The sequence below is a fragment of the Mustela nivalis genome (genome assembly GCF_964662115.1).
Source record: "Mustela nivalis genome assembly, chromosome: 7".
NCBI classification, from domain to species: domain Eukaryota; kingdom Metazoa; phylum Chordata; class Mammalia; order Carnivora; family Mustelidae; genus Mustela; species Mustela nivalis.
Window position 1 is genome coordinate 101175387 of NC_139026.1, and position 65532 is coordinate 101240918.

General features: G+C 46.9%; 1 pseudogene across 1 annotated transcript; it reads right to left on the reverse strand.

Moving 5' to 3' along the window:
• Positions 1 to 4801: 4801 nt before the first annotated feature.
• LOC309870389 (serine palmitoyltransferase 1-like) lies at positions 4802 to 50654 on the reverse strand (annotated as a pseudogene). Its single transcript, XR_014316501.1, has 10 exons — positions 50589 to 50654; positions 50356 to 50450; positions 40211 to 40302; positions 39579 to 39648; positions 32351 to 32482; positions 25531 to 25660; positions 23676 to 23765; positions 9728 to 9785; positions 9124 to 9184; positions 4802 to 8879 (listed from the first exon to the last, which is right to left on the reverse strand). The product of XR_014316501.1 is annotated as a serine palmitoyltransferase 1-like (transcript).
• Positions 50655 to 65532: the final 14878 nt, after the last annotated feature.

Genomic DNA, 65532 nt, shown 5'->3' on the forward strand with positions numbered 1-65532 from the left:
TGGGGAGGGGGGCGGCCGTGCAGATGTGCTGTGCCCGAAGCGAGTTCGCCTGGCGTTTTCCAGCCAATTCTCACGAGCCTTCTGCCCAAACTGATCCCGGTTTGGGCAGAACGCTCGTTAGAATTGGCCAGCGTTGGGCAGACCTGCGGATCGCCCTGCTCCCTGTGGCCCAGGGCCCTTTCTCGCCCGGAGCATGGGGCTAAGGCCCGGAAAAGGCGCCGAGACGACCTGGCCCACCCGGGGGCATCGGCACAGGGAGCGTTCCTGGAGCAGAGTTGGACGGGTGGCGGCCAGGCGTGTGCCTCCGACTTTTCGGGCGGCTGGGGCGCCCAAGCATGGGGCTGACCTCAGTTGGGGCACGCAGGTTTCTGTCACTTTTAGGCTTCTCCGAAGAGCCAAAAGGGACCGTGGGCACCGTGGTGGGACGGGGAGGGATGGCCGCGGGACTAAGAGTTTCCCAGATAGAGGCCCCGAGGGACAGGACCCCGAAAACGGAAGGCTGGGGAGTCAGGCGAAGGTTCGAGTCCGGGCCTGGGGCGGGCCCAGCCCCATGGGACAGCGCCAGGGAGGGGACAGAGCATGCCGAGGAGCAGGAGGCGGCGGCATCGATGCAGCCTGCCTCATAGAGGGCTTCCTGGAAGGGGTCGTGCGTGAGAGCTGGTGATGCCGGGCCAGGCACGGGGGGCGGGGGGCGTCGGTGCAGATGTGCGGTGTCCGAAACGAGTTCGCCGGGCGTTTTCAGGCCAATTCTCATGAGCGGTCTGCCCAAACTAGGATCGGTTTGAGCAGACCGCTCGTGAGAATTGGCTGGTGTTGGGCAGACCTATGGACCGCCCTGCTCCCTGTGGCCCAGGGCCCTTTCTCGCCCAGGGCATGGTGTGGCCGCCTGGTAAATGTGCCGAGATGACGCGGCCCACCCGGGGGACCAGGCGCACGGGAGCCTTCCCGGAACAGAGTTGAGGGACGTGTGGCGGCCGGGCGTGCGCCTCCGACTTTTCGGGCGGATCGGGCGCCCATGGATGGGGCTGATGTCAGTGGTGGCACGCAGGATTCTCTGGTTCTGAGGTTTGTCCGAAGCGCCGAAAGGCACCGTTGGCGCCTGGGTGGGAGGGGGAGGCGTGGCGCGAGACTCAGTGTTCCCCAGATGGAGGCCCCGACGGACAGGACCCCGGACGAGGAAGGCTGGAGAAGCAAGCGAGGGTTGGAGCTGGGGCTTCAGCGTAGGCCTGGTCCCATGGGACAGCGCAAGGAAGGGGATCCGGGAGGCTGAGGAGCATGAGGCTTTGGGCCTTGCTGGAGCCTGCCTCCTGGAGCATTTTCTGGTGGGTTCCTACGCGAGTGCTGCCGATGCCGGGCAGGCCCATGGGGCAACCCTTCCTAATTATATCATGTTCTTCATTGCTTGAAACCCTTCTTGCCTTAGTCTGTTTTATCTGATATTAGTATAGCCAACCCTGTTTTTTTGGTTACAAATTGCATTGAATATCTTTTTCTATCTTTTACTTTCAAATGCATGTTTGTGTCCTTACATCTAAAATGAATATGTTATAGATAGAATAAAGTGGGATCCTGGGTTTTTTGTTTATTTGTTTTAGTTTTTTTTTTTATATCATTTCACCAATACAGGCCTTTTGATTGGGAAACATAATTCACTTACATTTAAAGTGGTTACTGGTAGGATGGCCTATTATTGGCAGTTTATTTGTTGTCTTTATGTCTTAAATGTTTTGATCCTCCTTTATTGTTTTCTTTTGTATTTAATTTTTTTACTCATTTTGGTTTATACATTTTAACTTTCTTTCCTTTTCTTTAAATTCTATAAATATTATCCTTGTGATTTCTATGGGGATTGCATATAATATCTAAAAGTTATAATAATCATTTTTGATTGAAAAGCTTTTATGACTCATGGTAAATCAAAAGTTTGAGGCCTCACCGGCCCCTTGGATTCTGTGGGAAAGAATAGGAGGGATGTTTTGACAGTGTCCACTTCTAGGATTTTTCAAATCCCACATCATAGTTTGCCCTATGATTGCAAAGTCATCATTGCTCATGTGTATCTTCCTTCTCTATAGTTGATCTGCTGCAGGTCTCTGCTGGTCTGCTTAAGTCCAGGGGTGAGGTTTCAATCACTAATTCACTATCTTGCTTTCTTAGTATTTACATGAATGAGATAAATCTTTGCTTTTATTCATTTGTAGAAAATATTATGTACTACATTGGCATTTCTGAAATGTTTGTAGGAAATGTTTGTGATAAAATGTGGGAGGATCCAATCTCCTAGATGACAGAGAAATTTCTTCTAAAGCATTGTCTAATGTCTGAAATAATCCAGAAGAGAAGTGGCAAAAAACAACCTTGCTTTACAAAGCAGACAACAGCAACAAACTTTCCTGCTCTTCATCACTTACATGGATTGATTCTTGTGAATGTGGGAGCTGTTAGGGGAGCAGTTAGGGGAGTGGTTAGAGAAGGGGTTAGAGGAGGGTTTAGGGGAGAGGTTAGGGTTGTGAGCAAGGTGCTCTAAGCCAAGGTCCTGACTTAGGGTTTCATGCAGAGGAAACCCTCCACAAGCACAGAACATCACCGTCATTACCATTTTGTGAATACTTCAGTTTTTAAAATTTTCTCCTCTCTTGTGTACTTCAAAAGTTAGTTCAAAAATGTCAGGGGCACCCAGCTGGCTCAGTCGATTAAGGCATTTCCTCTTGGTTTCAATTCAGGTCATGATCTCAGGTCCTGAGATCCAGCAGTCTGGGCTCACCACTCAGTGGGAAGTCTTGCTTGTCCTTCTCCCTTCCTTCTTGCATCCCTTCTCCCTTCCTCCTTTGCTCTTCCCCTCTGTTCCTCACCCCCCAATAGGTAGAGTCTAAGAAAGAAAATTTTTAGTTAATGTAAATTCCATGAAATTTTAGAAACTGATGTTCAGTTACATAAGTGGCCAAACGCCATCAGAAATGGACTGCGAGAATGCGTAGCAAAGCTCCTCTGTCAGAGGGGGAAGCGTGGTCCATAGTGATGTGCACACTAGCTTCTGGAGATCCTCCTCGTAGGAATCAGCAGTGCAGGATGCCTGCCCTCAGGGCGCCCTCCCCACTCCCCATTCACACTGTGGCTCTCATGGCCCCTGCCATGGTTTTTATCACAGCCCAACAGCAACAGCTGCCGGGAGTCTCTCAGTATGGGATGGGCTTGGTCTCTGGGTGTTTCTGAGAAAGCCTTGCTGTCTACAAAGTAGATGATAGTAAGTAATGGTAACATGATAAGCAGAAATTTAGCCCCTGCCCCTGTGAGTCTCTTGTGGAGATCTCCGTGTAGGGTTGTGCTGAGGGATCTCTGTGGAGTATCTGTGTGGGTATCTGTCAGAGGTCTCTGTGCACCGTCTCCGTCAGATGTCTCTGCATATGGTCTCTGTCAAAGATCGCTGTGTGGGGTCTCTGCATGAGTCTCCATCAGAGCAATGTATGGGGGGCCCTGGAGAATGATGTTGGGCTGGGAGCGGGGCGGCCCTCCTAGACTCCACCCTCCTTCTGGACATGTCCCTTCCAGCCGGGGGTGGGACAAGCCCCATCCATGGGTCCTCTGCCCCTCCAGACTCTGGGGTAACCAAAACCGGAAGCCAGGCCCGTCCCATGGCCTCTGAGTCCCCACCAGTCCCCTGGGAGCGTCCTTGGGCCACATGTGTACATAAGGAGCACAAACCACAAGTCCGTCCCAGGCCCTCAGTCCTACAAGTTTATCAAATTGTGTAGAAGTTAACTTCTCTGCCTGAAGGCCTTGCTGCCTCTGGGCACCTGGCCATCCATGTGAGAGCTCAGGTGGCTTCTGTACAACCCCCACCCCACTCCCACCACCTCCCCACCCCTGGGCTTGGCACCCGGAGTGGGGCCAAGACCCTGTGGGGACAGGCCTAGGGCCTCTAACTTCTCCCCTCTGGGCCCTTGGGTGGCAGTGGGACACCAAGGGTCCTCAGTCATCACACCAGGCATGGACACATCCTGTCACTTGGCCTCCTTCCTGGACTCCTATCCTAAGCGCAGGGTCCCCACGCCTACAGCCACACACCCTGCATCCCCCAGAAGGGGAATGGACTTGCTGGTGAGCAGGCCCCTTTACTGCCCTGGGCCTGGGCAGGATGGTCCCTGGGGGTCTCTGTGGCACACCACACACACCCTCAAAGCCAAGTGTGAGGTGGTCCCTTGCTGCTCCGAGTGTGAGAAGATGGGCTGCATTGAGCTAAGACGGGATTCCCTGGGGAGAGAAGGCTCCTGGGGTAGCTGTCTTGTACTCCCTGCAGGAGCAGGGGGCAGGATTTCTCACCTCTCCTGCAAGGCCAGCCTTCTGCCTCCCAGCTGCGGACCCCACTCTGACCTAGGTCTCCGTCTTCCTGGAGACTGAGCAGGATTTCTGCCTTGGCAGATCCTCCCTGTTACAGCCACACAAATTCCAGGTGGAGGGAAAGCAGGAGGGGATGGGCAGGGCAAGGTCCTGGTCTGGGTCTTGTTCACCTTGTTGTGGAAAGAAAAGGAAAGCGAGGAAGGGGGTGGATGTGGACCCCTAGGTCACCCATCCTCCAAGGCCCCCTTTATTCTGGAAGCCAAAGCAGGTCCTCGGGGAGAGCAGACCTGAATCCTTCCCTCCCACTACAGCAGGGCACACATAGAGACCAGCAACACTCATGAGGAAAAACAACAACAACAACACACACACACACACACACACACACACACACACACACACACATTTTACGGAAGCAAAATAATTGTGTCATGGAGAAAGCATTAGCCCATAGACAATGTGCTGTGAGAAAAAAGAGTTTTTCTTTGCATCGTTTGCATTTTTCCTTAGAGAAAAGTTGTCCTCCCAAGAAAGGTGTGAGAAGCACACAGTGGCTGGCCAGATGAGATGTGTCTTTGAAGGAGGCAGTGCCTGGGGCAGTGGGAGTGCTGGGTACAGCCTGAAGGGCTCAGCAGCAGGGACCTGTACTGGCAGGGACTGCCTGGGCACTCCAGCACACTGGTGGGGAAGGGCCACCTGATTAACTCGGTCTTATTGGCATAGCTGCGGTTCCTGGGGATGCCCTATGTCCTGGCTGTCTCCCTCATCACTCTTCTCTTCTATTGGTAGTAGCAGACATTGAGGTCTGCCAAAGCCTGGAGATCGTTTTTGCACCAGCTGAATACCTGGGCCCTGAGCCCCTGGTGAGGCACCATTTTCTCCTCTAGGATGGGCCCCACAATGGTTACAACCACATGAGACTCAGCAGAAGCGATGTCTATTGCTGAGCTGCACAGGACTTGTCCCTGGCCCTGGGATGATGAAGCCTTGCCCTTTTGAAGGGAGTCTTCCAGTCTTTTCCTCTACTGAGAAAGAACCACTGTAGCAAGTGTTTCATCCTTCTCCTGAAGTAGTTTTCTGGAGGAGCCTTACTCCTTCTTCAGCAAGATCTCACAGATTTTGCTTCCTGAGGCCTCGGCTGACTCCTTGCTCTGGATGCGTTGTCTCACCTCACTGATCTGGAGGACCATCAGTTATGACAACTCTTTTGCAGGCTCTCTCAAGGGGGACCTCCTGGAGCTAGCTCTCTCCTCGCCAGGGGAGGGGGGGAATGCATGACCTACACAGGCTCTTACATTGGTGCCGCAGTCACAGGGGTCCTGGCTGCCTGTGGGGGCTCTGGCCATAGGATCTTTGGCCATGCAGCACTTGGGAAGTAGATGTGTTTTCACTGGACTCGCTCTGGAAGCCAGACAGATTCCTGAGAAGCCAAGACGTTGGCAGCAAGGAACACATTGGACTGATAGTCTTGAAGGAGACTCTCAGTGGCAGAGTCCTGAAGAAGGACTCCAGTTTCAGTCTTGAAGGAGCACATGGTGAGGGTCGCATCACGAGGCCAATTCTCTGACCCCATCAACTTCCAGGGCTCCAATTCCCTATGCCGTGCCTCAAGCAGTAGCTCTTCTGGGTCTCAGGCAAACAACTCTTATAAGCTGCAGGGGGTTGTCACTTTTCCCTGAAGACCCTGATCTCAGCTCGCCATGGAGGCCTTGGTTGTTGGTCAGCACACAGGGTTATAAGGTGACTCCCCAGGCAGGGGTCTCTTCAATCTTCCCAGCCTCCCAGGCTCTTTGGCACTCAAATCCTGGGATGTTAAGTTGAGCTCTAGCACTGTCACGTCCCATGAGACCCGACCCCTATTAACCCTCCCTGCTCCTTCGTAGCTGTTCCTGGACTTGGACTTGATGCCAAGGTGCTGTTTGTAAGAGTCCTCGAGGCAGTCTCACTGTGCCAGATGCTGCCCACAAAGCTGTATGTGAAAGTTCAAGAAGGTGGCCTGCCCCCCTGTCCAGTTGGAGGGCTACCAGTGAGTTCCCTGCCAGAGCCTGATGGACTTCCTCACATGTAGGCTGGGGACCACCAAGTGGGATAAGATTCTTCATCACCCCTCCTTGATAGGACTGAGGAGGATTTCCCCTGAACTTAGGCCCAAAGTTGGCGTTGGATACACAGGTGGCTGAGCAGGGAGGGGAGGACTGGGAGAGGAAGAAGCCCTTCTTCAACTTGAAGAGGTTTATAGGCTTGAGAAGCTTGAGGGGGAGGCCCCACCGGTGCTTCACCCCAAGCCTTATGATATGTGCTTCTAGCATCCACTGAGTGTGTGGGCTGAGGATGGAAAAATCCTGGGAGGTGGTCATGCAGGGTTCCCAAACCTTGGAAAGTGCTGGCTTTCCAGGTTTCCGGGAAGGTAAAAGAAGTGGTGGGCAGTGAGCTGGGAAGGATGAACATCCAAAGGGATCCGACCCTCTCTGAACTGCCCCAACTTCCTGAAATGAGCTCTCAGATCCCTCTCTAGGCGATTCTCATCTGTGCTGCTTGTGGAGGGCTTCAGGTCTGTGTCTGACTTCTCAGGATTTATTCCTGGAGCCTTCCCTGGAGAGATCATTGCACCTGGGTAGATCTTTCCAGATCCTCCCTGCACGGGATCTTGAATCCTTGCCCAGGCTTTTTCCTGGCATGATCCTTCCTGGCTACTTGGACCCAGTCTTCTGTGTGGCCTGGCAGCTTCCATCCGTAGACTCAGATTCGGACGTGGGACTGTGCCAGCCATGTGCCTGAGGCACCTTCTGGAACTTGTGATGAGGCTGTGTCTTCAGGGATAGCTGGATCCCGTGAGGCGGGCCCCTTTCTTGCTTCATGAACCTCTTTCAAAGGTGCCACTCCAGTTGCCCCCAGAGTGCAGAATCCATCAAGTCCCCAAGAGGCACAGAGATGGACCCTTGGCCTTTAGGGGCATGGCCACCCTGGGGAAGGTCTGGAGGACCTGGGCTAAAAAGACTTCCTGAGATTTTTTCACCACAGCGGGCACCTTGCTGCTTTCTAGTTGCTTCTTTAGAAAGTGACATTCCAGGTTTTGAATGGCAGTTGACATGTAAAGACTGTATCTTCTGGGCTACAGGGCAAGACACCTCACAAGTTCCCATCTCCAGTGGCAGAGAAGGCGGTCCCACAGGGACAAAGGGTGCAAGGCGAGCCTGGGATCGGACTGAGCTAGAGGCCAGAGCTGGGCCTGGTCCAGAGGGAGTGGCTGGGGTTGATGGGGGAGGGGGGTGTGGGCAGGGGCTGGGGCCTAGCCAGACACAGGGACTAGGACAGGGACAAGCTCAGAGTCAAGGATTGGGGCGGGGCCGAAGTGTCATGTATGTCCTGGGTCAGTGAGAGGTGGGGAGCCACAATGGCCTGAATCTAGAGCAGCAAGGCATGAGAGAGCTCATTGAATATGATGGACAGGAACTCCAATTGAGTATCAGTCACCCTGACAGTGGCCACCAGGGACTCGCTGTGCAGAAAGGGGACACCCCAGAAGAGCTGGCTGCATTTCTGCTCTAAATTGTCCCCTGGAATCTTGGGATGTGGGGGTTTCTCAGGACCAAGCAGCTATTTTGCTTTGTCCCTCATGCTCCAGAAGGATGGCAAACCATGGTGCCCTGCCTGTCACCTGGGGACTTCCAACATTCTCCCAAAAGAGGTCAGCTGGTAGTTTGACCTTTCCTTCTTTTCCTTCTCCTTCCAAAACTTCAGTTGTGTTCTCTTGGCATAAGTATCTCCAAATACTTCTGGAAGTCTGGGCTGATGGGGGTGGGTGGGAATCTAGTCTCTCCCTTTGTCTCCCTAGCCCAGAAGACACATTCTTACATGTCAACTGCCAACATTCAAAACCTGTGTGTGTCTGTGTGGGGTCTCCCCAGAACAAGGCCTTTGGTGGGCCATGGGACAGAGGCACTTGATGGGACTCCAGGTGTGTTGAGGTGCACAGGCTCCAGGCTTTTGCAGCCGCCTGCCACCAGGACAGGGACAAAATGGGGCAGTGCGAGCAGCCCACACCCAAGATGGCTGGAACAGGAGAAGCTGTCCTGTCAGCTGACCAAGGTGTGTGTGGAGCTGAGCTCTGTGGGATACGGCACGGAGGGGCTGCCCTTGAGTCACACTGAGGGAGAGTCAAAGGAGAGTCCGGCTGCTCTGGGGCCAAGGAGAGGCCTCCGAAGAACGGAGACATGGCGGGGAAGGGGGAAGAGCAAGTGGCTGGTGTGAAAGCCATCCAGGCGGAGGAAAAGCTCTGCTAGCCAGGAAGTACTCAGGGAGGAGTGTAAACCAACAGAAATTGAGGTCATTGGTCCTGCTGGCAGGGTGGAAGCAGGAGGCCAAGAGGGCCCCGTCGGTGGAGCATGGGCAGGTGATGAGGCCATGGCGGGAGAAGCATCTTCCACAGGCTCCCTGCATGGCTGATGGGCTCCAACTGACAGTCCTCAGTGCACCTGTCCAGGGGCTGCTTGCCGTAAGAGCTGGTGAAAGCCCCTGGGTCAGAGAGCCTTGCCAGGTGGCTGCAAGAGACAGGAATTGTGAGCTGCTACTGCAGCAGCTGGGGCCAGGAGCGGTCCCCACAGTCTTACACCCCCTCACACCTAAGTCCCACAATGCTCCTGCTGTCCCTCAGCCCAGGGCTTTGGTTACAGTCTGTCGCCAGAGCCCCCATGAATAGCCCCAGAGGCCATTCCCTTGCAGCCCAGGGGTCACACCATAGACTCGGGGAGGTCCACCCAGGGGAGAGGGGGACAGATTCTTTACCTTTGCAGAAGGGAGAACAGGTCATGAACCTCTTCCAAATCTTGCAGGAACTCTCTGAAAACTGGAAACAGGAGACCAGGTCACAGCAGAAGGCAGGGCCCAGGTGTCTTACAGGAGGCTGGGTACAATGTCCCTTTAGGGGAGACTTTAGAGGATTGGACTCAGTAGCCCCAAACAGCACTGTCCAAGGCCACGTGCCTACACGGTGATTACAGGATTCATGGTGGGAACCACTTTGTCTTTTCCAAAGTGCCTCCTCGTTCATGACATTGCTGGGCGAGGAAGGACCACGTGGCCTCACAGAGGAAGGTGAGCAGAGTTGAACAGCTTGTCCACAATGGGAGCAGGAGGTCCCGCCCCAAGTCCAGGCCTTGGGACCCCTGTTGGGCGACACCCATTTCCAGCCCCTCTGGGCTTTGCTGTGGCCCAGAATCTGGGAAACCTCCAGGTTGCCCTCTTCCTCCTGGGAGACCCCCACCTCGCATGCAGTGCTGTTTCCTGAGGGAGGAGCTCAGGTCCTCATGTCCTAGAAAGAGTGGGGCTGAGCCCTAGGAGCGGGGGTTCAGTGTAACTGGGCACAAAGGGGTGAGTGGCAGATGCTCACCTTCCAGAGTCTGGTTTTTCTTCCTTTTCTTGCTCCTTCTCCATAGCTTCCCTTGGTACTGAGATAAGAGAACACGGGGAGGCTGGGACCTCCACCCCCATAGAAGGAGACCCAGTGCTTGGGGCCTGACCTCCACTAGAGGGGCAGCTCTTAACCTCCAGTCCTCGGCCACCGGTCACTGTGTTTGGGATGCTGTCCTGGACCCCTCCACCACACCTGGACTCCAGCCTAAGATCATCAGGGAGAAATCCTCATGTCCTTATAACCCCTCCCCAGTCTGGCTTGTCCTGGATAGATGGTGGTCTACTCTCTCCTGAGAATACACATTCTATTCTTTCCCACCTCAGAAGTCTCTCCATTGACTAATAAAAGTGGAAATAATAATAGAAAGGAAGATAGAATCACACTCTGCTGGGTCTGGACCAAGGGTTCTTTACCTTCCTGTTCCTCCTGTATTTCTTGCATGGTGGTGAGGACATATCAGGCTGCAAATAGGAAAGTAATAGGAAGAAGTGCCCCAGTCCACATATGAAGGCAAGAATGGCTTTAATTTGCCCAGGAAGTGGGACTGGAGCTCAGCCAACCATCCGTAAATAATTTCTGAGGAAAGAGATAATTCTCCATCTCTTTCCTCTGTAAAGCATCAGTGTAGCATTGCATTGCTGCCCTCAGGCAACTGAGCCCTGGGTGTAGAGGTGCAGACACAAACCCCACACCCACATCACAGAGCTGTGATGAAGTCAAAAAGGGCCCTTGAGGGCAGGTAAGGAAACAAGAAGCCCTCCCAGGCCTGACATTCCTACCTGCTCACCATGCTATAGACAGAGCCTTGTCAATTGGCCTTTCATCCTGCGTGGCGCTCAGAGAATACCTGTTCCCCTTGAGATCTCCAGTTGCGCTCCATGAGCTTCATAGGTTTTTTTTTTTTTTTTTTTTTTTTAAGATTTTATTCATTTATTTGGCAGAGAGGCAGGCAGAGAGAGAGGAGGAAGCAGGCTCCCTGCCGAGCAGAGAGCCCGATGCGGGGCTCGATCCCAGGACCCTGAGATGATGACCCGAGCTGAAGGCAGCAGCTCAACCACTGAGCCACCCAGGCGCCCCAAGCTTCATAGGTTTTAAAAATCTGGAGTTGCCCTTGGAATTTTGGTTAATTCCCAGGAACTTTTGTCCTCTGTCTGCAGCTCCAGTCTCCCCAGATATGTTCTTGCCTTGCATCACCCTAGTACAAAGGAAGCTCAAATTTCTTTTGTGCTTCTTTAGCCATATGCATTTTGAAAACATCTTAAGATGTTTTATTTCAATTAATCTTCACTAACTTCAGCTAGAGAGACTTAGAAAATTAATGATTATTCAAAATTTACCAAGCTAAGGAAGTACAAAAGAAAGTGAAATAGTTAATCCGCCCACGTATATTTCTCAGCCCTTTGTAGTATTTTTCCTCCTGAGATGAGCAGAGTAAACTGCAGAAACACTTTCACGACATTCTGTATAGGTACACATGCACATGCTCATGCAAATTCCTTAACAAATCCAGCATTTTCAAATCTTGGAATCAGGTTTTCATTTTGTTTTGATTTTGCTTTTTTACGGTTCAAAGCTTTCCTTTAGTAATTCTTGTTAAATTTGTGTATCTGGGAATATGTTTATTTTGCCTTCATTTTTGAAAGACAGATTTGCTAGGTATGGAATTCTGGGTTGACAATTTTTAAAAAAAGATTTACTTATTTGAGAGAGAGAGAGAGAGAGAGAGAGAGAGTGTGTGTGTGTGTGTGTGTGTGCATGAGCAGGGGGAGGAGTAGAGGGATAGGGAAAGAGACCCCCCCACTGAGCAGGGCGCCTGACATGGGGCTTGATCCCAGGACCCTGAGATCATGACCTGAGCTGAAATGAAGAGTCAGATGCCCCACAGAATGAGCCACCCAGGCACCTGGACAAGTTTTTCTCTTTCAGCTTTTTTACTAGTGTCATTTCAGGGCCTTTCCCCCACTGGTTATGACTGGAAGTCAGTGGTTAATCTAATGTGGTCCTCTGTATATGAAGGGACGTTTTTGTCTTGCAATTTCAAAATTTCTCCCTTGTTTTTCCATGGTGTGACTGTGATGTATGTAAGAGCAGATTTGCTTGTTTTTATTTTACTGCAGGTAAATACTGACTCTATAATTAAGGATTTCCATCAAATTTGATAAGATTTCAGCCATTATTTCTACAAATATTCTGTCTTCCTCCCCATTTCTCCTTTCTTTCTGAAAACACTTCTTTAAGTAGGTAAGAACTTCCAAATGAGTCCGCATTTCTCCCAGGCTTGCAGCGAACTACTACCCGAGAGCCCAAGTTTCTCAACATTCACATCAGTGTCTAGAAAGTAGCTTCAGTTGTGCGAATGTCTTGGGTATGGAGTGTTTTGCTGACATCACGGAAAGCTGCCTGTGTGATAATGTCATGCCTGTGCCGATGGGCTCTGACTGTGCTGGGGCTGTGAGTTAGAGCCATTGCATTGGAAAATGCTTCACCATGACCTGGTCTAGGCTGAAGAGAGCAGGCCTTTTCAAAGAGTAACTCTGCTGCTAGAGCTAGAGAAAACCTGCCATTTTGTAGAAATAAAAAATGGAGACCAACCCAGTCCCATCGAGTGGAAGGTATGTGCTCTGCAGTATCATGCTCAAGTTACAGTGAACTACAGCAAAACACTGTAAGTGTAAACTATGTAGACATGCTACCGAGGAAGAAATAAAAGCGACTTGCAGAAAAATTGTGCAGGATGGTTGTGTTTGTTCCAGTTTCAAAGCTATACAAAATCAAATACGATTTAGCAATGCATTTACTTTGGTAAAAATATAAAGAAAACACAGAGAATAGCAAATAGGACTGATGGACAGGGAGAGGGATGTACACATGACTCCAAAGATGTGGATGATACTGCATTTCTTAGAAAGGTTGGGATGTGTACGGGTTTCTTTTCCTTATTCCTTACATCTTCCATATAATTCATAAGTGTCAGCTTGTAGCTTTTAAATACTAAGATACACGAAAATGTAAAGAACCACTTTGGAAATAAAATTAGACATAGCAAAAATAAAACAGCCAACAGGAAGGGAGGAAAAAACCGATTGTAAGATGCTTTGTGCCCCGCAGGGGTCTTTGTTGCCAAGACTGTAAAAATCCCAGTGTGACTTTCAGTTTTGAAACCTCCCCACTTCCCTGTTTATGACAAGCTGAGTCCAACTAAGATCACTTTCTGATGGTTCCCAAACCTAAAAGAACAAAATGCAGACCTGTGATTCTTAGCAGATGGCACTTGTTTCCTCCTGGCTGGAGGTTTTCAGCAGTAAATGAAAGTATTGGGCTGTGGTTGTTAGTGGGCTGCATTCTGACTGTGCCAGGCAGCAGGACCTGAGTCTGGCTGACCCACCACCCAGACTGGTGGAGCAAGGTGACCCTGACTCCACAGAAAACAGATCAGACCAGGCCTCACACTTGTGGATGGATTTTATTAAAGCAAAGAAGAGGTGGTGAAAATGTATTTAAATTTAGGCCAGGGACCTGCAGGCTATCAAGCCCTGAGCTTGCCAAGTGACAGAGAAAAAGGAGCTTTCATTAATAAAACATGGGGAAAAGTAAACATTTGAGATATATAGCAGCTTTTGAAGAAATTTAGATGGGGCTTTCAGGTTTGGTGCATTTTGCTTGTTTAGTTATAAACACTGATCTACATACTTATGTGTAATATGTATCTTTCTGTAAGAAAAGCACAATGTTTCCACGTATTTATGCTGGGCAGACATCTGAAGTGCACTATTACATGCCTGTAATGACACTGATGCTCACAGAGATGGATTCCACTCCTGTTTTCCTCTTCCTTGTACTTCATCTGATACATTATAAAATCTCCAATGATAGAACACAGGGTGTACCACCCTGCCTTTTCTGTGATGAATGCCAAGGTTTGAGAAATGTTTTACCTGGGAGTGCTCACCAATAGCCCAGATTGTAGCACTCAGCACATTTGTGCCTCTGTGTCATTTATTCAAATCCAGGAAGGTCAGCTGAGGGTCTGCCCAAACTCTGGACAGGACAGACACAAGCCCCAGATTATAGAACATTCCCTGAAATGGATAAAAACTTCCAAATGGTTCTGTATTTCTCCCAGGCTTACAGTGAAACCTTCTTAATATTTATGTTAGTATCTAGAGAAGGAGTTTAAGTCCAATATAAATATTTTTGTAAATAAAGCCAGTTCAGTGAGACCTGAAGGATTTTGGTGGTCCCTTTCACTACACAGAGGATACGTCTGCTGCATATGATCTCTAGCCTTTTAGCTTGCTAGGATTAGTTAAGTTGCAACCACTTTGCCAACTACCTGAGTCTTCCAGCGACAGAGCAAACTGAACACACTGGAGGATATGAAAATGCATTTCAATCATCAGATTGGCTAAGCTAAAAAATGATGTTGGGGAAGGAGCAGGATCACAGGTGCTCTCATATGGGCTGGTGAGGTGTGAGTGGTGGTCATCCACTCCAGAATATTCCAGGAGGAGCTACTGAATTTTAAAAATGGGCTTACGTGCATGTTCTCAGAGCACTGAAAATTATGGTGCACAGAAAAGGAAACCATCAACATGATGAAGACAACTTACCAAATTATCCCAGAATCAAAGTGGGATATGCACAAAAGTTTCAACAATTTGAGTTATTGTCATCTTTAATTGACAAAGAAGTGACAGTCCCTCCCTAGATATGATGTTGGGAGATTTTTTTTTTAAGATTTTATTTATTCAGTTGAGAGAGAGACAGAGAGAGAGAGAGAGAGAGAGAGAGAGAGAGAGAGAGAGTACAAATAGGGGGGACAGGTAGAAGGGGAGGGAGAAACAGACTTCCCACTGAGCTGGGATCCCAACAAGGGCTGGGTCCCAGGATCTGAAGATCAGACAGAGGCAGACACTTAACCATCTGAGCCCTGACCCCCCATTAGGGAATTTTTATGAAATGGTACTAATTAGCTTCTTGGATCCTCAGAAGTCCAAGTAAGTTCAAGTGAACCTGAAGTAGGCTTTACTAGGACATTGGATCATGCTGAATATCAAGCTGGTAAGACCTGTTCTATTACACCAAGGCAGTTGTAGATTCTGATTCTGCCATTTACGAGAAAACAAATGATGCATGGCTCTTCTTGACAGCGAGACAGTCACTGGTATTTGTAGGGGGCAGGAGTAGGAAGTCGCCAGGGCTCCTCTCTCTGCCGATGTTTACATCCCATTACAGCAAGTTTCCTTTAAAATGCACTTCCATGGGCAGACTTGACTAATTCCCTGGTCCCAGTGACTCCAGCTACAGTCACTTGCCCGAATGGCTGGCCACGTGTATTTCCACCTGCGCCATTTGTTACATGGAAGTATGGGAATGCTGTGTGGTCACGCTTTGTGGATCACAGTGGGGCTCGTCCTTCTCTGGAGAACACAGAATGCAGAGTGTGAGTTTTCCCAGGGCTGGTGTGGAAATGGATAAATCCGTGCTGTGGCTACATTGCCTCTACCCCTTTTTAAAAATGGGCAATGTGAGCCAGAAAGGGACTGAAACTGGTTTCTAATACAGTTTCACTTAAAAAATTATTTTGAGCAAATGTGTGCTTCACTGTAGCTTCTAGAGGTTCTTGCAGCTTTATTCAACAGCATAAACCCATGGGTCACCCTGAGGTTTCCCACGATGCTAAGTGCTGACTGTCCCTTCAGGTGGTACATAACATCAGAAATGGAAAATAGTATTTAAACTCTTCAAAAATTATTGCTTTAATAAAAATGTACAATTTACTTAACAATTCTGAGCTCTCGCCCTCTCTCTAAACAGACCCAGGAAGATAAGCCATAGTCCACAGCCTGGCCCCTGAATTGTGTCTATTAGTAGACAGCACCCCACAGACACCATCACGGTCACAGCCAAATTGACATCCAATCCTGTTGCCCAGAAATCCTGAAGCACCAGACATTGCCTTACCAACACATTCTCTGATGCCAGGTTCATTCCTCCTGCCTGTTACCATGTTCATGCTCTATGTAACAGCATTCACTCCATACCTGTGCCATAAATATTCAGAAGAAACCCAATATGAGTGGGTAAGAGAAGATGTCCTTGGAAATACTTTCCAAGGGAACATTTTTTAAAGGCGACAGATCCCCCCCCCCCCGAGTTTGGCACGTTTTGGAGAATGAGTTGTTCTCCACATTCTTCATTATCATTTTGAAATCTGAGATGTCATGATGACTCACTGGTCTTTCACTTTGTTTAACTCTGCAGCCTCTCATCGTTCTTTTTTAAAAAAATTATATATTTATTTGAGAGAGAGTGATAGAAAGCACAAGAGGGGGGAGGAGCAGAGAGAGAGAGAGAGAGAGAATACCTGCAACCAACTCCCTGCTAAGTGCTGGTTAGCCCAGCTAACCCTGAGATCCTGACCTGAGCTGAAATCAGGAGTCAGGCCCTTAACCCACTAAGCCATCCAGCTTGAGTATCAGCCAGCCACTAGTGTCCATGTTTATTTCTTTGTTATGCATCTCCACCCTGCTCAATCTGACCCACTTCTTACACTGATCAGGGAGCTAGTCAGATCTCCCAATCCGTCCCAGGAACAGCTGACCCCAGAGCCATGCGCCCTGGAGCCGGTGTGAATTCCAATGTGAGTCACCTGGTTTCTGAGCTTCCTAATCAGGCTCTTCTCCGTGAGAGGATATTGCGCTAGCTTGGGGGTGAGAGTCATTCTTAAGAATCATAATTGTGGCTGACGCTGCTCTTCTTTATGCTCAGGCTTATGCTGAGTGTGTGACAGATGATCTATCAGCAACTCCCCGAAAGAAAGAAAACCATGGCTGAGCTCTTCGGCGGGTAGCTCTCAACTGGAGGATCAAACCCAGACTGGCTTGCTCAGAATTTGGAGAAACTGGCTCCACTACCTCCAGAAGCAAATCCTATGCTCATGTTTTGTTGATGTCTGGTTATATATCCCTTCTTAGTTGCAGTTGTGTATGTTTCTTATTTGATTAATTTTATTCTTATGATCACTTTGCCTACTACTTCATGCAGGTACTGGATTTTCACTTTTTTCCCCCTGGGTTTTGATATATAGCCTAGTCCTTTTCTATGCTTTCTTTGAAGGGGCTTGAGAATTTACTAGAGACTTCTGTTAGAATTTTTATAATTAATAACCAAGGCACATGCCAATAATTTCTGAGTAAATATGATGCCCATCTTCCATTCTTTATTCATCATTTTCTTAATTACAAATGTGAAGTACTTTCTGTAGTAGGGTTCTAGAATGTGTGTGTTTACTGAGAGAGAAAGAAAGAGAGACAGAGACAAAGAAAGAGATTTATTTAAAAGAAATTTGCTGTGAAAGCTGTCATGTGTGAATTCTGCAGATTGGTGGCAGACCAAGCCGATGTGGCAATTTGAGTCTGAATCCTGCCTGGAGGCAGAACTCCTTCACACTTGCAGGACCTCAATCTTTTCTTTTAAGGCCTTCAACTGATTAGATAAGGCCCACCCACATTATGGAGCATAATCTGCTTTTTTTCAAAACTTAAGTGAAAATCACATATAAAAAAATACCTTTGCCGTTACACCCAGACATGTATTTTATCAACTCTCTGGGTCCTCTGGCCTAGACAATTTGTCACATATAATTAACCATCACAATTAACCCTTCTCAATTTAGGACCTGTACACATCTCTTTAAGTCACGCTTAATCTCCAAAAAACACAGTAACAAGGTTATACTTCTGTCTATCATGACACAACTATCTTACATACAACTTAGAATGCACTAATACATTCCCTAGCAGAGGATACAAAGTCCTTGGAGATGTTCCTTCTTCTCCCTGATAACCTGTAACTTCAATACTATGGTGCAAACTCCATATGTCATATGTTCTCTGATAAGAGACCAAGAGAAGGAAGAAAACAGATGGACCAACACAAAAATACTCATAAGAATTAGAGTCCTGGAATGCCCGGTGGCTGAGTTGGTCATGCATCCAACTCTTGGTTTTGGCCCAGGTCATGATGTCAGGGTCATGGGATTGAGCCCCACATGGGGCTCTGTGCTCAGCATGGAATCCGTTGGAGATTCTCTCTTTCCCTCTGCCTCTGTCCCACCCCCCACTTGCACTCTGAACAAAGAAACGAACAAAATCTTATGAAAAAAAGAATTAAGAGTCCTTATTTCTATAACGGTCACATAGTCATAGCTGGTTTTCTAACTGCTACTTTGGCTGCTCATGTTATATTACATTTGCTGTGAACAAGCACTTCAGCTGGTCATGATTCTTTTTCTGGTAGAGGGACCCAACCCTTCATTCCTGAGTTTTCTGGACTACCAGTAGACCTGCCTGGACTGGGCAGTTGTCGTTTTTCATGGACTTTCATCCCAGGGCTTAGTGGTTCTAAGGAATATCTCGTACTACAGACATGCCTTCCATTTCCTCCACGGTGGATTAACAGTCTCATCTTTCTGCATAGTCAGGATCATTAAACACCTTACCTCTCATCTTTATGTGTTTATTCAAAGGCATGAGAAGCCCAAGGTAGCTGAGTAGCCGTCTTAAGTTCCACTTTAATGGAACCACAGTATGTCTCCTGGTGGTAGCATTCTTCCCTTTGAATGAGGGTGTCTAGATCTGCAGGGCATGAGGTCACAGAAACAAGGAGCAAAGATTTGCTAGTGACATCACTAGGGTAATACAGGTGTCCCTCCACTTCTAGCCCTAGCTTCCTGGACCTGTGAATCCTGACTATGGGAGAAAAAGCATCACATATGAACACATTGATTCAGAGCATACCCAGCCTCCTAAAGAACGTTGCCCCAGGACGAATTTTGCCTGCAAGTGATTGCCACCCAGCCAGCTCTGTAACTGAGTCTTCAAAAGGCCATTCTGTTGTTCTAGCAAGCCAGGTGCTTCGGATGGTGGCAAGCATGGAATGACCATGAATTCTACCGTCATGGGTTCATTACTGCCCTTCATCTGCTATGAAACACATTCCTTGACCAGGGGCAACACGGTGTGGGACACCATGCCAATGGGTAAAGCATTCCATTAAGTCCAAGGATAGTAGATTTAGCGAAGGCACTGTTTGCAGGGAAGGAAACTACGTATCTAGAGCAGGTATCTATTACTGACATGGAACTGAGATTTGTGTGTTCTGGTGAGGCTCAGGGGTCCACGGTGTCCGCTGGGCCCTGGACCCCAGCTCCTGGCCACCTTTCAGATTCCTCAATACATGTGTTACTATCTGAAAGAAAAGGACACCTCACCTTTCTGTTTTCATTCCTTCGTTTACTTCTTTCTTCCTACCTGGCCTCGTTCCACAAATCATCAGCCTTGGGATTTCTGTGCTTTCAGTCTATAAATCACAAGCACCCCTTCCCTCCTCCATGGTGGGGGCTAGCCAGAACGTCACTGTACCCTCAATTTTGCATGGAAAGAGTGGAAGTCCATGAAGAGTCAAAGATTTACGCACAGACACTGCAGGACAGTCAGGAACTCTGCATTAGACCTACTTAACAGATACTGTTTTCTTCCCTCGTCCATCACTGCCTCACTAAGATTACATGTATGTCACATGTGGGCAGAAGGCTCCTGGAAGTGGGTAGCCAGGAGCTGAGGTGGGGTGCTATCCCCGGCGAGGGGGGCAGGGAGCCCAAGGGAAGCAGTGCTAAGCGTTCTCACTGCCCTTGATCTTCCCTGTCACTACCCTGGGCCAAGGTAGGACTCTGTGGCCACATCATGTGGTCTCCAGGGCTCTCCCAGTGGGACCAGTTGAGAAGCCAGGATCCTAGAAGACAGATCCCCAGCGGTCCTGTAAACTGTTGGCCACACAGAGGGGGGCAGGTAAGCCCAGTGATGGGACAGCCAGAGCCCGCACAGAAGCAGCAGAACATGTCAGTGACTCCTCTGGACTGAAGTGAACCTTCAAGAAACAGGCATTGAATGGAAAACACCACCCTTGTATCAGGACACCCTTGTATTAGGACACCCAGCAAACGTAGGTCACTTTCAATGCATAGTGTTCTCAAAAACACAAACTTGAAAGGCTTCGAGGCACAAGAATGGAACGAGAAAATTACATCTTTTAATATTTCCACAATATTTGAAATGGGTTTGTAGATTGAAAATAAGTAGTCAAAGTATTTTTATAGTTGTATATTTATCTGTAGGTTTTCTTATTATTCATGTTACTTTTTTGTTAACACAGTGCAAAGCTGAACACATGAATGCTTGCATCCAGCTTTCTCCCGCCTCCAATGTTAACCTGATTTACCCCGAAAATCTATGAGTATGATCAGTTTCACGGGTGAATTAAAGTATAATAATTATCAACCACTAAAATTTCAGTAGATTTTTATTAACAATAGATAAGCTAATCTGGGGAAAAGTCTATCTTTTCAATACTGTTTCCATCCATTAATATGTATGGAGCATTTTATGAGTGAGAAATTTTCTAAAAATCATGTTTTAGAAAGTTTTTAATAGTATTATGACAATAAAGGTGCACAAACACACAGACCAGTGAAACAAAACAGAAATCCCAAAGTCAAACCCTAATCTGTATCCTGTCATCTTTACATACTCAATGCTAATATGTATCTGACCTGTCCCTTACACTTTGTATTTCGTTTCACGGCTTGTTTGCATTATCTGTCCATTGGTACTGCTCTCCCACTGCTGCAGTGCTAACCACACAATGCTGCTATCTTTTGGCCACTGTCACCCCGATATGCTTCTATCAGCCTTTGGCGTCAAAACAGGAAAAGGAAAACGGATACATCTCTTCCAGGATATTTAAAGATATATTTAGATTTCCTCAAGAAACAGTGAAAAACTTTAAAAACAAGATATGAAACCCTTATTCTGAATCCCCATTCAACTGACGGACTCAGATTCCAGTTTCACTGGCTGAATGCAAACACAGTAGGATAATCTCGACTCTGTTAATAGGATGAAGGAAAACCACATGTTCAACTCATCAACTGATGCAGAAAAAGCACCTGACAGAATCCAAACCTGTCATGGTATAAACACACAACACATTAGGACGAGGGGGAACTTCCTCAACCCGATAAAGGGCACTTATGGAAAACACGCAGCTAATATCATAGTCAGTGAACGTAGCCTGAAAAGCTTCCCCCTCTCGCCACTCCTAGTCAACATTGTGGGAGGTTCCAGCCGGGACATTCAGGCAAGAGAAATAAAATAAAAGACATCCAAAATGGAAAGGAAAAGGTAACACTATCTCTACTCATAGATTACAGGAGCTTACATACAGAATATTCCATGATACAAGATCGAAACACAAAATCCAGGGGTCCCTGGCTGGCTCAGTTGGCAGAATCCAACTGTTGTGAGTTTGAGACCCATGCTGGGTATAGTGAATACATTTAAAATAAAAAATACATTAAAAATAAAAAAAAAACAATAAAATAAAAAACCTTATGAAATCAGTTGTATTTCTATAAACTAGCAGTTAACAATCCCTAAAACAAGTCAATTTATAACAGCATCAAAAAGAATAAAATACTTAGGAATAAATTTAACCAAAGAGATATCAGACCTGATAGTAAAAAAACAAAACACTACTGAAAGAAACTAAAGAAGATCTAAATAAATGAAAATATTTCTGTGTTCATGGATTCAAGGACTTAATATCATTAAGATGGAAATACCTCCTAAAGCAATCTACAGATTTAATACAATCCTGATTCAGTACAATCCCTATCCAAATTTCAATGGCACTTTCTTTTTTTACAGAACTGGAAAAGCTGATCCTAAACTTCAAAAGTAATCTTCAGGGACTGCAAATAACCAAAAACAATCTCAAAGTTGGAGAACTCACATGCCTTGATTTCAAAATTTACTATAATGCAAAGGAACTGAGATGCTGTGATACTGGCAAAAGGCTAGACATAGAGACAACAGAACATACAGGAGAGTCCTGAAAGCTAGAGAGCTCGTCTCTCTACGGCCAAAAGACCAGGACCACCCAATGGAAGACAACAGTTCCTTCAGCAGATGGTCCAGGGACAACTGGAAACCACATGCAGAAGAACGAAACTAGACACACACAAAAATTAAGTCCAAATGGATCAGATGGGGCGCCTGTGGTGCTCAGTCGGTTACACGTCTGCCTTTGGCTCAGATCATGATCCCAGGGTTCTGGGATCAAGCCCTGCATTGGGCTCCCTGCTTGTGGGAAGTCGGCTTCTGCCTCTCCCTCTGGGCTCTCTTTCTCTTTGTCTCAAATAAATAAGTAAAATCTATAAAAACAAAAGCAAACAAAAAACCAAGATGGATCAGGGCCCTACAACAAAGCTAGAACTACATGTATGTATATCTTCATACTCAAAACCAAGATGGATCAGGGCCCTACAACAAAGCTAGAACTACATGTATGTATATCTTCATACTCTGGATTTGACAACAAATTTCTCAGCTAGGAGACCAGAAGCACAAGCAACAAAAAACCAGACAAACTGGCCTTCATCAAAATTAAAGACTTCAGTGCATCAAAGGACAAAATTAAAGAAATGACAAGACAACCTATCGAACTGTGGGGAAAATACTTGCAAGTCATGTATCTTGTAAGGGTCTTGTACCCAGAAAATAGAAAGAACTCTTATAACTTCACAATAAAAAGACAACCCAATTTGAAAATGGGCGAAGACTTCTGAAGTCTCTTCCCCAAATACACAAACAGCCAACAAAAACAAGAAAAGAGGCTCAACATCATCGGTCTTCTGGGAAATGCAAATCAAAATCATGTGTTCACACCTACCGGTGTAGCAAAATCGAAAACAACAACTCAGTGTCGGTGAGGCTGTGGGGAAACCGGCACCCTGCCCCGCTGCTGGCGGGGCAGGGGATGTAAAATGGTGCAGTCACTGGGGAAAACTGTCTGGCAGGTGCTCAGTAAGTTAAGCATAGAATTACCATTTGATCCAGCAACCATACGGACAAGAATACACACAAAGGAATGAAAACAGAGATTCAAACAAGTGCTTGTACACAAGCTCACGGCTGCCCCCCCAGCAGTCAGAGAGCAGCAGCGATCCACCCCCATCAGCACAGGAGCCATGCAGCACGTCTACACAATGGACTGCGACTCAGTGCTACGAGGGAATGAAGGAGTGGTGCATGCTGCAAACCAGAGGAACTACGGAAACAGGGAAGTGGAGGAAGCCAGACACAAAAGGTCATAGATGGTATGATACTGTTTATCAGAAATCTCCAGAATGGGTGAATCCATAGAGACAGAAAGTGGACTGGTGGTTGCTAGGGGCTACAGGCAGGGGGAAATGGGGAGTGACTACTTAGTGGCAGGGGCCTACTGGGAGAAAACTAGACAGCTGATGGTCAGGTAACACGTTGCCTATGCCAAACGCCAGAACTGTACTCTCTAAAACAGCTAATTTTATCTTGTGTGAGCTTCACCTCAGTGAATGAGAAATCTCAGCAGTAATGCTTTCTAAAAAAAGAGTATATTGCTTTTCCTGTTAAGGAGCTGTTTTGAGGTACCTGGGTGGCTTGGTTGGTTAAGCATCTGCCTTCAGCTCAGGTCATGATCTTGGGGTCTTTGAACTGAGCCCCACGTTGGGCTCCCTGCTTCACCCTCCCCCTCTGACCCTCCCCACAGCTTGTGCTTTCTTTTGTTCTCAAATAAAGTAAATAAAAGTCTTTAAACAAAAAAACTGTATCCTTATAAGTCAATTACATCTCAATACAGTAGATATTAAAAAGCTGAGTCTTAATTATTGCTTAAAGACCAGGGTGGTCACATAATGCTCATCTGCTTCCTGGGTATGTTAGAGCCTGTTATGCAAGCAGGGCAGGCATTAGACATGAGAAGTGCACATAAACAAACCACCCCCATCTGAGTACTGCAATGCTCGGTGAGCATGGTGGCTTACCAGTTGTGGGAGAGGACAGAGAGCCCCAGTTTTCATATATAGCTCTTCCATGACGATGAAACGTCGGGTGACCCGAGCCTTGTGAGGATTCTTTAAAAGGAAGAAAAAAAGACATTTTAAATCTCAGTAACTCCAAATGCAAAATCTGTTAGATGCTTCCTAGCACTCCACCTGACAAAATCTATTCATCTGAATAAACCAATAGACAGTCTGGGTGAGTTTCAAGTTCAAGGTTTTATACCCTGTTATTTTCAGACAACAGTGCTGTCTTTTCTCATGTTTTCCAGTTCATTCAATCCATGAGGTGATTGCACACATGCACGCACACACGCAATTTAGTGCTCTGAGAATGCTGAAGCACAAATAAAACTCCCCAAACCCAGAATGACTGAGATAGCCCAAGGAAAATTTCTGGGGAGATGGGCACATTTTAAGTCACAACGGGGCCATGATACCTGGATTATCCACTGGTCAAAATGTATGGCCAGGATTTGTTCACTTCAACATCTACCAGGTTTGCCTAAAACAGAGCTACAATGATGATGGCAATCATCACAGATGGGGCAGGAGTTTGACAGAGGCTCTGATGACACAAGAAGGGCAGAATGTTGATAAAAGGTTGGGAGAAGGGCACGAGGCTTTTTATACTACTGTATTTCCTTTGAATATGCCCGAGATTTTCCATAATAAAAAGTTGAACAGACAAACCCTGTTCTCCTTCATCTACCAAATAGCAGATAAAATCCTTCCTAACCACCAGTTCAAATAAAACTCAACCATGACCTCATCCAGGCACGTCTGAGGCTGTGTCGGAGGGCTACTTCAGACAACACAGAACCTTCCTGCACCCCACTGACGGCAGGTCACTTATAATAAGCCACCCACCCTGGGGAATTTGTAGGTGCTTCAGGCATGCAAGGTTGAAAAAATACTGAGATCCTTGGGTAGAACTGGGAATATCTTCCTGTGCAAAGGTTTCTTGCCTCTAAGCTTCTAACAAGGGATATGCCAGAACCCATGGCTATAACACTCAGAGCATGCGGAATACACACCACTGAGTTGGCTCAACCACATTCACTCCACTCTTGACTCAGACCCGAACGCCATGAGTTTGCTGGGAGTCACGGGGGAGGACATGGGCGACCTTTCCAAAACGAAGTATTTTTATTACGACTTAAAAAATACTCAATGTAGGAATCTTGGGAAATGAGAAAGTGCACAAAATTTTTAACAGATCAGGTAGATACAAGACCCACTGATAGTGACTGTCCTTATAAACTCTGTTCAAATCAGAATTTTACTGCCATAGTGTTAGAACCTGAGTTTAAAAAAATTATTTTAATTAATAATTACTGAAAACGTGATTTTGATGGAGATACACTACTCTGCTGTGGATACATCATATAGTAACTATTTCACCAGTGCTGGGTGTAGGTGGTTTCCCTTCTCTTGCTTTTACACATCACACTGTGACCATTTCTGAATCTCTAAACCACGTCTGATACTCTTCTGAAGACAGCACCCCAGATACAGGTATAAACACTAGTGCGTTCTGGCATTATTTCTGTAAACTGGGGAGTACACTCCCGCTCCCCAACATGCACGCTACCCTCCTCTTCTAGAAAGCTGTCCGCATTATCTTCCCCCAAAGCTGCCGTAAGTAATTATGGCGATGATGAGGCAATTATAGTCAGACCTGCCTCTCCAACATGGAGTGTGTTTAATAAGCAGGAATGCCCTCATTTCATATCCAAAAGTGATCCGCAGGCAAGTTTTCATGACAATTTATCATTTCATATATAATTTAGCTGGTTAGCAAGCACAAAGAACTGTATAATTTTCAAAAGAATCATACCTTTTGATCTTCCATTTCTTATTCCTTCAGCAGGTACCCCAGGTCGGCCATGTCATTATGCTTAAATAACTTACTGTCACTCCGTGATGCCTGCAATCCTTTCTGGATGGCAAAGCAGGCAGCTCTGTCTCTGCAAGGAAGAAAGACCCACCAAATTGGGGTTTTAAAAGGTCTTGTCAACATTCTCAGAAAAGGAATGCTTGCTTTCTGTAGCTGCTCAACAAACACGCACTTGTTAACACGCAGATCAGTAAGACCATCTAACGGCTTACACGCCACTGTTTGTGCCTCACTCTGCACGTCTTTTTCAGAGCGACCACACTCACTCCTCTGCACGGAGCACACCCCTGCCTCATTTTACTCTCTCAGAAGTCAGCGTGCACATCTGTTCACTCACAGCAATTTTTTCTTTCTAAGAAACACACACGACGCTGGTGATCTCACCTTCGGTGGCATCTAGGTTTTGACCGGAACAGACTCTGCTCTTATTTTGCCATGAGAAGTGATACCAACTGCTGACTGGTTTTGCGGCTGAAACTCCAGTAAGATCTTCTAAACTGAGTTAGTTACGGAGGGAGGGTGTCTCTGACATTAAGCTGTATTATTTTAAAGTATATGCAAGGCTTCTGCCACAAAGATGGAATAGTCCTATTTTCCCTGTTTTTCTAAGTACAAGCCCAAACCCCAGACACTACATATAAAACAAACATAAAAAGACTCTGAAGAGTGGAGAAAAATGACAGGCCAGCTGAAGACCTATGAAATGACGTCTCATGGGCTTCCCTGACTTGGAGCTGACAAAGCTGACCAACTCCAAGTGCCAAGGGGCATGGGTAAAAAAGCTCACAGAAGCTTGCCCTCTGTGGCCAAAGGGACAGCTCAGCAAGCAGAAATGACTCGACTGCAGCCAAACCACAGAAAAACCTGGGCTTATCCACACCAGCGAGGGCTGAGGGGCCCAGATTCGGACCTCTGCAAAGCTAAGAGGCACACCAACAGCCGCCCAAGTGGCCTCAGAGAAGGGAGCCAGGACTGGACCCCGCAAGCCACTAACAAGGGTCCTCACAGTGGCATCAGTGAAGACCATATGGAGAGCCCCAGCCTGTGTTCCCCTGCAGGGAGGGACAGCCTCCTCTTCTTGGCTTGAGCTGTGCCAGAGGAGGCTCAGGGGAGAGTAGGACTCTCATTAACACTGACGGAAATGAAAACACCCCACCCGGGTGTCAATGGAGGTGGAAGGGGGACCCTGGCCTTGTACCTCCACCTGGTAGTAATGAGGCAGTAGTGAATGCCCCCCACCCCTAATGGAAGAGTGACAGAGAAAGCCGACTAAAACCCAAGGTTTAAATAAAGCATAAACTCTGGTAGCAGAATATGAAAATGTCCCAATTTCGAATACCACTTGTCATATCAAGAATCAAAAGATATCAAAGAGAATGAAAGAAAATAATCAACAAATACCAATGTTGAGTTGACAGATGTACGGATTATCTGAGAGTCATTTTAGAGCAGTGATGATAAAAATACTTCAGTGAGCACTTATAAACATGCTTGGAACAAGGGAAAAACAGAAAGCCCCAGGAAAGAAATAGAAGACAAAGAATCCCATGGGGAAGCTAGAACTGAAAAATACATTGGCCAAAAGAAAAAAAAAAAGAAAGAAAGAAAAAAAGAAAAAGTACCGTGGATGGGCTCAGCAGCAGGCTGGGCGGGATGGAGAAAAGAATGGGAGAAGTGACAGACCTAACAGAAGCTAGGCAACGGAAACCAGAGAAAAACACATGACAATCAAAGAACAGAGCCTTAGGGACCTGTGGAACTACAACGAAAGCTGCCACACTGGCCTCAGTGGAGTGCTGGAAGACGGAGAGATAGCGGGGCTGAAAAGTACTCGAAGAAATAAGGATGGAAGATGCTTCCAATTTGGTAAGAGGCTGAGCGAAATTCATACAAGTAAACCCAAACAAAAAAAACGCCAAAATTATAGTAAAGCTTCTGAAAACTAATGATGATGAGGAAATCTTGAAAGCAGCCCTAAAATGACACCTTACACAGAAGAGAAAAATAATTTGAGAGACCAATCAGAAACCATGGAGATCAGGAAAAAGTGTTATATCCCAAATACTTGGAAGAAGAGAACTCTCAAACAAGAATTCTGTAACAAGCAGAAAGATCCTTTAAGGACAGGGGAAACGAAGGCAAATGAAGGAAAACCAAGAGAATATGACCCCAGCTGACCTGGGGAAAGGAATGGCTAAAGGAAGCTCTCCACATAGAAAAAAATAAGTATAGAAAACAAAAGAATCTCAGATTATCAGAGAGGAAGAAAGAACACAGTAAGTAAAATCATGAACAAACACACTAGGCTTTTCTTACCTTCCCAAGCTTTCTAAATTATTTTGGATGATTTAAGTAAAAATTGTGACACTGCCTGATGTGGTTTTCAATGTATGTGCAAGAAGTACTGAAAACAATTATAAACAAGGAGAGTAGAGAAGTGTAAGGAAGGTAAAGGTTTCTCTACCTGAAATGGTAAAATGATGAGATCAGCAGAAGGTGATAACTTACGTGTATACGTAATGTCATACTGAAAGCAATGACTAAAAACAAAAACAGAATTATGAAATGAGAAACACTCAAAAACAGCATGGATAAGTAAAAATAGAATCCCAAAACATGTTCACTTAACCCCCAAAAAGGCAGGAAAAAGAAAACAGAAAAACAAAAAAGAGATAACAAATATGAAACAAAAAATAAAGGGTCCTCACATGTCCAGTAATTACTTTAAATGTAAATGGCCAAAATACACAATTTAAAGACAAAGACTGGCAGAATGGATCAAACAATATCCTGCCTATGAGAAAATATACAACAAGGTATATAATAACATGGCAGTGGCTGTGTGTATGATATACACAGAAAATACAGCATGCAAACATTCATCAGGAGAAAGCAGAATACCAACGCTGTTATCTGATGAAGTAAACTTTGGAGCAAAGAAAAATTACCAGAGACAGAGAAGAACATTATACAGTGATAACTAGGATCAATTAACCAAGAAAATATGCACCAAACGACAGAGCTACAAAAGGCTGAGAAGAAAAACCAAGGTAAGAGAAAGGAACACAAACAAATCACAACTACAGTAACTGTAGAACTACCAGATGGAAAATCAGCAAGGCCAGACCAGACCTCAACACCATCATAAACTAAGAAGATCTAAGTGTCACCTATGAAACACATCCCTGAGCAATGGCCAAATACTCCTCTTTAATTGACCAGGGAACATATTCTCACACAGACTACATCATGAGCCATGACACAAACTGCAACAAATTTAAAATCTCCCAACACTTGGAAATTAAACACACTTCTAAATAATTTGTGGGTCAAAGAGAGTCTAAACGAAAATAAAATATACCAAACTAAATGAAAATAAACAGACCAAGATGTGTGGGACAAGGCTAGAGGAGCACGTAAGTAGTGCACAGCACTAACACATTAGAAAAAAGGGAAAGTCTCAAATCAATAATCAAAATTCCCAACTAAAGAATCTAGAAAAAGAAAAGCAAAAAGAAGCCAAAAAAGAGCAGAAGGCAGGAAACAATAGCAGAAAGTGATAGAATTGAAAACAAAAAATACAATGGAGAACAATCATTGAAACAAACAGCTCGGGCGCCTGGGTGGCTCAGTGGTTAAGCCGCTGCCTTCGGCTCAGGTCATGATCTCAGGGTCCTGGAATCGAGTCCCGCATCGGGCTCTCTGCTCAGCAGGGAGCCTGCTTCCTCCTCTCTCTCTCTCTCTGCCTGCCTCTCTGCCTACTTGTGATTTCTCTCTGTCAAATAAATAAATAAAATCTTTAAAAAAAAAAAAAGAAACAAACAGCTGATTCTTTGCAAAGATAAATAAAATTAACAACTGGAGCAAAACTAACTAGAAAGAGAGGAGACAGAATACCAGACAGGAATGAAATGTGTTATCACTTCAGGCTCTGCAAATATTTAGAATAAAAAGGAAATATTAAAAAGAACACAACCTAAGTTTGACAACTGAGAAGAACGAATTCCTGGAAAAAACATAAACCATCCTAATTCATCAATATGACACTGACAATCTGACTGGCCTTCTAAGTACTAAGGAAATTGAATTCAGAATTAAAATTCTTTCAAAAAATAAATCTCCAGGCCTGGTTGGCTTTACTGGAGAAAACTACCAAACATTTAAGGAGCTAACATTAATTTTATACTATTTCTTCAGAAAACACAAGAAGGAATCCCAGGGGATTTTATGGACTAGTCGCCTGATGTCAAGACCAAAGTCCAAAAAATGCAAACATCATTAGCCATCAGGGGAATATAAATTAAAATTACAATAAAATCTCTCTATACGCTTATCAGAATGGCTAAAATTAAAAAAAAAATGACAATACCAACTGCTTCTGAGATGTTGAGAAACTATGTTACTTAAATACTATTTATGGGAATGCAAAATGGTACTGCTGCTCTGGAAAACAGGCAATTTCTTAAACAACTACACAATGCTATGTAACCCAGCAGCTGCACCCCTTGGCCTGTGCATAAATGCTCACAGCAGCCTTCTTTGTTCTAGCCCCAGTCAGGAAAGAGCTCAGACATCCTCTGTCGGTGAGTGGTTCAACCAACTGTATTGCTTCTGGACCATGAAGTACGACTCAGTAATCACAAGGAATGAATTCGCGATCCATACAACACAGGCGTACCTGCAGAGAATTAATGCCGAGGGAAAAAGCGACTCCCCAAACACTATTTAGTGTACGACCACACTTGTATTAACAATCTTGAAATGACAACATTACAAAAAGGGAGACTTGAGGTGGCTGCCAGGGGATAAGGAGTGGGCAGGGTGGGAGGACCCACGTGAGGGATCGTGAGGCAACGTGAGGGATCCTCGCGGCGACGGAAATGTTCTGGATCTTGACTTCATCCATGTCCATATCCCAGCTATGAAGCAAGCACTGGTGGAGACAGGGCAAAGGGCCCACAGAATCTCCGTACTATTTGTTGTGAACAGGGACAGACCTAGCACGTGAGCAAGCACTCCACCGAGATTACTGCTGGCAAAGCTCTCCCACTATTTACTGAAAGTCAGAGACTAAGCCCTGCGCATAACTGTCCAGGCCTAATGAATTCATCCAATAATTTACTAACCACCAGCATCACCTCTAGGGCTCCCACCTCCGGATGAGTTCTGGGAGGAATGTTTAAAGTGATGTGTCAGAGCACAGCAAGCAGGAGCGAGCGCAGCCCAGGCCTCCCGGCTGGTACCACAGAAAACACAATCCCGCACTCGGGACCTGATGAGGATGCACACGAGCTCTGCGCAGCCGTATGCTGGCGCTCGGGCTGCTGGGGGCTAGAGGGGCAGAATGTGCTGCATACCTCCAGCCCTGGACCCACGAAGCTCAATGGGGCCAGTGCTATGGCGTGTGACCAAGCTTGCCGTGCCGGCAGGAGCCCACCGGGGAGAAGCGAGAGGCTGGTGTGGGGGCCATGGGAAGCTGGGCTCTGAGCCTTGGCGCTCGGACCCCTCTTCTAAGTGCCAGTCTCTGTCCATTTATCGACCAAGCTGGTGTTTTCTGAGCACAACTGAGAGGAAATGCATTCCTAGGCAATGAACTAGTAAGAACCGACGGAAGTGCCGCAGAAGCAGAGCCCAGCGAGCATGAGGCGGGACGAGCAGGGGACAGGGGCCATGTGCATGTGTGCGCCCATGCACATGTGGGAGGCCTGACAGGCAGGGCCTGTCACAACAGGCAGTGTGAGCACCTGTGTGATCTTGGGTTCCCAAGGAGACCAAACCCCTCTGGCTGTGAGACTTTCCCCACATGTGGCAGGGGTCTCAGCTTGGTCCACGAGGTGAGGGAGGGTGGCCCAGTAGAAGCACTACCGTGTGGGGTGAGCAGCACGAGCCAGCATCAGGAGGGGGGAAGACTATTCTAGGCCCAGGGACTGGTGTGTTCAAAGGCCCAAAAGCAAGAGGAAACCAGCATATAGGGCCAATGAGTCTATAGCATGAGTACCTGAAGGAAAAGGGGATAAAATGAGCCTGGAAAGGTAGTCTGGAATGCAGAAGATTGCAGTAAGAACTTGGATCTTTATTTCAGGAACGATGGAAGCTCTTAAGCATGACATAATCAGATGAGCATTTTTAAAAAAGATTATTCTGGCTATGGTGTTAAAAAGGAAAAGAGGAAACAAAAGTAAATCTGAGACCTAAAATTCAAAGTCACTTAATGATCCACTCAAAGGAAAGCAGAGGCTTGGGCTAGAGGGTGGCGCCCGCAGTGGAACAGCTGGCTGCCTAGCTGGGCCAGCTCCAGCCCACGGCTCTCCGCTCTTCCAGACACCACACAGCCAGGGCACGTATGCTCGACTACGCAGATTTGCTCGTGGCTTCTATGATCCTAGCAAGCCATGAAGCAAGGTCAGCAGAGAGCAGGACTCGGGGCAGGGTGGTGGGCAATGGAGGACTCCACTGAGCGACTGCATGGGCGGCGAAGCATGGACCTTCAAGGGCACTACACTGCCACAGAGCTACAAAGGGAAGTAAGTTTGGCTTTCCCGACATCAGTAAATAAAACCAATCAATTAAAAAAAAATGCTTTCGGCATCCTTGTAGTGATGGTCTCATCAATGCTGCACCAATTACTTCATGGAAATTCCTCTTTAAACAGAAAGTCATTATTACCTAAGGCAGATAACCTCTAACAAAGGAATTCTCCAGGAAGATCACCATTATCTCCAGAGGAACTCTCACTGGCAACACAGGTAAAGTTACTCACACAAACATAATGTCGCCTCTCTTGGAGTAAGTGGGATTGCACTGGCTATGGTGGCAAACCCGTAGGAGCAGATGATGGCTTCTTCTGTCTTCATGAATTTTGCCAGGCAGTCTTCCAAATCCAAGTGCACATCTACAATAAAATGTTAAGTGGTTAAAACATTTTCTAATTCTTTTTCTTTAAGTACAGAATAAAGAAAATAACGTAAGCAGTTTAGTTAGTAATACTATCACTTTATGACCAAAATGAAACTGTCTTTGAGTTGTAAATTTTATGAGATCTACTGAGATGACTCTCAGCCGAAAAGATTCCCCAAGCCTATGAACGGCATCAGCTACTCCTCTGCCCCTACAAGGTATTAGTAGGGCTACTCCAATCCTGGCTCTTGCTTCTCTACCAAACTAGCTCAGCGACACAAGGCCCAGCAACTTCACCTGCTTTGACTTCCCTCAACCAACCATATGGAGGCTTTACTAACGTGTGACACGGTATTAAAGCCTTTTCCCATTTAGCAGAAGGTACCACACCAGACATTAAGACAGCTGGAAACCAACTTTAAAAGGAAAAGAAAAGATGAATAGAAGAGCCCGCGCCCTGCAAATAGCAGCGGCGCCAGCACGCAGCATGCACCTGCTCTAGCTCCGCAGCAATTGCTCTCCTGTCCGACTCTCCACGTAAGCGTACAGGGACTTTGGATGTGTGGTACAAAGAGAAATACAGTAATTTACAAAAGCTGCTTGTGAAGAACACTGGTGTAACAGCAGGAACGGACTGTGTCCGTTAACCTGGGACCACCTATCGTGGCCGCTCACTGCCGCTCACCTTCCCAGTCTCAGGCACCGGGCTACACTCCCCAGCAGGCAGGCTACACGCCCCTCCCGTGACTAGAATAAACAGTGCATGGACCAGCTTTGAACCTGAATACTTCAAAGTGGTCCTAAAACGAGACACTACCCAGGAGAGAAGAGGACTTTAAAAATTCCTCTAGCTCTTTTCACTATAGTAGGACCCACACTCGGACAACCATCAGAGTTCTGCCACACTCCCTGTCAAGGGTCAGGGAAGCAGACGCCTGAAGCGAGCTCTAGCTTACTTGCTAGCTTGCCAAGCTCTAGCTTACTTGCTAGCTGCTCAGTTTTCGCACTCCTCACTGCAGGTCTCTTGCCATCAAACTGGGGTTTAGCTCAGGGCACCTGCCTACTGCTGTCTGCCACTCGGTGGCGAGTTCCCACCTGCACCCTCCGTTCACGTGCAAGAGCGCTCAGTCTCCTGTCAGGAGACACGGTGCACGTGTCTGAGAGCAGAGGGAGCGAGGTGCTTCAGGCAGGTAGGCCGCAGGCGTGACCTGGCCCCTTGTCTCTTCCTACAGGCTTGGAGTTTTGGAGTTTTCCTATGCCAGCTGCTTCCTGCCTTTCAGTCATGCCCCTCTGTCAGGTGGCACAAACCCAGTCCCCCTCCCTGACCCTATGCTTACCAGACTACCTGGCTTTACCTGAAAGCCACTGCATGTCTGATTAACAAATGAACTGAGAACATTACTGGACTTCCATCATCTAAACACTTTTTAAAATATATTTTTAAAAAGTCCATTCTTTTATTATAACCTGATTGGAATGGGATAAATAGTTCATTTTCACAATTCCTCCAAGACATGTGTACACGAAAGACCAAACATGCCTCTTCCTGTTGGCAGTTAAAATGTACACCAACATAGCCTATTACGAAAAGCACATGAAGTGCCATTTGACTTCCATTCCTGAGAGGTCACGGTCACTGCACAGATGACATCAACATTAGCTAAGTGTGGGACTTTATAGTAACAAATTTAATGACTGTATCCCATGTGATCCAAATGGTATCAAACAGGTGCTGAGGTCTTGAGCATCAGACCTGTGACATCACCAACACAGAGAACATGACCCTGACCCTGATGGCCCGTCCTCTGCCACTTGCTGCCAGTGAAAGGTTTCGGGGAAAATCGGACGAGAACAAGGGGAGCAGACACATGCTAGGGAACCGGGCATCCCCCACACTGAGCAAGAAACTCCTGCCTTCTCCTCAGAGTGCTCTCTGCACCATGCCTTCAGGCAAGCCCCTGTCACCCCCACTTCTGATCAGAATGAGGGCAAGTCCCCCTCTGCACATGACAATGTGGCCTCTAAATCAGGACTATCTACCCCAAACCTCCATGATTTAGTTAGCAGACGAGCCCCAGAACTGCTCTCATCCGGTATCTCCATTTCAAAAACAAAACACCTGCTATGGACACAAACTATTTTTGCTAAATACAAAGAAGATTTTAAATCATTCTGTAGACTCTGCTTTACATGACTCATTTTTTGAGCGATGAGAAAGCCAAACAACTTGGCTTAATTTCAGGGCTTTAGCATTAGCTACGCAGTGGACAAAAACTACATGTTCGAAACGTTCCCACCGTCATAAATACTCGTAACTGCTTTTACATTACTACTGCCAAAAAGTGGTTAAGAAGAATTTACGGTAAGTCAATGACTTACCAATTCTTGCCTTTCCCAAAGTCTAACAAAGACTGGCCTCTTTCTCCTCATACCTGAAGACACTGGGCTTTAGATGACGGCAGCCTCGCAGAGCAGGTTTTGTGACAGGCGGGCGCAGAGTGCTACATGACTTCTGATGTGTGCCAGCTACTCTGTGCAATGAATAAACTTTCAGCCCAAGGGAGGGAGAGGCAGCAAGCAGGGAAAGCGCCAGGCTGTGCTCTCCTGCTTCTGATTTCGGTCTTCTGTGCAGACAAACTGTTCCACCAACTGTTCCACGGATTTGCACAGAGTGCAGGTAGAGCACTACACCCTCAGATTCACCACTAGGAACACACACTGCAGGACAGAGGCCACAGAGGGAGGTGCCCAGAAAGCTGTGTCCCTCACAGCACTCACTGCCCTTTCTTGCACCTGTTCCCTAACTAGAACCTAACAAAAGGGATTTGAGGCCTGTACAGGATGTCTGGCACCCAAGGCAGGGCCTGGCCACGGCAGTCATCTCAGGGGGTTCAGATCTGGCCCCCCGCCTCACCAGATGTGGACCAGGGCAGGCCTGAAACAGCTCCGTGCCTCTCAGGTCCTTCCTCTGCCAAAGAGGTAACAGTCAGACCCACCTCAAAGGACTGTTACCAGAACCATGAGTCAATGCCCATGAAACACTCACAATAACACCTGGCATGGAAAAACCAATACACCGTTTAAGTGTTTGTACAGGTAAATCAATATTTGTAGGACAAAAGGCTTTCTTTTAAAAGGAAAAAAACAGTTACACCATTTTCTAATTAAGTTGTCCAAACCCCACATATTTAAGAACCTCATATTATAGTAATTTTTCCATTTGCCTTCCCTTTTATTTTTTTTTTTAAATTTTATTTATTTATTTGAGAGAGAGAGATCACAAGTAGGCAGAGAGGCAGGGGGAAACAGGCTCCCTGTTGAGCAGAGAGCCCGATGGGGCTCGATCCCAGGACCCTGAGATCATGACCCAAGCCGAAGGCAGTGGCTTAACCCACTGAGCCACCCAGGTGCCCCCTGCCTTCCCTTTTATATATCTCCTCTTTTACTCTGCTAAGAGGTATTTCGGCTTTCTTGGTTGTCTTCCAAAGGAAAGACTACAAAATAGTCAACTTCAGAACAGTTTAGAAACAACCAACTACATTTTTTCTTAAGGCTTCTATATTTTGTGTTACATACGGTTTTGTTTTTTTTTTTCTATCCCTGGAGACAAGGACAACTTTTCTTAGAAATACAAATAATATACTTATGTACTCATTAGAACATAAATATAGGGCTGAGTGTTTTCCAAAACATTTTTCCGTGCAGCATCTTATGTGATTCTTGCCAAAACGTTCTAAGCTGTGCAAACAAGGAGCATCCCCACCTATCCTGCAACAGCAACCCTGTGACCAGTTAGTAGAAAGAAGTGGCAGGTCTAGGAATGTTATGACCAAATGTTCCTCCTAATAAAACACGCAGGCATGACTCAGTTGATTGCTCTGAATTAAAGAAAGAATATAGGGACGCCTGGGTGGCTCAGTTGGTTGGATGACTGCCTTCGGCTCAGGTCATCATCCCGGAGTCTCGGGATCGAGTCCCACATCCGGCTCCCAGCTCCATGGGGAGTCTGCTTCTCTCTCTGAACTTCTTCTCGCTCATGCTCTCTCTCACTGTCTCTCTCTCTCTCACATAAATAAATAAAAATCTTTAAAAAAAAATAAAGAAAGAATATATTCTGAAAAATAAACTGAACAATTTAAGTGTTCACTAATGGCTCCTGAACACAATTAAATGCCACTATCCTTCACCATGAAATCCTGTCACTGACTGCATTTTGAGTTAGTTTAAAAACAAAGAGTCAAGAAGGCACTGTGTATGCAAAGCAGATACTGGGAAACCAGTGATAACCTCCAGAAAAAGAGATCTGAACGTATTCAAGGAAAGCCGAGAAGCTGAATAAGAGAAATTGTCCAAGCGTGCAGCCCGAGCCCTAGAGGAGAGACCTCTCTAGGGCCTGACAAATCCTCTTCGTGCCGTTCTCAAACACATGCTCTGACAATAAAATAAGAAGCTGGAAAACTCCTACTAATCACATGGTCCTGATGAGAGGACCAGAGATCTTGAGGAGTTCTACTTGCCAAAGGCAGAACATTCAGCCCAAGAAACTAGACGAATTTTAACTCAACCGTCATTTGACTTCTTTTTCCTGTATTAATCATCTAATGTCATCTAATACGTTACTATGAAATAATAAAAAGGAAAACATTTTAACAAAGAAATAGATTTTTACTAGTGATGTACATTCATTTTTGAAAATCTGAAAAAAGAGCTAAACAAAGAAGTCTCTTCATCTTTGAAAGTGGATGCCTGACTATGTTACTCCCGGGGGAAAAAAAAAAAGAAGACATTAAAAAAATAACTTTTGCAGGGGGGGGGCCTGCATGGCTCAGTTGGTTGAGTATCCAACTTCTGATTTTGGCTCAGGTCATGAACTCAGGGTTGAGACTGAGTCTCGTGTCAGGGTCTGCGCTTAGCAAGGAGTCTGCTTATAAGCCCTAAAAAATTCAAACCCAATTTAAATTTCAAACTCACTCCAACAGCAAGGTACAGAAGACACGCAGGCTATGCTGCCATTTTTGTAAAAATAGCGGGAAAACGTTATGAATGGGAAGTAGTTTGCATTTGCTAAAAATGTCCCTGGAGAAATTAATAAGGAACTACTCATAGTAGTAGTTTCTTAGTAGCTGCCTTTTGCGGGGGTGGGGGTGGGGGGGCTGGCTGCGATAACGGTAGGGGAGGAGACAACTTTCACTCTCTGTGAACCTTCCGAAGCTCCCATCCTGGGCTGAATTATTCAATCAAAAATACTTAGAAATCATGAACTTGGGGCACCTGTGTGGCTCAGTCATTAAGTGTTTGCCTTCGGTTCAGGTCATGATCCCAGAGTCCTGGGACTGAGCCCCTCATTGGGCTCCCTGCTTGGCCGGAAGTCTGCTTCGCCCTCTCCCACTCCCCCTGTTTGTGTTCCCCCTCTTGCTGTCTCTCACTGTCAAAGGAATAAATAAAAATCTTAAAAAAAAAAAAAAGAAAGAAAAGAAAAGAAAACAAACTGTGAGCTAAAGATCCCGCATCTGGAAGCACATGACAAGCCGCTACTGCATACTTCAATCCGCGGGAGCCATACACAGAGCTGACTGGGCTATTTTACCAACTCTGGGAAAACTGGTTTCAAAGAGTTGAAACCTTTCTTTTTCATGACTTGATTCAGCAATAAATCTATTTTCTCAAATTAACTCCCAATCAGAAGCCAAGGCCACACATGCAAATAAAATTCCCTAGAAAGAAATGCTATCAAGAAAGTAATTTTTTTAACCCCAGCAAGCAAATTATAGAAATTCTTCTTGATCAGATTACAACAAACAACCCAAAAAAAGTCTTGCCTAGCTCTCTAATACTACTTATCTAGGAAATAATTCCTTACCAGTAACAACCAAGCAGACAACCCGTGTCTGCACTAGACTAAAGAGGGGAAATGACCAGCACTCTGTAAGTCTTTGGTCCTGCCATCAAGAGTACTTGGCTCCTCGTTATAAGGCTGAAATTAATGAGCTGTGTGACTGTGAAGAAGTCACATAACCTCTCTGAACTTTCTACACCACTTCTGAAGGACTGGGATGCTGGAACACAAGATATTTCAGACCCACTCCAACTTAAAATATTGGGACACCTACTCTGTTGTCTATTTCCAATACCAATAATTTAATACTAAGCTAGCTACAGAATAAAGAAAGGTTATCCCTTCAATAAAAATACCTTCACTGTTTAAGACAGAAAGACAGACAGACACACACACACACACACACACACACAGGCTTAGACATGGAAACTCGGACAGAAGACAGAAGAGATTTCCCAGGCTCTATTTTCCCCACATGCTGCCATGTGGAGGCCAGAATGTTACGTCCCCTACAATATTCACGTGAACAATCATTTAACAACATTTTCCCTGAGGACTCTGAGTTGGGGACTATGAGTTGGGAACCACACTCATCCTAAGACCTAGCTGGTCATTAATGACACTCTTCATTCCAGAAAGAGCCACATCATCAATCCTTCACCACCTCCCACCCCATCTGTCCTGTCTCCCTTCCCGTAGGAGGTGGCTGCCCAGCTGGAGCCATCCCCCAGCCCACTCACAGCAAGGCTCGAGCCAGGTTCTGGGCTCCCCAGCAGAAGGTAGGCAGAGCCATGTGCAACACCCTGTGCCTGCTTCAAGGGTTACTGCAGCCGCGCAGCCTGCTCCTTCACACCGGCCCTCGGCTGCACCCTCGCGGACAAGCACAAGGATGGTAGGCTCGACACTGGAGGAAGGGGACAGGGAAGAAGTTGGTTCCTGCAAGACTGTGAAGAGCAGGGCCATCTGCAGCAGGACCCGTCCCCTTCCAACAGGCAAGCACAACAGAAACAAACTAGGTCTCCTTGTGCCACGGTCCTTGGGGCACCTATAAGAGCAGCTCAGGCTCTGCCGGGCTGATGAGCTGGCCCCGGGCAGCAGGTCCTTTCCTCCACGAGGACCAGGGCCCCTCACGCACACAGACTCAACCACTCAATGCCACAGTTAATCACAGATCTCTTTTCCAAGGAGTTTTGAAATGAAACTGAGTCTGTCGTTAGACACAGGTGAATAGTATGAAGGAGACAGCAGTACATACCAAACGTGCCATAGAATCCTCTAGGTCTGCTAGTCCCCACACCATACTTCAGAGATGCCAAAACTGCCACCTTTGTGGGAGAAAAGTCAGGTCTTAATGCTTTATCTTCAGGGTTCAAAACTGACGTTTCCTACTCTTTAGCCCTCCTCCCGGGGCGCCCCACTGCCAACTATGTTCCTTTCTTTCTTAGAAGTGTGGCAATTGTGACTGGACATGAAGAGGAGATACATGCAAACATGTAAGGACAGAACTTAAAACATGGAAAAGCGGTGTTAGTCTGATTATCCAAACATGGTTAACTCAAGACCTTTATGATTTTTGGCATTTCTAGGCAGAAGGCTTTCCTCCAAACGGCTCACTGTCCTCCCAGGACACAAAGCCATTTCTGAGGCAAACCTCCGACTGTGACCTGGGGGCTGGCTCACAGGGCTCCCTGGATGTCACGGCCCCCAAGCCACACCACACACCCTGACTGCCCACCCTCTCTCGAACCCAGGTCACAACACAGCTCTACCAAGAAAAAGCAATGGCCAATGGCCAGCAAAGGGAGCCCCTTCCCATGTTCTACGTTGGTCTCGTCTCTCCTGCCCAGTTTTCTAAGTAATTTGCGATTATGCACAAGATCTACTTACCTTGACCCAAGTGTTATCCAACAATCCCAGGAAATTAAAGGAGGCAAAGTTGACACATTTCTTTCCATTCACCACATGTTGTGGCTGGGGGTCTGAGGAAAGAGTGGACAGAAGTAGATTTGAGCAGATAATCACATTTCAGGGCACGTGCTGTCACAACACTCTGGGGCCACATGAGACACAAAACTGATGTCACTCAACTACCCTGGCTGCACACCGGTCTCCTAGCTTCTGCTCAAACTAACTGATTTCAGATTTATTGATTTCTAGAGAGAGTTTGAGTACACACACGGGAACAGGGGAGAGGCAGAGGGAGAGAGAGAATCCCAAGCAGACTCAGAGCTGAGTGTGGAACTTTATTAATGCAGAGCTTGATCTCATGACCCTAAAACCATGACCTGAGCCTTAATCAAGAGTCAGCTGCTTCACTGACAGAGCCACCCAGGCGCCTTCTTCTCATTATTTTTGAAGTGTAAAATTAGGAAGTGGTATTTATGAATCAGCCACTAGTTTTATTATCAGGCTAATTTGTAGTACTTAAAACAACAACAACAACAAACAAGTGAGCTATAATTCCAACACAGATAAATGGCAAACCTTTATTTGATTTTAAAACTCATTAAGAAAGAAGTAGCTAAATAAAATGAAGTACCTTGGGAGAAAATTTGGAATAAGACAAAAATGAAGGAAATATAAAAACATCAAAATCAAAAGCAAGAATGGGCAGAAAACGTTTGGCTTTATAGTTAAATAGTTTGAAAATACCTGTTAACTCCAGAAAGAGACAACAGCAGTCAGTGGGCTAGGTTTCCCAGTTCTACAGTTAGTGCCAGAATACTGTGTAAGAAGGATCCTGCCCCAGCCCCGGGGAGAAATAAAGCAACAGGGTGTCCAGTAGCCTGGGAGCCCAGGTCTCAGCTAGGCTGGGACCGCAGACAGGCTCTTGAGATGACCACAAGTGCTCTGCTAATGATACTTTCACAGGAAGACCAGAAAACCCTGCTCTTGGGCCAGATTCAAAGAACTGGTTTTCAAGGAGAGAAACAGACGATTCTGGGCAACCTGGGAAGGAAGAGAATGACCACCAGAAGCAACTGGACCTGTACAGAAGGCAGGAGGCCTCTGGGAAAAGAACATGGGGCGCACCTGCATTCCAGCTCCTCCTGGCTTCTGAAGCTCGGGGAAGCTTCCTAGACCAGTGAGTCTCTGCTCCTTCATCCATTAAATCGGGAGAAAACCCACCTCTCTGGAGTACAGCTCTAAGTGCTTGGTCCATAAGAGGTGCTCTCTAAATATTCCTTCCTTCTTCCCTATGGCCTCAAGGGCTTCTCCTTCCAACCACCTGCTCTGACTCTGAACCCAAAATGTCATTCAGTGGCCTTCGTAGGTTTCCCGCTTCTGCTGGCATGGAGTCGCTGGCGCTCGGAAAGAGAAAAGATGGAGCCACTATGGAGACAAGTCTGTAGTAAAGGCTGCTGCTGGGAAAGTCAAGGCTGTTCTACAAAAACTAATAAGCAAAAACAAAACAAAATGAAACAAAACCACTAACAGAGAAATCAAACCATCCAGGAAAAGTACACCCCAAACCGCTGAGCACAGCTGATAAGCTGTCAGGAGGCAGCATGATGTAGGAGTCCGGGACCTAGTTCCTGTCGGCACTTGGAGCAGGGAAAGGGCAGCTGCGGGCAGAAATGAAAGGGTCCCACCCGTGCTCTGCGCAGCTTTGCAGGGATGTCACACTCGGCCTTTACCACGGAACACCAGAGAATGGGACCCTTCAGGATCTCTCGCAGATGCAAATACAGCCAAGCTAGAAAGACAGTTTCACAATGAAGGCATCAGAGGACAGAAGGTGGGAAAATAAAACCCTTCCCAACCAAAAGCCACAACCTCACTATTAGTGAGAGTCAGTAATTAGAAAGTGAACTTAAGTGTTTTAACAGAAGGAGACTAGGATTACAGAACTGCACGAACAATGGGTTGGGTAGCAGTGTGAAAGCAGCTCCCTAGAGCAACGAAAGACTCCAGAGCCCAGGAGAACTATGTGCATACAAACATCTGGCAAATGACGGCAGATGCACCACAAACTGCCAAATCACACACATTTCTTTTTCTGTGGAGCAAAATAAAGTTGGATAAACATGCACAAAGGTGAATTCTAGGCATATTAAAAACCTAGAAGATATTTTGGAAGAGGTAACAAAAGAAAATGTGGAGGAATGTCCTTGCGACGCCGGGGAGTATGGAGAGGATTTCTGCACAAATCCTCCCACACACTAAGAGAGAGACCAAAATGGATGAATCGGAGTCAAAATTAAGAATTTAGTTGGGGATCCTGGGGGGCTCAGTCAGTTAGGCATCCAACCCTGGATCTCAGTTAAGATCTTGGTCTCAGAGTCGTGAGTTTAGGCCCTGTGTTGGGCTCTGCTGTGCATGGAGCCTACTTTAAAAAAAAGACAGAGGGAGAGAATTTGGTTCAGTGATGACACCGCAGACAAAGCTCACAGATGGGCAACACTTACCGAACACTTCACCGAACCGAAGATGCCATGGCCATTCTTAAAGGAAGGAAAACTGTGATGAAAACAGGAGGATGTTTTCTTGTGATCTTACAATTTCTGAGTTTACACCGAACGAGAAGTTCTATTAGGTATCTCAGACACAGATTTCTGTCACACTACGTCTGCACAACTAAGCGAGAAAACATAACAGAAATTCATCAACACATCCCTAACCGCTCCACGGGAGCCCCGGCTGTTTGCTCCACGGCTCCAAGTCACAGACCGCATGGGTGCACTGACAAGACCCCTCTCTGCTGCCAGGAGCGCCTCGTGTCTTGCAGGGTGCTCCCTCATCATCGCCAAGCTTGCCCGACAGGTTAGCATCTCCCACACCTCAAATTCTGATGCCGAACTCTCTCCCTGGACTGAATTCATCTTTCCCCCAATGGAATCGCATTTCTAAAAGCCAGCTGCAACCACCCACAGGCAGGAATCTGACGGAGGGAGGCTCAAGCTTCAGTCACTGCAGCCTCTGCTCACTGGCTGGGAGGAGTCTGGACCTCTCCCTGGCCAGCCGCTGGTTTCCCTGCCAGCAGCACTCACAGCTCTGTGGAGGAGTCAGCAGTAAATGCAGCCAGGACCAGTTTACAGGGACAGAGACAAGGATGTCCCTGCTGACAACAACTCTCAGGGGCCCCAAGATTCATCCCAGTTCAGACATCTGACGATAGGAAGAACACGAATGTGTGTCTTGAAACTGACATACAGAGTACTACACTGAAAACGGACCACAGGAAGAAAAGTCTACAAGGCACATGGGATTCGGGCTAATCAAGACACGCACTAGGAATGCAGCGAGAAGAGGTGAAGACATGAAAAGGCATTCACAGAATGGGAAAACCCCAGCAGCTCCTAAGCAGATGAAATGATACTCAAAGGCCCAAATAATCAGAAAATTACAAAATAAAACAATGCTGCCCAGCAGGGCTGTGGGAAGCTGGGCCTCCATATCCCACCTCAGGGGAGCGGAGATGGATGCACCACCAGGTAGGGAAGCCCCACAGAGAAATGAGACAGGCGTGTGTCAGGACATACTGCTGGCTCCAGAGACTCACACAGATGCACAAGGGGCCAGTAATCACCAGATTTTGTGTGGCAGCAGGGCGTGGACGCAGCTGAGGAACCCAACATGAGCAAAGCGGCTAAGTACACAATGGAGGCCTACACAGCAGGAGGAAGGAAAGAGCGAGAAGCACATCCAGCCCTCCCCATCCAGTCTGCGCTGAGTGAAATCTCTTCACTATCCCTTAATGCCAATTTTGATTCACTGTATGTGCTCAGCACATTGCTGGGACACAATGGCACCCAAACATACACCTGGGTGGCCAGTGGGTTAAGCCGCTGCCTTCGGCTCAGGTCATGATCTCAAGGTCTTGGGATCGAGTCCCACATCGGGCTCTTTTCTCAGCAGGGGGCCTGCTTCCCTTCTTCTCTCTCTGCCTGCCTCTCTGCCTACTTGTGATCTCTCTCTCTGTGAAATAAATAAATAAATAAATCTTAAAAAAAAAAAGAGTGTGAATAAATAAGAATCAGAAAGAAGTTGGAGCACAAAATTAAAAACATACTTCATAAAACATTAAGTTCTATTTCCAAAGGTAGTGTGACAATTAACACTGGGAAACTGCATGAAGCAGACTTGGGGTGCTGGAACGGAGGCTGGGGGGAAGGCTGGAGGGGAAGCTGGAGGGGGAGCAGCACGGTTCAATGCCAGTCATAAGAAGAACTAGGGATTCCAGGCTCCTCCCAAAGGAAGCAATCTTCAACTACAGCCCCTAACCCGGAGAGAGGGGCACAGCATCTCCTACAAGAGACCCACCAGCCCTGCAGCTCAGCAAGAAGCCCTCACGGGCCTGGACTCTTGCTTGCCTCCAATAAACTTTCATTAAAACAACCCCTCTCGGGGCGCCTGGTGGCTCAGTGAGTTAAAGCCTCTGCCTTCGGCTCAGGTCATGATCCCAGGTCCTGGGATCAAGCCCTGCATCGGGCTCTCTGCTCAGTGGGGAGCCTGCTTCCTCCTCTCTCTCTGCCTGCCTCTCTGCCTATTTGTGATCTCTGTCTGTCAAATAAACAAATAAAATCTTAAAACAACAACAACAACAAAAACCCCTCTCAAACAACAACAACAACACCAAAATTAGTTTTTATACTAAAACCCCTCTCAGAAAATGACATTCCTCTCCCTTGTTTGTTGGACTTAACCCATGGTTTAGCCCTAACTTGCTGGTCCCAAACTGTCATTTTTATTCCCAAATGAATCCATTTTTATTGGTAAAAATAACTATTTTTAAGGTTAACAATACATGCATAATAAAAATAAAATGCATCATTTTAGTAATTCAGACATATAGGACATCAAGTGATGACTGAAAGTTCAGTGGAAGTATTTCAGGGGGCGGTCAAGTGGGGGCCTGGGGAGAGGACGAAAGGAGACAAGGTGTAAAACAACAGCGCTGCCCTGTGCGGGCGCCGACCAGAGTGGAATGGAGGACAGGGTCAGCATTTGTGTCCACAAGGCCCCACGTGGAGAAACTAAGACGGAGCATCCACCAAGACAGAAGACAAGACTTTGGCAGAGCTGAGTGAGAAGCGGGACCCAAGCAAACACTGCCTGCGGGGGAAACACGACCCCAAATGTGCACCATCATACACGTCTGTACTAAAGGCGTGTGGTCCACGCTACCCGAGAAACTGCTTCAAGCCAATTCACTCAGAAACGATAAGAAGAAATGGACAATTACTAACGGACAATAACCAAAACTCACTCAGTTTGAAGAACTCACTGAAGACAGGGAGTTTGGGACTAAAAATCTAGGCTCAACACAACAAACAGTGCGACGAATGCAGACGTGTTAAAGGGAGGTGGAGGGTCAGTAACGTGTCCTCCAGCTGAGCAGCCCCTCCACGACTGAAAGCTGAAGCCGGCCCCCATCGTGCCGACAGAGCTGTGGGGTAACTTACCAATGGGGAGTTGAGGTAGGCAGGCAGGCAGGGCAGTGAGCATGAAGCCGCTCTGTGCCCAGTCCAGGCGAGCCTTGCCCTGGCTCTTCGGTAGCACAGGGCATGGGGGCACAGTCACAGGGTAATCATCTAAACTGGGGTCTTCTGCAGGCCAGTGATCCTGACCAGTTACCTACGGTGTCTTCTTTAGGGAAGATCGGAACAAGCCTCCCCCCTTCTGGTCAGGGCATACGTTAACCTCCACGGGGCCCAGACCACAGAGCCCTGGCGAGGTCACTGCATGGGCATGAAACTGGAGGGCCAGAGACGGAGTCAGTGTTGTCAGCATGCCTACCACACAACGACTAAGAGGAGGGCAAGGCCGATTATATCTGATACCTGAACTGGACCAGCAACAGGAAGGGAAAAGAAGAAACAAAACTCACATTTCAACATGCAGGTCAAGAATCCCAAACATTAACAAAACAAACCAGCAACGTATAAAAACTAATCAAACAGCCTTATTCCAGGTATTTAAGAATTATTTATGAATAAGAAGACCTACCAGTAGCCTCTGGTAAAATTATTTATGAATAGGAAGACCTACCAGTGGCCTCTGGTAAAATGAACAAAACCTGTGGTCCCTTCTAATGGAATATAAGATGCCTCCAAGGTCTAACTACCTGATGCTACTATGACCAGGATGCAGGGAGGGACAACTCCTGGCAAATGGACAGGTTGTATATGAGAAGTCAGAGACCAGAAAGAAAGCTGCACGTGAGCCAGCAGTGAGCAGCTCAGCCGCTGCTCCTGGAAAATGACCCCCTCTCATCCCGTAGAACAGTTCCTTGTGAGCATGAGGGCAGCTGGAAATCTGGTAAGCAGCAGCCACTCGCTCAGATCCCCTTCCTACTCTGCAGAAAGACAGCAGAACTTCCTCCCTGGAAAAGCCTGAGTATAACTTTAAGTCCTACAGACAGCTGCAGGATGGCACTGTGCTGAAAACAGGAATCAAGTACAAACCCACATGATGAAAAATGGGACGCCGAGCCCTCCTCCTGGAAACAAAGAAGGAAACCTGCATAATCTCAAATCAGGGAAGGATTGTAAAACCAATAAAAAAGCACAAGCAACAAAAGAACAAAAAAGAACTCTAGACTTCATAAAAATTAGAAACATTTGTGCTTCAAAGCACACTGTCAGAGAAGCGACAAACCCACAGAATGGGGGAAAATATCTGCATGTTGTATTTTTGATAAGGGACTGGTATCCAAAATATACAAAGTGTTCTTATAACTCAATGATAAAAAGACAAATAACCCAATTAGAAAATGGGCAAATGACTTAAGTAGGTTGTTCTCCAGAAAAGATGTATAAATGGCATGAAAAGATGCTCAGCGTCATTAATCATTGGGAAATCCCAACCATGGAGGGTTCCACTCCCCACCTAGCAGGATGGTCACAATGAAAGACAGCGTTGGCCAAGACAGGGAGAAATGACAACTCTCATGCATTGCTGGTGAGAATGGAAAATGATTCAGCCACTTTGGAAAACAGACTGGTGGGTCCTCAAAATAAGTTCCCACAAACTTCAACAATTTCATTCTTAGGTGTATATTCAGGAGAAATAAAAATATATGTCCGTAGAGGAAATGTGTACATGGAGGCGCCAGGGTGGCTCAGTCGGTTAACTGTCTGCTTTTGGTTCAGGTCTTGATCCCGGGGTCCTGGGACTAAGTGCCTGCAGCTGAGCTTCCTGCTCAGTGTGGAGTTGCTTCTCTGCCTCCCTCTGCCCCTCCCCTGCTTGTGCATGCACACTCTCTCTCTAATAAAATCTTAAAAAAAAAGTGAAATTTAAAAAAAAAGTACACAAATATTCAGGGGAGTTTATGCACACATATAATTTTTCTCCTTTCATATACTATGGTGGAAACAACCCTTAATGCCCATCAACTGAATAATGTACAAAGTATGATACATTCAGAGTGAAATACTATATTATTCAGACACAAACCTGACACAAGCTACTATGACATGGATAAACCTTGGAAATGTGATGCTAAATGAAAGAAATCAGACACAAAGAGCCACATACTGCATGATTCCTTTAAAGTCCAAAACAGGCCAACACACAGAATAAGTAGATTAGTACATGTCACGGGAAAGTAGATGGGAAACGGGGGGCATGGGGGGTGAGTGTGTGTGGGTGTGCAATTTCTTTCTGGGGTGATAAAAATATTCTGTGGGTGCCTGGGTGGCTCAGTGGGTTAAGCCTCTGCCTTCGGCTCAGGTCATGATCTCAAGGTCCTGGGATGGAGCCCCACATCTGGCTCTCTGCTCAGCGGGGAGCCTGCTTCCTCCTCTCTCTCTGCCTGCCTCTCTGCCTACTTGTGATCTCTGTCTGTCAAATAAATAAATAAAATCTTAAAAAAAATAATTCTGAAATGAGACAGGGGCAATGGTTGCACAAGTCTGTGAACATACTAAAACTCACTCAATTGTGGTGAAATAAAAGACTGAATTTCATGGTCTGAGGATTATGTCAATAAGGCTATTATTGAAAGAAAAAAACTCTCCAAGTTAAGTAAATTCACTTACTCTTGGGTTAACCCAGTACTGAATGAACAGCACTAGTGCGTTCACTGAAAAGTAGCTACATTTTTTTTCTACAGATTTTATTTATTTATTTGACAGACAGAGATCACAAATAGGCAGAGAAGCAGGCAGAGAGAGAGGGGGAAGAAGGCTCTCCGCTGAGCAGAGAGCCCAATATGGGACTCGATCCCAGGACCCCGAGTCATGACCTGAGCCGAAGGCAGAGGCTTTAACCCACTGAGCCACCCAGGCACCCCAAGACAATCAGTCTTTATGAAGAAAATTACACAATTACTGTAGGACATGAAAGACCAGAGTGATACACCAGGCATACGATAGTTTTCCCACGAAAACATGGACATGAAAGACCAGAGTGATACACCAGGCATACGATAGTTTTCCCACGAAAACATGGACATGAAAGACCAGAGTGATACACCAGGCATACGATAGTTTTCCACATCAGCACACTGCTGGTCACAACCCGACCTCATTTGTTGGTCAAATGTGTAAGTTAAACAAGCTCACACTGAGGAACAGAACTGCAAAGAGCCACGCAATTCGGAAGGACAAGGAGTGAAGGGCTTGCTCTAGTCAAGGCCTATTCTTATACTGTGCTATTTATGTGAAGTTCTGGCACCAGGAGAGACAGACACGCCGGCAGAGGAGAAACAAAGCCAAAAACAGAGCTGTCAGAAGGGCAGGCACTATACAGAAAAAGGGAAACTTCTACTCAGTAGGTAAACAATGGACAAGTCAATGCAAGCTGGGACAGCTGACCACCATACTGACACAGGCACATTTGACCTCGGGGGGCAGGGAAGGACTTTTTAACCATGGCACTGATGATGAGTAAGTCCGAGTTCAGAATGCATAAAAATTCTGGATGACCACAGCAACGCACAGAGTGAAGAATGCAAACCTCCCTTCCATCAGCGCAGGAGTTGACGGACACACTCAGAGAAATACGCTGCATCACATTTTTAGACAAAATACTCAATAATTTCATGGCGTCAAGGATACTTGTTAAAAGTATAAATAGAGGAACACCTGGCTGGCTCAGTTGGTCAGGTGTCCGACTCTTGACTTTGGCTCCTGATCGCCGGGTCTTGAGTTCAAGTCCTACATTACACTGCGTGCTCAGCGTGGAACCCGTTGAAGGTTCTCTGTCTCCCTCTGTCCCTCTCTGTTCTTGGGCACGCTCTCTCTCTCTCCCTCTCTAAACTAAAGAAATGAAATCTTTTTTTAAAAGGTTTAAATGTTAAGTGAAAGACATCCACCAACTTCATGAAAATGGTTGTTCTTTGCGGGTGAGAAGAGTAAGTGGTAGATGGGAAGGTGTTTCTTAGCTATAACCGGAACGTTTTATTTCTTTCTTAAGGTAGATTTGAAATAAAGATAGCAATATGTTAATGCCTATTTATCCTGCATGGTGGCTTTACACGGGTCAGATATTTCCTACAAACTTAAAATACTTCTTAATTTAAGAAAGCATACATGGTAAAGTAAAGACAAGCAACAGAAGAACTAAACACAAAGATCAGACCTTGCAACAAGCGGGGAGAGAGGCAGCACAAGGAAGGTCAAGTTTCAGAACTCGAACTGTTAAAGTCAAATGCTGCTGTCTATAGCTACCTCACTAAGCAGAAGTGTGAGCACACTATTCATATCTGGTTATGAAGGTAACCTACAACAGATCTAAAATCAGAAACAATGAAGCTGAGAAAAAGCAGGAGCACTGCTTTTCATTTTAAGTCTGTCTCACTATTTGAAGTATTACCAGGAGCATGTATAATTTCACAAAACAAGGTTTTTGTTTTTTGTTTTTTTAATGGAAGAAAGGGGCAAACTGCAATGCCCAAACTAGAGACCATAAAACTGTCCGTACATCCTTAACAGAGTCATATATTGGGCATTAAAACAGTTTCTGAGCTTCTGGAGATTTCTCACTGTTTGATTTCTGCTAGAAATACTACATAAGACTCTGTATGCTTTGGCAAGTATACCTACAGGAGAGCAAATACACATACTTCGAGAAGAAAACCACTTTACCTTGAAACGACGTTGTCGTTGAGAGCAGGATGGTCTTTCGAGATGGGAGGAACAAGAGGTTCTGGCTGCCACTCTTCAATCAATTTTTCCTTTTCCTACGGGAGAGAAGGAAACAAAATACAGCAGGGTGCTGGTCACTGTTTTGTTCCCACACTTCTGTTAAAAGCAACCAGTAAGTTCTTTATCTGTTCCTGAACAGCAGCCCGCGAGGCCACGTCACGCACACTGCCCACCTGTGACCTGGGGCCAGATGTCAGAAGCATCTCAGGATCCCCTTGTATTCAAGAGACTGCAGATCTGTAAAACCGAAGGACACTGCATCTATGTTGCCAGAAATAAGGCTTTAAAAACAGGTTTTTTTCTTCCACAGGTTTTAGGGTAAGATGTCCACGATTACTAAATCTTGCTAAGTTCAGCTTTCAGAGGATGACTCTGAAGTTATGTCTAATCATTCTCTTAAAAAATATATGTATGTGTGGACTGCCAGCTTTATAAACAAAAATTCAAAATACCAGGAATGATGAACCGCTTACAAAGCTGAGCTAGAAACCAGCCACCTGATCATTCATAAGGAGTTCGGAAATGTCAAGAGAAAAAGCTGAGACAGGACCTCTGCCCCGGATGGCCCAATCTTACTGCAGTGCTATCCAGAGTGTTCCACGACATGCTAATCTCACAAGGCAGTCAGAACAAAATGGGGGAGAAGAATCTGTGGCCAAGGTGAGGGCATCTCTCCAAACAGAGGTTCAACTATCCACTAGCCCAGTAAAGGCTACATGAAATCATGTGATAAGACATGCCCTACTCTGCATTAAGCAGATTTCCCAAATATATTTGCCCTAATGATCACCACGCTGCTGCCTTAATTCTGCCCCATCTCCATGTTGCACCCAGTGCTGCCTTGTGAACCAGAGGTGTAGAAATTTTCATGGAAAAACCTTTCTCACAGTCATGGGTCTCTCTGAACATCCTGGCCCAATGATACAGGGGCTGGACAGGGAAAGGGCCCAAGGGACGGAAACCACGGTGTGGTCAGAACTGCTCTTCCCTCCTGCACTGGAGTGCCATTCCTAGGTGCTCCCACTGAAGTGAGAGGACAAGCTTCTTTTCCACAAGCCTCCCCAACCCTCAGATGAACGGGACGCCACGTGGGCAGCGCCACAGTCCCCTAGACACTTCTGCTTCCTAAGGTTTGCCTTTGGCAGTGGGGGGTGGCGGGTGATAGTGAACTGAAAGCGTTACAGATGGCAGGTAGCATGCTGATGAAACCTGGGAGGTCTGCGCAAGAAGTAACTAGAAGAAACGGTTGGCTTTTGGATTGGGAATCTAGGGTGGGGAAGGGGGGACCAGGACTGATTTTTTTGGTTATAAACTTTTTACTTTTAGTTGAGTTCTTAAGCTATAATGTCTGTACTACTTGGGGAAAATCAAAATTAAACCAAAGTGTATTTTTCATTGTCCTTTATAATTTCTCACCTAACCTGGTTCGTGCTGTGTGTCAGTCACTGTTACTATTGATTTATGTGTAGGAACTAGTGAATTACCTTGGAGAGATTTCAGTTTAGATCTACAATCAAAAAGATTTGTTGGCATAATAAAATTAACTAAAATCCCTTAATCCTCCCATAACCCAACAACATGTCAGACATGTAGTTTTGTATACACAGTTTTTTTTAAGCTTCTATTTATTTATCTGAGAGAGAGCAAAATGAGAGAGATCAGAGGCAGAGGGAGGCACAGGACACACCGCTGAGCAGGGTTCCTGATGCAGGACTCCGTCCCAGGACCCTGGGATCATAACCTGAGCCCAAGGCAGATGCCCAGCTGAGCCCCCCAAACGCTCCTGCATACACACTCTTGAGTCCATTCCTGCAACTCTTCCTTCAGATAGTTTCTTAAGGGCTTTCAAATCATTACTGCTGTATCGTGGCTCTAAGTCAAGTCATGCAGACTGCTAAGTTTACAGACCACTTGTAATCCATCCCTCTGTTCATTTCTCCCTCTTTGCCCCAGGTCCCCACTTCCACTCCCATCCCTTAACCTCTGGATACCTGCTTTCATGTCTTTAAGTATATTTGCAGCCTTGCACAATTTTTTTTAAAGATTTTATTTATTTATTTGACAGAGAGAAATTACAAGTACACTGAGAGGCAGGCAGAGAGAGAGAGAGAGAAGGAAGCAGGCTCCCTGCTGAGCAGAGAGCCCGATGCGGGACTCGATCCCAGGACCCTGAGATCATGACCTGAGACGAAGGCAGTGGCTTAACCCACTGAGCCACCCAGGTGCCCCAGCCTTGCACAATTTATGCAGTGACACTCTTCATTCAAATAATTTGTGAACAATTTTTAAAGTGTGGTTCAGGTTGTCCCTGGACAGCTCTGGTTCTGTGGATCAACAAAGCCACTGGAGATCGGTTCTTCTGAGAACTTTGCTCCATCACCCACAATATTCCCTTCTTTTAAGTCCAACAGCAAGATCATCTGAAGAAAACTACTCGACTCCTTACTGGGCATAAGACCTCAATCAATGGTAATCAGTTCTGAATGATCCCATGTTCATGTCTGTGTGAAGAGAGATGGGTTTCCTGGTATTTTTTCTTAACAGCAAGGAACCAGCTTTCTTGGGATCCTGAGAGCTCTGCCCAAGTCTTCCTGGCCCACAGTGACTTAAGTCTGCCCATTCCTGACTCAGTCAGTGTAGAGCAGAGAAGGGATGACTCACGGCTATACAACAGAGGGACAGAATGGATATTGGGAGCTAATCATGATACTCTAAATCCAGCTTGCTTGTCCTCCATTTTATCCTTATTTGGGTTTTCCTCCAACCCAGTCAACACAGCAATCATCTGACCATGGCACCCATCACTTCAAATGCTGTGATGGTGCAGTGTCTCATCTTCAGAGATGGCCACTGCATGGAATTACACCTCCTGCTAGTCTCACCTTGAGTTTGGCTTTTCTGTCGTTTGCTTTTGACCAACGATGCTGTGTGACTTCTGAAAGTACCTCATAAAAACTTTGCTGTTTATGCCTGCACCTCTAGGAATACTCTTTTTTGGAGTACTCACTCCAGGAAACCAGCCACCATACTGTGAGACACTGAAGACACTCAGGAGGCCAAGTGTGGTCATGACAGCGGATCGCGCTGGCTCAGATCCCGCCAGCAGCCTGCCAGTGAGCCGCCTTAGGTATCCAGCCTAGGTGAGCCTTCGGGACATCGCAGCCCAAGTTTCCCCAGACTGCAACATTCTGCAAGATGGGCAGTCAACCCACCAAACCATGAGAGAGAACAACACACAGGTGTTCATGTCATTAAGCTCTAGGATGGGCTGTGACTGGCTGTCAATGACTCCCACGAAGGTGGGTGATGACCCGCAATACAGGGAGCCTGGGGGAGGCAGTTCCAGGATTTGATCAGTGACCCAGACTCTCTTTCCCATTGAGCCATCTGCAGCAAGGTGGCTTTGTGTTGTTACAATTGTCACCAATTCCAGATGATCTTGGTGCCATGCAGTCACAAGCAATCAGGATGAGAGAGGCAGGGCCAAAGTCCTCTTCTCTTGAGCACTGAGGTTTCATCTGGAAACTGGATTTTCCCAGGAGTTCTCTAGCATTCTTCCCTTTATACTTTATTGGGGTTAGAACTAGCCAACCAATCACAACTCATCTTCTGGGTCTATGGTCTGTCCTCACTGAGATCAAGGGGTCTCTGCCCACTGCCTCAATCAGCTGGGGTTCTCTTTTGTGGAGGGGGGGGGTGGGATGGGATGTGCCATAGTGTCTGCCACTCCATTAGACCAAGCCCAATCCTTAGCCAGGCCTGTGTTCTGAGCCCCATTCCCCCTGGCTGTTCCCTTCCTCCCCTCTGTGCATCTTGGCTCCTGCACCTGAGAGGTACGCTCTGTCCCTGGAATGCTCTTTCTTCCAGCCAACGTCTGGGATTTGCATGCTTCAGATGGCAGCTCAGACACCACTTTCTCAGGGAGCTGCCCGCTGGGTTCCATGCTTTCTTTGAACTCTGCATTACTCGGTTTCATGTAATAAAACCGAATTACGGAGGTGTGTGTGTCTGGATGAATGTCTGTCTTCATGTCTCCAAAGATGTGAGCTGTACCGTTCCCCTTGCTATGCTCACAAGTAACCACAACTCAGTGAATAGCTAGTAAATGTCTGAACAACAGGGATTCCTCTTCACCTTCTCCCATGCTGCCTTATGCAGGTGCTGTGCTGTGTCAGTACTGAAGGTGTTATTAAGAAGTTGTTTTGGATCCTAAATCCTGAAAAACTTCAATGGGGTGCTCTTAAATTGTGCATATGGTGAGTTCCATTTTGCTCACACAGGAGTTTACTTTATGCTTGGTGCACTTTGTAAGTCTCAGTTCAGGATACCACAAATAAACAATGTGTAAGGATACGGACAGAATCCTATTCATCTTTTGAGTTTTGGATAACTCTCCTTATGGATGTCTTCCTCCTACATGGACTGGCTGTGTGACCTTGTGTGAGTTGCTTAACATCTCTGTGCCCCAGTTTCCTCAGTGGTTAAAGGGGAATATGCTGTTGTGAGAATTAGACCAGGTGGCACCTGCAGAGTGCTGATAAGAGTGGCCGGGGCCCGGCAGTTGCTGGTGCTCCAGCGTCTAGCACTGCCGTCGGCTCTTGGCACAGAGTCGCCTGGAGCATGGGGTTCAAGGCTGGAGCCACACTCCACTTGCCCAGCTCTAGGCCCCGCCTCTAAACCTCTGTACTCTCATCTGTGTAATGGGGGCATTAGTATCTACCTCGGGAAATGGGGTTAAATGAGATCCCAGGTGGCTCTAAGCACTCAGCACACGGAACTGTCCCCGCCTGTTCCCTGTGCCAGCAGGCCAGCGCACCAGAGATGGCAGGGCACAAAGGGCCTTTGAGTTCAAGTTCAGTCATTTTTCCAATGAAACTCCTTAGCACCAGAAGGAGAGGGATAGAAGGACTTGTTGAACATCTCCCAGCTGGTTAGGGGAACAGGATAACCCGACTTATGAAAGAGGAGACTCTGGGTTTTAGGAGAATATGCTTTGTTTCATTATGTTTACCTTGTGCTCTGATGCAGTAGCCTTTTCTATTAGCAGGTCTTTCCCGAGGTCCTGCTGTGACCCAGCGAGGCACGGAGAAGCAGGAAGAAACTGGTCCCATGAGCCAGAACCCCTAACCCGTCCCTGGCCTTTGGGTGCCGGGTCACGGACAGTGAGTCTTCTCTGGTCCTCTGTGGAGGAGCTGCTGTGTGATGCACAGGCCAGCTCTGGGGGCCTGAGGCAGAGGCTACCTCAGTCTGAGGCCCTGTGCGGCCCCAGGGCCAGAAGTCCCAGATCCTCAACAAATCTCTCTGTTCCCTACACCAGGCAGAATGTAAAGCCTTGGTCAAATGACTGCACTGGTTTTTAGTTGAGAGTCTTTATCAGTGACCTTTAATGTCACTATTGTGAGCCTACAGTAAGTTATTTACAAAGGGCCCCAGGGTGGTTTCAGAGAAGCATCTGGAGAATGCTCAGAGGGCCTAAGGTCTCCTGAAGGTTCACTGAGCCATGTGAGATTCCTAAGGAGCCCTGTGTGGCCTGGGAATGTGCTGGTGGGGGCACAGGGCACAACGCTGGGCCGACAGGGGCCTCCTGGGATTTTCCTCCTCTGCATGAAGTGCTGCCTGGGGCGGGCCGCTCCTGAATCGGGCCAGACATGGGCCTGGCACCCACCCCAACTTCCCTCCACCTCCTGAGAACTGTACCTGCTTCTCCAGGGTGGACCCTCTCTATTCTTCCAAAGGGAACAAAATGTAATTGAGATAGAATTTCCAAAACAAAACAATACGGGGAAAAAAAAAGAAACCCAATATGGAATCTGATTTCCTAAAAAGTTAAAAATGAGAAGAGAGCACAGGGGGTTAGAGGAGTCAAATGGAACAATGAATTAGAACTGCTGGAAGTGTAAACCCGAGAGAGTAGTGTGTGTGGTGAGCCAAGGGTCTGTCCTTGTGCTGGGCTATTGCAGGGAGCCCTGGGAGGGCTTCAGAGACACAGACGGTACAGTGAGCTGGAAATGATCACTGGCCTCAGGCCTAGAGCAGAGACAGTGATGTTTAAATGGGGACCCTCCTTACCCTCCAAGATGTGGGCGTCATGTCAGGGACAGCAGAGGCGTGGAGTGGCTAATGGGGATGGGGTCCAGCCCCAAGTGCCCCTGTGCTGCTGTGTGAACTCGGGCTAGTTGCCAAAGCCAAAATCCTGTGCCTGCTTTCCTCATCCGTCGGGCAGTCACCTCCTGGTGTGACCATGTCCGGAAAAACCTGGTGTTTGAAATGAAAAATTTCTACCAAAAACCTTACATTTTCCTTTTATTTGGCTTCACGTTCTACGTTATTTTCAAAACCCAGTCTGACTGCTCATTTCTGAGCACCCAGCATGCTTTATACGCGGCGCCAGGAGCTTTTTCTCAGAGCCACTCAGAACCACCTCAGCAGCCACAGCAGAGGGTCCGCGCCAGGTCCTGCAAGAGTTTCAGACGAGGAAAATGGAATTGAGCTTGCGCCGCTGGGAGCACCTCCTGGAAGAGACGTGAGCTGAATCGCTGATGGGGGCAGAGGCGGCGGAGGAAGCAAGGGAGGCAATTCGGCCTGGGGAGTGAGGCTCTCAGGGAAGGAAAGAGCATGGGCCGAAGGATGGGTGCTGTCCTCCTGGCACATGCAGTCACCGTCCCTGGTGACAGGGAAGAAGAGAAGGCAGAGCTGCTCAGATCCCACCAGGAGGTCTCCGGGTGGCTATGCGGCAGCCAGGCCCATGCTGCCAACCAAGATGGCAGGTTTCCTTCAGGAAGCAGCTTTGGAAACGGAGCATGGCCATCTGTCTCAAAATGACTCACGACCTGGGCGTGTGCTTGCTCTGAGCAGTGCAGGGTGCTGTGTGGAAGTGCTGAGTCACTAGATCGAACCTCTGAAACTAGCGTCACCCTGTGTTAGCTAACTGGAATGCAAACTGGCCTGATCTGTAGATCTGTTGGTGCTGTGGAGGAGCCCTGAGAAGTGGTGATGGAACCAGGGAAGCGCTGCGGGCAGCCTGAGGGGGCCTCTGAGCTCCTCGTAGTCCCTATCAGTCCCCCTCCCCATGCCCCTCATTTTCTTCATTTGGAAAGCCAGCTCCTTCTCCATCTTGTACAAATGGCCTTACAAAGGCGAGGCCCAGACCCTCTCAGAGGGGAGCCTTGAAGTCAATCCTTCATCGCAAATCCAGACTGAGTTGGGTTCAATTAATGTGAAACTCGACTATGTTTTCTGCAACCTCAAGCTGTCAAACAGACTGTCACAGACTGAAGGAAATTAAGAACCGCTCTTTCTTCATTCCAAACATGTGTGCCAGGTGTGTGGCAATGCCATCTCGAGCCCAGAGTGCATCTTGTTTGGGTGGGAAAGGGTGAGGAGCCAAGGAGGTGGGAGTGTCCCGTGCCTTCCTGGATATCTCAAGGAGAATTAAGTGCAGGGTTTCTGGAGTCAAACATTCTGAATCCACAAGGAGCAGGACAAGTTTGACAACATCATGTCCTCCTCTGCTGGACTCTTCTGGGCTGGCTTTCTCATCAGCAGGTTTGCACAACAGCACTGATGATGCCCACACGGCTGCCTGTTTTAACACTCGATTCCCTGTTCACTCCTCTGATTAAATGTGGATCTGAATCTTGGAACTGCATTTCTAGGGGCGGTAAGAGGTTTTCCCAGTCCAAACCATGCTTGTTGACATGAAAGTTCTGACAGCTTTTTAGAATCCCTGAGGAATCTGGAAGGTGGTTAGGAATGTACTGACTAACCTACCTAAAACACGTGCTCCTCACTCCTGATAGGGAAAACCAGCCAAGAAATCACCACAGAGATGACTGCTCATGTCTGTGTTCCCTGTGGTTGTGTTTTCTTTAAATTAATGAACTATTTTGGGGGAGCCGTTTTAGGTTCACCGTGAATACCGAGAAGAACGTACAGGTATTTCCCAGATGCCCCCTGTGTTCCCCAACCATAAACATCCCCACCAGAGTGGTACGGTCATCACATTTGGGGAACCTACAGTGACACGTCATAGTCACCCCACATCCACAGTCCTTCTGCGGCTTCAGACCAATGTGCGGTGACAGGTTCTACCCCTGCAGAAGCAGTGCCATGCAGAATAGTTTCACTGCCCTAAAAATTCTCTGAGCTCTGCCTATCGTGTCCCCGTCCCCTCCTGGCAACCACTGATCTGTTTACTGTCTCCACAGTTTTCCAGAATGTCATAGGGTTGGAATCATACAGTACGTCCTCATTTCAGACTGGCTTTTTTTGCTTGGTGATACATATGTAAGTTTCCTGTTTGTCTTTTCGTAGCTTGACGGCACTTAATCTTTTTAGCACTGAATAACATTGCATTGCCTGGATGCAACAGAGCTTATCTATCCATTCACCTACTTGGTCGATTCCAAGGTTGGGTAATTATGAATAAAGCTGCTATGAACATCCATAGGTAGGTTTTGGTGTCACAAATTTTCAAATAATTTGAGTAAATACCAAGGAGTGTGATTCTTGAGTTGTATGGTAAGAGCAGGGGTGCCTGGGTGGCTCAGTCGTTTAGTGTGTGCCTTCGGCTTGGGTCATGATCCTGGGGTCCTGGGGTGGACCAGCAGAGAGCTGGGCAGGGAGTCCGCTTCTCCCTCTGCCTGCTGCTTCCCCTGCTGTGTTCTCTCTCCCTCTCTGCCGAATAAATAAAATCCTTTAAAAAAGAATAAGAAGAATTATAGCTTTTACTTTACCTTCACCTATTCCTTCTTTGATGCTCTTCTTTTCTTTATGTAGATCTGAGGTTCTGACCTATTTCATTTTCCTTCTCCCTGAAAAACTTCCTTAACGTCTCTCCTGCAGCAGGGCTGCTTGCAACATGTTCCCTCCATTTCCATTTGTTTGAGAAAGTCTTTATTTCCTCCCCATTCTCATACGTGTAAGTGTCGCTGTTCTGGACATTTACCTACTTGTTTTCCCAGCTTCCTGATCTGTGCTTCAGAGCCTGATGATAATCCGGGGAGTGTTTCCATCATGATGACCTCAGATTTTGCTGCTGTTCCCTTGTCTCTTCCTCCTCCTTCTGATGTCTCCATTACATGTGTGTCACAGCTCTGTGGCTGTCCTACGGTCCTTGCATATTCTTTTGTATTTTTTTCCAGTCTTTTCTACCTTTGATTTTCAGTTTTGGAGTTGCTATGGTCACATTCCCAACTCAGAGAGAGATTCTTTCCTCGGCTGTGTCCAGTCTACAATGAGCCCATCAAAAGCAAGCCCCAGTTCTGTCAAAATTTTTTTCATCTATGGATTTTCTTTTTAAACTTTCTTAGAATTTCCACATCTCTGCTTACACTGCCCATGTATGTTCTTGCATACTGTCTACTTTTTCTATTAAAGTATATTATCAGAATTGTTTTAAATTTCCCCATCTGATCATTCCAACAGCCCTGCCATACCTGAGTCCAGTTCTGAGTCCTCTCTGTCTCTTCAAACTGTGTGTTTTGACTTTTCGTAAGGCTTGTGATTTTTTCTAGATAGCCAGGCATGATGCGCTGGATAGAAGGAACTCCTGGAAACAGGCTTTACTAATGTGGTCGTGAGGTGTCCGGGAGAGGGGAGGTGTTCTCTAGCCCTGTGATTAGGTCCCAAGCTTTTGGTGAGTCTGTGTCCTGGGACAATGAACTTCACCAGCTTTTATAATTGCCCATACATTGACTTTATTGAAATCTTTACTTCTCTATGTGGCTTTGAGTTACTGGTTGGCCCTTCACTGCACCTTGCAGGACTCTGCTGACCTTTTCTTTTGTAGGGAAGGTCCTGTCATAACCCCCCAGCTGTTGTTTCTTTCAGAATGTCTTGATTTCTCCCTCACTTACAAGGAACACTTGAACCGGATACAGGATTTCTTGATGGTTTTCCTGTTCTCATGTTGAGTATCAGCCCACGGTCTCCTGGCCTTCCAGGTTTCTGATGAGAAATCTGCTTGCAGCCTTGAGGACCCCTTGCCATGTGTTGACTTTTTGTTGTCAGCTCTTAAAAGTTTGATTATAATGTGTCTCGTTTGGAGTCTCTCTCAGTTCATCTTACTATGAAGTTTACTGAGCTTCTTTGATGTTTATATGCATGTGTTTCTCCAAATTTTGAATTTTTCAGCCATGATTTCTTCGAGTATTCTCTCTGCCCCTTTCCCTTTTCTCTCCTGTTTCTGAGATTTCCAAGACACGTGTCAGTCCTTATGAAGGTGTCAAATTTCTTCCGGTTCTGCTTGCTTTTCTTCCATCTTTTCTCCTTTGTTTCTCAGCCTTCCTAATGTCGAGTGTTGTCTTCAAGTTCACAGACTCTTTTCCTGCTGGTCTGACATTGTCTCCCAATGCTTCTCCTGCATTTTCCATCTCAGTTACTATACTTTTCAGCTCCGCTGTTTATTTCTTGTTTCTCTGTATGTTTTCTGTCTCTGCCTCGATGCTTCCATTTCATCCACACGTAGCTTCCTTGACTTTATGCAAGTCTTCCTTTAGCTTCTTGAGCAACCTTATGAGCTGTAAGAGCATGATTTTGAAGTCCTTGTCTAATGGGTACTACTTTTCAGGAACAGACTCTGCTGACTTACTTTTTGCCTTGGGGCATACTTTCCTGGTTTTGCTAAGTTTTATTGTTGTTGAGCACCAGAAATTTGAATTTAACAATGTGGTAAGTCTAGAAATTAGAATTTTCCCTTTCCCCAGGGTTTGCTATTTTTGATTTAAAAAAATTTTTTTAAATTGTAGCCTCTCTGTGCCAAGGATCGGCTTGCAGCATAAACATAATATCTTCTTGGGTCTTCTTTGAGCCTCTCCTCGGGCAGACACTGTCTTGTTCTACTTTTCCCTGTATGTGCATTTCTTTTAGAATGTCCTAGTCTTTAATATCTGGCTCCTGAGGGGGAAAAGCAAAAAAATGAAAGGAGAATAAAATGGAACTGGTCCTTGAAGTCTGCTGGAGGTCTCTTGAGCCCAAGGGGAGAGGGTTTGCAACACTGGGGAAAGAAAAACAAGAGTTCTTTGCACCTCTGTGAGGAGAAGCAGCAATCAGTGGTTATAGCACAGATCCCCAGTATTTGGAGGACGGAGCCCCTTCTGCTAGCTCTATGTCCCCCAGACTGTGTGCTGCTTCAGGAATACATGCACAGCTGCCCGCCACATGCCTGGGGGTAGGGAATGGGTACTTGCTACTGTGTTAAGAGCCGAAATTGCTCAAAATTGAATGCAATTTACTACCCAAGCCTTCTCCTGGAAGTTGAAAGCCTTCAATAGACACTAGATTTCCAAATGGGTTACACCAGACAGATTCTGCCAGTGCAACTATCATCTAGGTTGGGAGACAGACTCCTGGGGCCTCCTACACCATGGTCTTCCCCGAGACCTCTCCTGCCAGGCCATCTTCTACAGCAACTGTTGTCTGGTGTGTTCCCACCAGCAGTGTACAAGTGTCCCAATTTCTCCATGTTCTTGTCAACATTTGTTATTACCTTTCTCAATAAGTGTTCTTTCATCGATGAGCAGGTGAGTAGCAGGGACCAGAGGAACAGAAAAGGACTGTTTAGAAGAGAAAGGAAGGACAGAAAACTCTGTGGAAAGGAAGCAGAGGGGATAAGGAGGAGTGGCAGGGACGGGAGGGCATGAACAGGGACAAACAAAATGGAAGGGGACAAACATAAGCAAATAGGTAGGGGGGGACAGGGCCACAGAGGATGAGAGCCTGGACAGATGTGTCAGGGCCTGTGGGGGTGCTGAGGACTAGAGGCCAGAGGCCAGGTCTGTAGCTGAGTGTGGCTGCAGCTCCCCTGACAATGGTCTGGGATTCTGTTAAGGGGACTCAAGCCTGCCTGGTGTGCAGCGCACTGTTGGAAAACACCACTTTGCAGGACAGGCCTTCTGGCCATTTGTCCTGTAACCAGGACAAACTGTCCTTTGTCATGGAAGAGGTAGATCTGATAAGCTGTCACTCAGGGAGACCACAAGGCTGGACTATTCTCTTCCCAGGAGATAGTTTATACGAGTTACAAGGGAGGGAATGGAAGTCTGGTGATGTCTGTGGTCTGCTTTTTGATGCAAGAGCTTTCCAGGGGTTCCTGTGTGGTGATGTTTCTCCTTCAGGTGGCCCACCTCTCTGCTTCCCGAGTGGGAAAGGAAGAGATGGATCTGGATGCCATCACTCTTGGTCATCTTAGACGCGAATGTGGGCGGCAGGACTCAGCCTCCAGGTCAGGTATGTGGGCACTTGCCTCCTGTGTGCTTGTCTCAGGAGGCCTGGGGGGGGGTGGCTCTTCCCGAGAAACCACTCACAGAACTCTCACCAGCAGAGTATCCATCACCACCTTGTTTATCATAATAATGTGATTTTTCTTGTAAACGTTCCATTGTTTCACATTTCACATTTGGATTCCCCATCTGCATGGATTTTAGAATTGACTGACCATGTGGGACCTCGAAGCCCTAACCCTGTCTGGCCCCTGTGCTCCTGCGCTGCCATTCATTTCATGCCACACGCGACATAAAGCCCATGCTGGTTTTCCCATTTCCTTAGTGTTTATTCAGATTCACCCACGTAGTAACTGTCCTGCTGTTCTTCATTCATGCGTCCATTACTGTACTGCCATCTGTAGTTCCCTCCCTTGTGACTCAAAACTTCCCTGTGGCATTTCTTTCAGTGTGGGTCTGTGGAAGGACATCCTACGGTTTTGTCTGCATGGGGGATATTTTAACCTCCTGGTTCCCAGTCTTACTGAGGTGCCCCTGATGGAGAGCACCGTCCAAGCCTCCGGCATTCAGCAGGAGGGCCCTCTGGGGGGGGGGGGGCGATGGCGGCCACCGTCAGTCAGTTAGCACCCATCACCTCACATGGACGGAAGATGTCTCTTCCTTGTGGTGAGAGGTCTTGGGACCTGCTCCCTTCAGCACTTCCACGTCCCCCGCCCCCAAGCAGAGCTGGCCGTGGTTGTCCCGCTCAACAGGGAGCCAGCAGGTCTACCTCTGTGCTGGAAGTCTTTCCCGAACTGGTTGTAGGATTGCCAGCTGGCAGCTATTTTCATGAAGCGCTTCAAAGATGCTGTTCCATTACGCATTTTCTTAGTTTTGTAATTTTTGTGAAAAAAAATCTGCTATTCCTTTGAAGGTAAAATGTCATTTCCCCTTCTCTGTCAATGGTGTAATTTGATCAATGGTGTGTCAATGCTGAATTTCCAGGTTTTTATCCTGGTAGAGTGGTTATGAAGGTGGTGCTCTTTTTTTTTTTTTTAAGATTATTAATTTTAGAGACAGGGAGCACCTGAGTGAGCAGCAGTGAGGGGCAGAGGGTGAGGGAGAGAGAATCCTGAAGCAGACTCCCCTTGAGCAGCAAGTCCAACATGGGGCTTGGTCCCGTGACCCTGAGATCATGGCCTGAGCCGAAACCAAAGAGTCAGATGCCGAAGAGATCCAGAGCTGAAAGAGTTAAATTGTGTGGAGCTTCTGCTAACTTGCTTTTCTGTAACTGCTCTGATGCTTTGCGGGTTGAACCTTGAGAAGTAGGAGCATGGCCTTCCCTTTGTGTTCCCCTCCATTCCCCCGAGGCCCCACATCCTGAGCACGTTCCCTGCTTAAGAGATGTCCTTGAATTATGCTTGGGGTTAACAAAGAAGAGAACTGTTTTGTCCTAGTTTCACAGCCGCCCAGCTACACCCGGCCCAGCTACACCCGGATGATAAGATATGGCTAACTGAAAAATGTAAACTGTGCAAAGCATACCAGGAACTGTAACTATGTAAAGAGGTCACTGTGATTATGGCTTTGTGACAAGCCTTTGTCTAAAAAATGCATAAAAACCCCATACTCCCTTGGATCAGGGCTCTCAGCCTCTGCCTGATCTTCGGGTATGTTGCAGAGCCCCAGCATGCTGGAACAATAAAGCCCGTGCTGTTGCAGAAAGAGCTGCCTTGGTGTCATTCCTCTGCGCCTCCCTAGGTTGAGGTCTTCTCGACCCTAACATTTGGAGGTCCCACCGAGATTTTACCCAGCCAACGGGAGGCCAGACGGGACGGCCCCAACTTGCTCTTTGGGTAAGTATATGGTGCCTATTCCTCTTTCGGTACCGATATTCATGTGCACATGCTAGTCTGATTCTGTTTTCTCGTGATTTCTGGTGACATCTGGGTAACCTTCAGTGTCTGACAGACGTGTCCTGGAGACACCGGTTGCGACCTTGGGGGACGCCCCAGAGATGAAGGAGGGCCAGGGACGCCTGGTGGCCTCCTATCGGGTAGATCCAGAGGATCTACATCTGTTATATCCCAGAAAACACTATCATAGGCCACTATTTTATTTTTCATCTCTCCTACAGTCCCACTGGGGACAAGCGCTTGCGTCCTGTTTTCTTCTAGGTTTGGTGACCGCAGGAAACTTCCTGTACTTCGAGAGGGGACAAAACACATCAACTCCCCTGTCCCTAACCCTAGCCCATTGGTCTGAGGTTCGGGCTAGGGCTCATAATCTCTCTCTCTCTCTATAAAGAAAACTAAATGGCAGACTCTCTGTGCCGCTGAATGGCCATCTTTCAAGGTCAACTGACACCCCCCCCCCAGGGGTCTTTCCATCTTTCCCTGATTTTGCAGGTCAAGAGCGTCATCTACCGGCCCCGACCTGAGGGACATCCGGACCAGGAGCCTTATATCTTGGTGTGGCAGGATCTCTGCGAAAATTCTCCCTCTTGGGAGGATTTTCTGCCCCCAGCTCCTAATCTCCCACCTCCTTCGTCCCCAACACCTGCAAGCCCAGCAGTCCTTGCTCTAACAGCACCCATCCCCTTGACCGGACCCATTCCGGCTCCCCCAAAAAACCCCTTCAAGCCCCCTATACTTCCAGACTCTCAGGACCTTCTCCTCTTTGAAGCTCCCCCTCCTTACCCTCCAGTACCTGGTCCACAGCCCCTACCACCTCAGCTCGGACCGGTGCCTTCTGATCCGCCTTTCACCACCTCTGCACTGGTGCCTGACTCCTCCGTCTCTCATTCCGGACCAGCCCATGGCACCCGTAGCCGCATGGCCCGGGCTGATAATGATCAAGGTCCTGAGGCGGAGGCAGTCGTGCTCCCGCTCAGACCATATGGCCCAGACATTCCAAA